The 72,089-nt window shown below is 33.5% G+C and overlaps 1 protein-coding gene across 1 annotated transcript; it reads left to right on the top strand.

The window, feature by feature from the left end:
- The first annotated feature begins 26,628 nt into the window (after positions 1-26,628).
- Positions 26,629-59,084, top strand: LOC139870680 (uncharacterized). The gene is made up of 3 exons (XM_071858461.1): positions 26,629-27,783; positions 28,138-28,317; positions 58,824-59,084. Exons 1-3 carry the CDS (start codon positions 26,629-26,631, stop codon positions 59,082-59,084), a joined length of 1,596 nt encoding a protein of 531 aa, XP_071714562.1.
- Positions 59,085-72,089: the final 13,005 nt, after the last annotated feature.

Below are 72,089 nucleotides of genomic sequence, written 5' to 3'. Positions count from 1 at the left end.
AAACGAAGTACTGTGCAACCGTTGAATACTGGTCGTCCAGTCCGGTTGGGGTTGTCAGGCCCGATAGATCTATCAACAGGATTCGCGTTTACAATACCCATGTAAATAGTAGTTACCAAGCTACAGGGAAATATGCCAGTGGTACAACTCAACATAGAATATATTTTTAAGTACTTGTGTCTATTTTGTAAACATTTATAAAAGCAGCGCATGTATTCTCAGCCCAAAAATATATATTGCAAAAGCAATTAAAAAGGGAGCAAATGAAACTCACTTTTGCCTTGAAGGTATTTAATTCGACTTGGTCTCCGATAGATATCACGAACCTAACCATATATATAATATATCAACATATTTTCTTTTTAAGTAATCGTTACATATATATATACTTTTAATACTTTTAATATTTTCTTAGTCCGTAGTTAGCAGTCCGATGTCAGTGGTCCATAATTAGTTGCTTAAATAAAATAAATAAAGACCCCATCGTATTTGTATTGATCAGAATTAATCTCGACCCATGGTACCATGTTGTCAAATGACGTGTTGCGTACATAAAGTACCGTGTTGTCAAATGACGTGTTGCGTACAATCATGAGGTCTTATGATTAATCTTCTCGTGTTGTTTACGGGTGGTCCTGAAATATATAAAATCAAATCATAAGTAATTATATATAAAATATCATATTAATTAGAAAAGATATGATTAATTTACTTTTTCTCCAAATATTTTCGTAGCTAAACTAGCTTCGGATACCCAATCTTGTTTTAGTCGTAGTTTCTTCATTACAACTCCGTTTTTGTTGGTTCAACTTGCCACTTCCTTGGATCGAGTCAAATTTTAAGAATATGAACTGAAAATACCTTAGTTTGTATTCGAAATCATAGGTTATAGGTCAAACTTTGGTGAAACTTATGAAAGTGATCATTTTCCATCATAAAAACAACATTTAATGATCATTTTTCTAAAAATACTTACACTTTGAGTTAAACCATGAAATTTTTATGTGTTAACATATTCATAATAAATATAATTTTTCCAGAACATGAACTTCTAATTCAAAGTTCAAGATGGTTTTTAATTATCCAACCCAAAACAGCCCCCGGTTACACTCCGACGACGTTGATTCAGTTTTTAAGATGTTCTTTGTAAAACCAAGTTATATCTTGTTAGGTTAGCATATCATTATGATATATTACAGGTCTTTAAGTATTTCAAAAGTCAAGTTAGAAGGATCTATTTAGTTTGCGAACAAGTTTGAAATCATTCAAACTATGTTCTTGTTGTTAAAATTTTATACCACAAAATAAGATAGCTATATGAATATGAATTGAATAAGATTATGAACAAGGTTACTACCTCAATTTACTTGGACAAAGTTACTGCAAAAGATAAGAAATAATCTTGGAATCAAAGAGTGGTGGAGTTAGATCAAAAGGTTGGAAGTAAACTTCTTCAAATGGGTGGTTATTTTGATATGTTCTTGAAAGAGTTTTCTTATGGTGTTTAAGGCTTGTAATTGAAGCTAAATGATGGGGAAAATGCTTGGAGATGATCAAGTATGAAGTTAGGAGTATTTTGAGAGAGAAATGAGGGTGTAGGTATGAGAAAATGGAGTGAAGAAATGGTATTCATTTATAAAAACGTTTTTAGTTTATAAAGAAAGAAAAGGATTCCTAATTTTGTTTTCTTACTAATAATTCATACTACTTGACAAATCCTAGTTACCTCATATCTAGGGCAGTAATAATGTTGATTAGGATATTGATTTGATGTGTATATACCAATAGTAAATAAGTATAGAAGCTGGGTATGATACGGGTACATATACCCTAGATATACGTATAGAAATCTTGAGGAAACGGAACGAGAATTCAAATATAGCTATCTTTTGTGAATGTACTTATATTGTTTTATGTATTTAGGTCCTTAAAAAGTGATAAAATACATTATATATACGATACATGTATAAGCATTATAGATTATAAGTATATATATCAAAGAATGTTACGTATAGTTATCGTTTTGAAAACTTAAGTTAGTAGTTTCAAAATATACTTATAACTCATTGTCATTAGTACACAATGAGATGTTAAACCATCCTTAGATCATGTTAAATATATATAAATACATATATATACACAAACATATAATTATCGTATGTTATATAGTTCGTGATATCATCGGTCATATTGGACGGTCAAACGTTGTGTAAAACTCTTTTCAAAAACACAAGTCTCAACAATTTAGATTGCTTATCATGTTGGTATGGTTTAATTTATGTAAATATTAATCTCATAAGTATAATTTGGTTCGAAAATTCCGGGTCATTACAACTGTGGACTACTAACATTGGACAATTAAAATGAATTAAAATACTGATTATAACATATGAAACTAAACAACTTTTCAAGTTTGCCACTTGAATTCATCTTAAACATCCTTTGTATCTTGACGATTACAATCAGCGTTTAATCATCTAAAAACACAATTCTCTTGAAACCACCTCAGATTGATAACCGAAGATTTAGATATGGTACCATTAAATGCAGAGGAAACAGCAAAATTGTAGATGGTCTAAATGGCCAAAAGGTTTGATAATAAAGAATGGAATGTTGGAAACGCTCGATAGAAAATTTGGTACTGAAAAACGGATTGAGCTAACCATGAAGGAGACCAAGGACAAATACAAGGACCAAACCTTATATTCAAAGAATCCAGGTAATTCTGGATCTGATGAAATCTTTAGAGAATATCTTGCTCCGAAGTCATGTTAAAATCTTGCGGAAAATTTTTCTTCATCAACTTTTGAACTTAGAAATTCCAAAATATCATCATAAATATCTTCGATATTTCTGAAGATATTTTCATAAATATTCTCATCCAAAATTATATACCTCTACGTGCTATCTATATTACATTATATTAGAAACTTCTGTAAAACCTAAGTATAAATTATGAATGAATTCTGGAGAAGTGTTAAGAATTTGAGCATGAGTTAGTATAATATAATGACACTTGGCCAACGTGATTATATTACAGTAAGTCATGCTGAGTTTCTAATGAAACGTGATGATTCACAGACAATACCGTCATCATGTACCATGCTACATAACTCTTTCATTCTATTTAACTTCTAAACATATCAAGAACATAATTACTTGATATTTCTATCTTTTCTGTGATTTCTGGTAATTGGATAAATCAAATCGTGCTATCACCTTTCTTTTCTACATAGTATATTATGATCATTCGAAACTTCATACCTACGAATCCAAGACGTCTTAATCGCTTTACTTAAGGTCTGGAATAGAAAACAAGAGCATGGAGCTCTGAAATATAATGAAAAATATAAAGCCCGACAACAACACAGAAATTACAAACCGTGTATATCAATACGTATTGCAACGTAAAGACACGGGAGAATTAAAAACATTATAACCCTAAGGTAATCATAGAAGTAAACAGATTCCTCTGGTGATGAATGAAAGAGAAGAATGACAGAAGCGATAGTCAGGAAAATACAAAGTATTAGAACTGGATTAAGCATTTCCAAAATCTTTTGGAAGTATGAATTGAGTAAAGGAACGGTGAAAAGAATGGAATGGAAGAGGTTAATTTATAACAAAATGTTAGACGTAGTAATCGAGACAGATTACCGCATTCAATTATATAGGATACTAATTCCTTAATTTTCGAAAAATCAAATCTTTTATAGATTTCGAAGATTATCTTTAAATTCCTTGAAATTCGGAAATCCACCGTGACTACGTCAAAAGTTAAATCTCTATCTCAATATTTTGTGATAGCTTCACGCGTACGCTTCAAGTACTCAAATTATTTTATCAATATTACTCAATGATGATAAGACTCTATTTATCAATTTATATTGGTCATGAAAACATTCTTATTGTTAGCCATGATGACCTCGATCAAATTTTGGGACGAAATTTCTTTAATGGGTAGGTACTGTCATGACCCGGAAATTTCCGACAAAATTTAAACTTAATCTTTATATGGGTTCAAGACGATAAGCAAAGTCTGTAATATTGAGTCTCAAAATTTTTGAACTGTTTTAATGAATTCATTTAACATTTGACCATTTTCAACGACTCACGATACGATTACTTGTAAATAGATATGCATATATCTAATATATATAATAATATGATATGAAATATTATATATTGTAATTGTTATAATTAATGTTGTAAAATAATAATAATATATAATAATTATTATTTAAAGAGGATATATTTATAAATAAAGTATATAGAATATATATTTTGTGATTTCGAAGTTATTTAGTAAATGAAAGTAACACTCAATTGTCATTTGATTGACAGTAAACGAGTTAAAAAGAAACTTATGTGATTTTAAAATAAACGGTGATCCGAAAATGAGTTTTATAAATTATAGGCTTATTAAGAATATATTTAGGAACTATTTGTTGAATTTTAAAAGTTTTTATATTTTACTTGGGGTTGGTTGGGAGTGAATAATTAATGTAATTTTTATTTAATGGTTAATGATCGAATTTTATACCATAATGACCAAAATAAATAAATATAGTTAATTTAAAAATATGGAATTTTTCTGAGTACTTTTATTCGCCACTGTTTAACAACGGGGCATGAAATAATACCCATGAAATGTGTCGGCAGCTTTTATCCTAGATGTGTGAATTCAATTCTTTAATATTTATGTTTTCCAACTGTCTTCCATTATCTATATAAATACATACATAGTAGTTAGATATATGGACACCTTATATTCTTCTCTTTCTTCTCTGCAACAACCAACTAGACAACTTGTTAAATTTCATTTCATGTATATTGATTTCCACTTAAAATACTAGCATGTGTCAACTACTTCTATTCTATTCCCCTTAATATTCGATATACCATAACACCAACCACCATCAATCTTGTTCCTCCTCGTTGATCGATCAACCATTTCCACCGGCCACCACCACTTGAGACCGCCACCTCTCAACCATCGAACCATAATATACACCATGAATCACACCCGCAAACACCACTTCATCTCCACCACCTCACCACATCCGTCCAAACCCGACAACCACCAACTACCTACACCACTCGTGACAACTATCACACTCCATCCACCACCACCCTACATCACCACTGTACTACAACCATCGATAACCACCCTCACCATGTCACCACCACTTAAACCGCCATGATCACGATCACTCTCTCATCCATCTCTCTCTCTATCACTTTTTTTTTGCACGAACCCCAAAAATCCCCTTTATCGAACCCATCTAAATTATGCTGTAAATCGATCAAAGTTTCTACCACTGCTACAGTATTGTTTCTGTTTCTAACGATGAAGATGATCGAGATAATGATAAACGCAGCTTGATAATGATACAGTGATGTTGATGATTAAGATGGTGTTGTTCTGATTATGATGATGATGATGATAACACCGAATGATGATAATGATTATGATTTGATGTTGATGATCATACTGTTGATTGTCTTCTTCCTATTTCATTTAGTGTTCGGACCATAAAACAAAACGACCAAAGTTTTATGTTGTTCGCTACTGCTACTAATTTGTTACTGTATCGGACTAGGCCATTACCCGAGAATGGGCTTCATGATCTATTGGGCTAGTGTATTTTTGATCTAGTTACAATTGGGTTGGGTTTTATATTATGAAGAATAGAAACAATAATATTTCGGGTTATATGTTTCGGGTTGTGTATTAAATTAGAAAAACGCAATTGGTCTAGTAGTCTGGGGAGGAGTTGGGTATGCAGGAGGTCACGGGTTCAAACCCGGGGGCGAGCATTTTATTTTTCAAGACTTTTACGGTAGTCTTAACATTATTATTGTTATTATTAATTTTATCATTTTTATTATTAATATAAGCATTATTATTATTATCATTATGTTTATGATTATTAATTATTAATGAAAGTATTATTATTATTAATAGTATTAGTATATTATTAGTATTATTATTATTATTAATATCATTATTATAATTATTACTATTATTATTATTATTATTATTATTATTATTATTATTATTATTATTATTATCATTATTATTATTATTATTATTATTATTATTATTATTATTATTATTATTATTATTATTATTATTATTATTATTATTATTATTATTACCATTAGGATTATATTACAACTAAAATAGTATCATAATTATTAATAGCAGAAAAATTATTAGTTTTATAGTTAGTATAATTATCAGTATTATTATTATCAAATATTATTTTTAAGTGTTATTATCACTATTATTTTTTTATTGTAAAAATAATACAACTTTTTATTTAGTATTATTATTATTATTTCTACCAAGCAAATATTAAGTTTGATGTTTTATATTTATTATATATATATATATATATATATATATATATATATATATATATATATATATATATATATATATATATATATATATATATATATATCAATTATCAATAAATTAGTTAATTAAAGTAGTTTAATAATTATTTGATATATTAATATTTAAAACTTACTTAAGTTAAGAATAGATATTAATTATTTATTAACAAGATAGAAAATGAAAATATAAATATATTACTAATATTAATATATAAACTTATTCAATTACGATTATATGTGTTAATATATATAAGACTTGATATAGGTTCGTGAATCCGAGGCCAACCCTACACTTGTTCAATGACGTCATATGTATTTTTACTACAAAATAAGTATAGTGAGTTTCATTTGCTCCCTTTTTAATTGCTTTTGCAATATATATTTTTAGGACTGAGAATACATGCGATGCTTTTATGTTTGACGAAATAGACACAAGTACTTAAAATATATTCTACGTTGAGTTGTACCACCCTGCATATCTTCCCTAATAGCTTGGTAACTAATATTTACATGTTGGAAGAACATGTAAGCGTGAATCCTATTGATAGATCTATCGGGTTTGGCAACCCCAACCGGGCTAGTCGCTCTAGTATCGTAAACGGTTGCATAGTACTTCATTTTTACTACACTTGGTACAGTGTAGGGAGATTTCATAATAAAGGGAATATGCCACATTAATTGTTAAGTATGGTTATCGAAGCGCTCAACAACTTATAGAATACTTTTATACACTTGCGATTGTACATATATTTATAAATGAAAATCTTGTGGTCTATTAATATATTGAAATGATTGTTATGATCAACCTATGAACTCACCAACCTTTTGGTTGACACTTTAAAGCATGTTTATTCTCAGGTATGAAAGAAATCTTCCGCTGTGCATTTGCTCATATTACATGGAGTCGTTCATGGCATATTTAAGTCAGTACCTCGCAAATGGAACCAAATGTTGAAGACTTCGTCCAGGAGGATTAGGACGGGTCGTCACATTATCCGTGTAATAACTGTTTTTATATCTTTACTTGATATTTTAAGTAATAATAAAGGTGGTATTCTTGGATTTTTGATGCATGCATATATATAACAAAGTTAGGTGTATGAATGTGTTTTGTTTGGTGACAAAAGGAAACAGGTGGGGTGATGTTAGGCAAGTGGAGGTCCTATAGATGATTATATATATATATATATATATATATATATATATATATATATATATATATATATATATATATATTTATATATATAGAAAGGTTAACCAATACTCTATAATAGATACATGAATCCAGCATTTTAAGTCTCGTGAATATTAGTTGTTTGCATTTGAAAAGTATGAATGAAAAAGTGGTCATGGTGAAAGAGGTGTTGAGTTGATTATTTTTGCTCCAAAATAAAATAAAATAATAACACCAGTGTTGGTTTGAACAAGAAAAAGACTTTGGTTGTTAGTGTGTCGAGTTGTAGGAAGAATCATAGGTTGTGATTAAAGTTGATAGATGGATAGGTATATATAATATTAGTCTAGTGTAAAGATCAATCAAACAAAAATATATAACAGTAGTTTGCTTTAATAATTTCCACCTTTTTTTTAAAGATATAGCATTTATTAATTTTAAGTACGTGAGAATTCCTTCTACCGACAATTATAGACGGATAGACTATCGTGCTTCATTTCTAATCAGTGGCAAATAAAAGTTTTCCGAAAAATCCCCAAATTTTATATTAATAATCTTTATTTATTTAAGTCATTATGGCATAAAATTGGTCCTTAATTATTAAATAAAAATTAAATTAATCATTCACTCCCAACCCTAAGTAAAATATAAAAAGTTTTAAAATTTAACTAATAGCTCCTAAATACATTGTTAAATAGCCTATAATTTATATAACTCATTTTTGGATCACCGTTTATTTTAAAATCACATAAGTTCCTTTTTAATTCGTTTACTATCAATCGAATTACAATTGAGTGCTACCGTCGTTTACTAAATGAATTCGAAACTATATAAATTTATTCAATATACCTTATTTATATATAGATATGTTTTAAATAATAATTATTATAATGTCCTATTTTTACTTTATTCTACATAATTAAATTGTTAATAGCAATACATATAATATTTCAAATTATATTTCCAATTACCATTTATATACACACACATATCTATTTACAATTAATTATTCGTGAATCGTCAGGAATGGTCGAAGGTCAATTGAATATATGAAATAGTTTAAATTTTTTGAGACTCGAGATAACAGACTCTGCTTATCGTGTCGAAATCATATTAAGATCAAGTTTAAATTTCGTTGGAAATTTCTGGGTCGTCACACCGTTGGCATCATGGGGGACAAGGGGACAACTATTTGCTTTTGCATGGTGGTGGTACAAAGGTGGTGCTTGTTGTTGGGATCTCATGCAATATGTGTAGTAATGGTTAACAAAAATGCTAGTATATTGGCTCATCTTAATGGGTTTTTGTCCAACATCTTAATGGATCATAAATCCATTAAAGTTGGGCTAATTTAATGGTCCATTAACTAGAGTAGGGTGGGCTTAAGTCCATTAAGGTAAAGAGTCTATTAAGACTAACTAGTGTGCATTAGTAAATTACTAAGCGTAATTAAGCGACTAATAGGCCAAGTAATTGTCATTAGAAAATAACAATTAGTTTTACGTAGTCATAATATTGCAATTATGACAAAAGTTTAACGTGTACAAAGTACATAGCTCGTTCAAAACGACAAGTGACACTAACGGTCGTAAAAGAATTCGAGGATCAAGTTAAGTGATTAAAAAACTTAATAGCACGTTGTAAGATATTAACGAAAGTAATTAATCACGAATAAAGATCCCAGAGCATAAACTAGCTCAGTATACACATACACGCAGATTCGTGAAAGTATAGAGCACAAAAATATAAGTCAAAAAAGTCGGGTCGTTACAGCGTGAACCCTTCCATACAAATTATAAAAAGAAGAAGAGAAAGAGGGTCCCCTTGACGAAGACCGCGCCCAATCTAAAACTCTTCCGAAGGGCACCCATTGACTAAAACAGAAGCGTACGAAGAAGACAAGCATCCTTTGATCCAATGGATCCATCTCTGCCCAAAACCAAGATGGTGGAGCATCGAAACAAGAAAACTCCAATTAATCAAGTCGAAAGCTTTCTCAAAATCACCCTTAAAAAGCATGCCTTTTCTCTTCTTACATTTGTAACCGTCTATGATTTCACTAATTATAAACGGGCCATCCAGATTTGACGGCCTTTAATAAAAGCCGACTGCTCCCTGCTGATGACAAAATCAATAACATTAGAAAGTCGGTTAGCAAGACAAAATTTTGTATTGAATACCGATAAGACTGATAGGACGATAATCTTTAACCAACAAGTGGATACTAATCTTTGGAATCAAGCTAAAAAAAAGAAGAGTTACAGCCTTTTGTAATGAAGCCGGTGGAGTGAAAGCTGGAAATGTCAAATTTAATCAACTCCCAGAAATACTTAATGAAGCGAAAAGAGAAACCGTCAGGACCGGGGGCTTTATCATCTCCACAACCCCCCAAATGGCAATTTTTGTTTCTGATTCAGTGAAGGGTTATTCGAGTCTAACAGCTTCCTCCAATAAAGGCTTTAGATGGGTGCTTGGATTTACTATCTAATAGCATCAAATTGTTTAAATTTGGTTTTATAGAAATCCATGAACGTATTCTTCACAAGAACCTGAGAGGAAACCCACACCCCATTAAAAATAATTCCTTTAACAACAACTTTATTTCTCTTCCGATTAATGGTGGAATGGAAGAAAGAAGAATTTTCATCCCCATATAAGCTCCATAACTTTAATTATTTTTCTGAGCCTCATTCATACCATCTCTTTTATCAATATCTGATAATTCTTTCAGAGCCACAGTACGTTGGCAAGACAAAGAAATATTATCACCAACATTAAAAAGCTCATCGTCAATCGCATCTATAGAATCCAAAATACGTTTCTTGCTATCATTACAGTAGCTCAAATATACTTTGTGCCAAGCTTTAAGTTTCAATTTTACAAACTTAAGCTTAAACTTAAAAGCGATGAAAGGATTAAGCAACATGCATTCACTCACCAAAACAGGATCTAACCAAGCATTTCGGACCACATCATCAAAACCAACAATGGAGAACCAAGATGCAAACAGCGTAAAAGGGGTAGGGCCGTAGTTGAAGTGATCCGAATACAAGACAATCGGCCAATGAACTGTAACATCCCGCATTTTTCCGTTAAATTATTTTAACGCCCGTCTTTTTTTCTTAGATAATATTTTCCGTTATCTAAATTCGTACCTTTCGTTCACTAACGTTCATAATAATTCTATTATTTAATTATAACATCACTCGTTTACTCGAGCGTTTTTTTTAATATTCGTTTGGTTAATTCCCGCACTCGCTTTGAAACTTGAGGGACTAATCTTGGCACTTGGCCAAATTTTGGTAACTAGTCACCACCACCACCACTCATCTCATTCATTCATCACCTCCTCTCTTTTTCTTACTTCCACTTTTGTGCTCTCTCACCCATAAACACAAATTCATCATCCATTTCACATCTAGGAAGCTCACAACAAATCTGACAACATATTCGTGATCCTCTCTTCATCCTCTTCGATTTGGTACAAATTTCACTACTTGGGGTAAGGTTTCTAAAAACACTAGATTTTCTCTAAATTCGTTGTATATACTTGAAATGGTGTTAGTTAGTGTCTATGGCTCGTGTATAACATGAATATATGATTTGTTTTCTTGATTTTTTGTTTTGAGTAACTAGTTTGAACATTTGAAATGGGTTTGCTTAATCTTGCATTTTGGAAGATTAAATGTTGTTTAAATTCTAAAGTTCATGCTTTAATTGTGTTACTAGTATCACTAGCTTCGTTTTGATGCGTAGGTTGATTAAGAAAACTTCAAAAACATGAATATTGATTTTTGTGGATTTTGGTTAGGGTTTGATAGACTTAAAACGAGCTTTTGATGTTTCGAATGCCATGAAATGTTATTAGTAAGTGTTTAGTTGTAATGTATGTGTCATTACCTTCAAAACGGCATATCATATGTGTGAATTGGATTCCCGAAACTTAAAATGCATTTGATGAACTTGAAACTTTGAAAATAAACCTTTATTGATCACTTGACGAAATTTCGGTTAGTGTAATTGATGTTTTTGGTTGGTGAAATGTATTTAGTTGTGATCTTTGTCAAATTACCTTTCTAACGATATAAGATACGAGTTCTAAGTGTTTACGGTTTGTGTTTTGTGGTTGTTTGAATTTTGGGTTTGGGACTTAGACAATTGAGACTGACCAGGTACCAGCACCCGTTATTCGCCGTGGCGCGGCCAGCCTTTGTCGTGACGCGACAATAGGCATGGTTTAATTCTGTCTTACTTGTCAATTATACGAAAAATGTTTGCTATACTATGGACCTCCGATTCACATGTAACTTGATCTAACATGCTTATATATGAATAATTAGCACAGAAAAATAGTTCGGGACCCGACCCGAACATGTTGACTTTTTTGTTGACTTTGACAAAGTTTGACTTTTAGTCAAACTTCTACAAACGTTTATGCAATCGTTCTAATCTTCGTTTATACTTGATTCTTGAATGAAACTTGACAACGTGATTCACATGCTATACTATTCGAGTCGTAACGAGCCATAGGACTAATCGAACACATTTCGCCCGACCTTGTGTCGTAACCGGTTAATTGATATAACTTACTTGTTTAGGTCAAGGCTAAACAACTTTCATGCACGTGTTTACTTTGTGAAGTACATTTATACTCGTGCACTTGAGGTGAGATCATAGTCTCACCCTTTCAAATACTTTTATACTTTTAAATCGTAGGCTGAGAAACATATACTTTATATACATTTTATACGGTTTATACTTTCATACTTTGAACACAAATACGAATACAAGAGCAAAGATACATACGAGTTAGAACGAAAATCCTCAAGTCCAATTACCATTAGTTACACTTGTAGGGTGTGAGCGAGAACTTATGTTGTGTGGCCATGCGGGTTTTACGAACCCTCATCTAAGGGATGAAACGCATTTTCAGGATATAGTGTAGGTTCTAACACTATTATGCAGAGGTAAGATTCAGTTAAGTTTTGGTAATTGGGTGCTCGTGATACAGACAACATCTTTTGGGATGTATACGCTTGATATTCACTTTATACTAAATCTTATGGTTTACAAACAACATCTTTCGAGATGTATACGCTTTGATACAAACACATCTTTATAGATGTATAAGCTTTGATACTAAACCTTGTGATTCAAAAACATACTTTTACAAATACATTTATGATCTCACCAACGTTTTTCGTTGACAGTTTTCTACATGTTTTCTTAGGTTCATACTTGGCTACTTGATACATGCTTCCGTGTACACTTATACTTGCTTGGAGTCAAGCATACATGCATACACTCTGATTACTTGCTTGGAGTCAAGCATGCATACATACTTACGCTATTTATATCAACCGTGATTTTCAACTAATTATGTCGCAAGTTATTTCATTTATACTTTATACTTTTATAAACTTAAACTTGTTGTCGAACCGTTTGGTAATTTAAACTTGGCAAGTCTTGTACGTTTCAAATGAATGCGACATAATTTTGGTCAAACGTGTCTCATATAGGGACTACGGCCACGTAACGGGACCTAAGTTAGTGGCGCCGTCAAATGACGATTTTGTCGGGTCGCTACAGATGGTATCAGAGCATTGGTTGTAGGGAACTAGGATGTGCATTAATGTGTCTGACAGAGTCGTTAGGACGCATTAGTGAATCTAGACTACAACCGGATAGTAGGCCATTGCATTCTGACATACATTTGCTATAGATAGCACCTATTTGACTAATTGTGCATTATGCTTGAATCATTCTTAGGCAAACTCTTTAATGGTACCCAACATTCATCATACGAATTCGTATTCTGCTACTTTTTGGTAACACACGTGAATTCAAGATTCATACGCGTAAGGATGATGACGAGTTCATTAGTCATACTAGTTCGGGAACTCTGTCTCCCAGATTGTTTTTCGCCGCAGTCTCAACTTACTATCGGTGTCACACCGGTGTTCCTTATTATCTACCACTTCTTGTTACTACCATCACTACTCTAGGTGAGTATCGTCATCACTATTTATCACTACGGTTACGTACTATTCGTTATCATGATGCGTTACACTTCTCGTACCGGAATACATTATTGTTTGACTTGAACTGCATTGACGTGAACAATCATTTATACACTTCCCTCGGGGAACGCTTCTTTAGTGTTGCACTAATTCTTTCGATTCAATACGAGTCACGTTAGAGGCGTCGTTACACTTTGTTCATTTTAAAACTTCACGATTTCACGAACTTGAATCTATGGAGTGATGTGAGAATGGAGGTATGAGTTAGCGTAATATAACGACACTCGATCAACGTGGTTATATTACGGTAAGTCATACCAAAGTTCTAATGACTCGTGATGGTGATTGGACTCGATCAACCTAATCACCACCATGTGCCATGTACATGACTTTATTTTTCTTGTTTGAACATCCGAAAACTCCGAGAATACTGATAACAACCATTCCAGGGACACACCTTCGATTATTGTCGAACCATATCCATGCTTCCGAATGAATGACAAATTCTTTCAACTTCAAACATATGTTATACGTGTATACCATCTCGTTTTCGCACAGTTTTATCGACGAACTACAAAATGCTTGGTATGCTCACATCGAGGCGGAAACTTCTCTCGCATCACACTCGTACTTCTGTATAAGGAAATCTTTATTCTAAATTCTCAATGGAGAGAGAGACTCTTCACATTATACTAGTATTCACCACGAGGGTGAATAGTCCTAACAAACCTTTTTTTAGAAACCGATAAGAAACTTGCTCTAACGAACGTTTTCGAAAATCGATAAATCTTCCGCGGCGCGAAATTCTTGAGAAACAAAAACTTGTTCAAAATATATCTTAAGGAAATGTGCCTCGTTTCGGATCGAGATCCTCGTTTCACTTCTAGATTTCGGGGTGCCTTATAAAAAGTCTCGGGACCACGTTTAAACATGAGTACCGCGTATCATCTACAAAACGACGGACCAAGCAAACACATGATTCAAACCTTGGAAACCATAATACGAGTTTGCATTATCAACTTCAAATTTACTTGAGAAAAGTTTTTGCCTTTAACCAAATTCTCTTACAACGATGGTTATCATTCAAGTCTTAACGTCACACCTTTTGAAATCTTATATGACCGGAAACGTCATTCTCCTTTTGTAGAACCAAGTAAATGATAATCAAGTCACCGAATCCGGACTCATTCATGGAGTAACCGTTAAGATCGTTCCAATCCGAGAAAGGCTCGAGACGGCCCGTAGTCGCCAAAGGAGCTATGCCAATGTTAGACGTAAACCTTTTGAATTCCATGTGGGAAACCGCGTAACGTTAAAAGTTGTACCTTGAAAAGGTGTAGTCCGTTTCGGAAACGTAGAAAGCTAAATCCGCGATATTTTGATCCTTTTGAAATCTTGGGGCGTTTTGGTAACCGTTGCTTACCGTTTCGATCTTCCGCGCAATCGAGTCCCGTTCATCCTACATTCCACGTGTCAAACTTGAAAAAGTATCTTGCCGAACTAGAACTTGTTATTCCTTTCGATGAGCTTACTATCGATGACAAACTTCACTTCCTAGGGAGACCGGTTGAAATTATGGATCGTGAAACCAAACTTTAAAATGACGTAAAATCCCGACTGTCAAAGTTCATTGAAATGCCCAAGGAAGTACCTTCACTCATTCGTAGAACTTGAAACGCAATGGTTTCGAGGAAGAAACAACGACAACTACTTCCAACTAAATTTCGGGACTAAATTTATTTTAAGGTGTAGGTAATGTAACATCCCGCATTTTTCCGTTAAATTATTTTAACGCCCGTCTTTTTTTCTTAGATAATATTTTCCGTTATCTAAATTCGTACCTTTCGTTGACTAACATTCATAATAATTCCGTTATTTAATTATAACATCACTCGTTTACTCGAGCGTTTTTTTTTAAATATTCGTTTGGTTAATTCCCGCACCCGCTTTGAAACTTGAGGGACTAATCTTGGCACTTGGCCAAATTTTGGTAACTAGTCACCACCACCACCACTCATCTCATTCATTCATCACCTCCTCTCTTTTTCTTACTTCCACTTTTGTGCTCTCACACCCATAAACATAAATTCATCATCCATTTCACATCTAGAAAGCTCACAGCAAATCCGACAACATATTCGTGATCCTCTCTTTATCCTCTTCGATTTGATACAAATTTCACTACTTGGGGTAAGGTTTCTAAAAACACTAGATTTTCTCTAAATTCATTTTATATACTTGAAATGGTGTTAGTTAGTGTCTATGGCTCGTGTATAACATGAATATATGATTTGTTTGCTTGATTTGTTATTTTGAGTAACTAGTTTGAACATTTGAAATGGGTTTGTTTAATCTTGCATTTTGGAAGATTAAATGTTGTTTAAATACTAAAGTTCATGCTTTAATTGTGTTACTAGTATCACTAACTTCGTTTTGATGCGTAGGTTGATTAAGAAAACTTCAAAAACATGAATATTGATTTTTGTGGATTTTGGTTAGGGTTTGATAGACTTAAAACGAGCTTTTGATGTTTCGAATGCCATGAAATGTTATTAGTAAGTGTTTAGTTGTAATGTATGTGTCATTACCTTCAAAACAACATATCATATGTGTGAATTGGATTCCCGAAACTTAAAATTCATTTGATGAACTTGAAACTTTGAAAATAAACCTTTATTGATCACTTGACGAAATTTCGGTTATTGTAATTGATGTTTTTGGTTGGTGAAATGTATTTAGTTGTGATCTTTGTCAAATTACCTTTCTAACGATATAAGATACGAGTTTTACGGTTTGTGTTTTGTGGTTGTTTGAATTTTGGGTTTGGGACTTAGACAATTGAGACTGACCAGGTACCAGCACCCGTTATTCGCCGTGGCGCGGCCAGCCTTTGTCGCGGCGCGACAATAGGCATGGTTTGATTCTGTCTTACTTGTCAATTATACGAAAAATGTTTGCTATACTGTGGACCTCCGATTCACATGTAACTTGTTCTAACATGCTTATATATGAATAATTAGCACAGAAAAATAGTTCGGGACCCGACCCGAACATGTTGACTTTTTTGTTGACTTTGACCAAGTTTGACTTTTAGTCAAACTTAAACAAACTTTTATGCAATCGTTCTAATCTTCGTTTATACTTGATTCTTGCATGAAACTTGATAACGTTATTCACATGCTATACTATTCGAGTCGTAACGAGCCATAGGACTAATCGAACACATTTCGCCCGACCTTGTGTCGTAACCGGTTAATTGATACAACTTACTTGTTTAGGTCAAGGCTAAACAACTTTCATGCACGCGTTTACTTTATGAAGTACATTTATACTCGTGCACTCGAGGTGAGATCATAGTCTCACCCTTTCAAATACTTTTATACTTTTAAATCGTAAGCTGAGAAACATATACTTTATATACATTTTATACGGTTTATACTTTCATACTTTGAACACAAATACGAATACAAGAGCAAAGATACATACGAGTTAGAACGAAAATCCTCAAGTCCAATTACCATTAGTTACACTTGTAGGGTGTGAGCGAGAACTTATGTTGTGTGGCCATGCGGGTTTTACGAACCCTCATCTAAGGGATGAAACGTATTTTCGGGATATAGTATAGGTTCTAACACTATTATGCAGAGGTAAGATTTAGTTAAGTTTTGGTAATTGGGTGCTCGTGATACAGAAAACATCTTTTGGGATGTATACGCTTGATATTCACTTTATACTAAATCCTATGGTTTACAAACAACATCTTTCGAGATGTATACGCTTTGATACAAACGTATCTTTATAGATGTATACGCTTTGATACTAAACCTTGTGATTCAAAAACATACTTTTACAAATACATTTATGATCTCACCAACGTTTTTCATTGACAGTTTTCTACATGTTTTCTCAGGTTCATACTTGGCTAATTGATACATGCTTCCGCTTACACTTATACTTGCTTGGAGTCAAGCATACATACATACACTCTGATTACTTGCTTGGAGTCAAGCATGCATACATACTTACGCTATTTATAGCAACCGTGATTTTCAACTAATTATGTCGCAAGTTATTTCATTAATACTTTATACTTTTGTAAACTTAAACTTGTTGTTGAATAGTTTGGTAATTTAAACTTGGCAAGTCTTGTACGTTTCAAATGAATGCGACATAATTTTGGTCAAACGTGTCTCATATAGGCACTACGACCACGTAACGGGACCTAAGTTAGCGGCGCCGTCAAATGACAATTTTGTCGGGTCGCTACATGAATCGACCACAAGTTCGAGAGAACATGACCAATAGGATCCGGAAAAGAGTCAAGATAACTATTAGACAACATGAAGCGATCTAGGTTAATACGATTATCGCAGGCTTTAGTAGATCTTGTAAGCCTTCTACCACCCAAAGGTAAGTCTACCAGAACCGCAGAAGAAATGGAGCCATTAAAATCACTTGCAATACGAGGGCAAAACAAGGAGCCTTTCCTTTCGTTGGCATTACGAACTGCATTAAAATCACCGAAAATAATGTAATCACCTTGATTCAAAGATATAAAGTCACTGATGAGAGTCCATAACTGAGCTTTCTTACATCTTTCCTGAGGAGTGTAAACATTAATAATGAAACAACGGTTAGAATTATCCAAACGGAAACCATCATGTTGATGCATGTTCTGTAAGTCCCTAGACATCTTGCCTATGTTTGTGATTAGTACTTCAGTTTATGGGATACCATGATTGCTCGTTATTATCCTATCTGTGTTTGTATGTGGTTACAGGTACTGCAGGAACGCGATACGGATGTTTGACAATGTTAAACTTAGTCAGACATACGAGTGAAGCATCACTCGTACGGCTGACAGGCTCATACGCACGGTTGATACTGAGCTAAGTCATAATTATAACCTGAATGAGAAGACACGAGTGAGTGATCATCCGTACGGCTGATGAAGCCAACTCGTACGTGTGATGGATGACTCGTACGGGTGAGTCAACAACAGGGGTATATAAAGTCTTATGTTCTTCATTTTAGGTTAAGCCTCTCTCACACACAATCACTCAGATCTGGTTCACCTGATCCGATTCTCTCTCAACCCAAATCACTCCTGGTAGTGAATAATAGCTCTAGGCATTAATCTAATCACAATCCTTGTTGTGGTTTGACTAATTTAATCCTAAAAAGCTACCCATATTCACCTTGATTGGTTTGATTCACTAATTCTGCCTTTGTGTGAATTAAACCTGTTGATCTCGAAGTTCTTAGTCATGTTTCATCATTGGTATCAGAGCATTAGTTGTGATTTCAACATCATCAAGTGATTTTTGGTGATTAATAGGGTTTATTATTTGGGTTTTTGAGATAAAAGTGATTTTAATTAAAAAGGAATCATTTTTACGTGTGTAATTGTAGTTAAAGAGTGTGTTTATGTTTGTTTAGTGCTAATCCAGCTTTTGGACGAAGAAATTAAGGTTTAACATCAATTTTTAGGGTTTTTGGGTGAATTGAGCTGAATAGAAGTTCACACGAGTGGGTCAAACTTTTTGATCACACGCACGGTTGATCACACGGTTGATCGTCACTCGTGAACTCACATGCACGGATTAGCATAACCTTTTGAGGTTAAGTGACTACAGTCTGATCACACGAGTGATCAAATGGTTGATTGTGACACGTACGAGTAATCACATGGTTGATTGTCACTCGCGCGGTTGTTACTTGTGTTCGGTTTTGTTGGTTAAGTAGTAACACGTACGCTTGAGTCTGTGACACGTACGGTTGATACTTTCACACGTACGGTTGATACTTTCACACGTACGATTGATAACCTGAACCGCACGGTTTACCCTTTGGTAAAGTTTTCAAGATGTTTAATTCAAATGATTACGCATTGGTCGCACTGTTAGTTCAGAGCATTACAAATATGTATCAACGATTACTCCTTGCTGAGAGTAAATCAGGAAGTGGTACGAAATGTCTGAGGTTACTGAATATGGATAATTATTCTACTTGGAAGTCGAGGTTTAAGATTTGGTCTGATGGTCAGGACACGAAGCTTTGGAAGTACATTGAAACCGAATTTCAATGGCCATGTTCACCAGTTACCAATGACTTGTATACATTACACAACATGCCTTCTGAAGAACGTGAGGAGTATAACTTGGAGAAAAAGATGTATTGTAATTTGACAAGTGCTCTTGATGGTCCGATTTTCCATCAATTTTTGTGTCATGATAATTCATTCAAGATATGGGAAGCACTTCGTACTTTCAATGAAGGAAATTCATCTTACAGAACTAGAAAAGGTTTAGAGCTGAAAGCTGAGTTTGATCGTTTTCACTGGCAAGTTGGAGAGTCTATTACAGAATTGGTTGAAAGATATCGTCATTTGCTAGCTGAAATACATAAGCATGATGTAACTATTGAAGAGAAAGACAAAGTGACATGTCTAGCTAGAGCATTACCGTTAGAATGGAATGGTTTTGTATTAACTATGAAAACTAGTGGAGAATTAGCTACTGCTACAGTGAACTCATTTATCGCAAGACTTCAGGAAGAAGAACTAGAGTTGTTAACCAAAGTCAAGAGGTCTAAACAATTTCAAGACACCAAAATGTACTGTCCAAATGGTTACACACCGCCTAAGTCAGCTCATGCACCATTTCAAACAGCTTTTGCTACTAACAATCAGAATATGTATGATTTGAATGTTAGAAGTGTACCTATTCAACAAACTTCGTATCCACCACAAGTTTCACCATGTTCACTCAACAATCAATCACAGCCTACTTCGAATACTATTGAGTCATCTACGCCGACTACATCAGATGTTCTTTCTGCACTTAAGATCGAAAACATGAGGAAAGCTGGGAAAGAAAAGATTAGTGAAGATATAGCTTTACTGTCAAGCCTTGTTAATTCTTATGATAGTTATCTTGATGCTCGTGTAGGTAATATTCATCTAACAACTGAAGATTATCATCAACTTGATAAGAACGAAGCCGAGAAGATGGATATTATTTGGGGTATGGCAAATCTTGTGAGACGTGCTAGAGATTATGAAGAGCGAACTGTAGTGACTCAAAAATTTCTGACTAAATTTAAACTTAATCTTTACATAAGTTCGACACGATAAGCGAAGTCTGTAATGTTAAAGTCTCAAAACCTTCGAACTGTGTTCATGTATATATTTGACCATTGACCATGTCGACGATTCACGAACTATTGTTTGTAAATAAATATGTATATATCCTATATAAATGTAAAGATATATAATAATTAGAAATAATAAAATATAATATAAACTAAGTATGTAAAACAAAATACAAAATAATTAAATTCGAATTTATAAATAAACCAATATGATTTTTATGTATAATTATTATTAAATGTAATTATAAATTAAAAATATAATTATTATAGTAATATTGGTATTACTTTCATTATTACTATTAACATTAATATCAGTATTAATAATATTAATGTAATTATTATTGTTTACAATTCTAATTAAAAAGTTATGATTATTAAATTAAAGATATTAAATAGAAAAATTATTATAAGAATGATTAAAGATAAAACTTTAATTATTGTTATGATTAGTTATTATTATTATTATTACTAAAACTCATCATTTTTATTAGTATTAATATTATCATATTAATAGTTATCATTTATTATTGCTAATTTTTTATTCAATAATATTATTCTTAGTAATATTATTATTAGTATTATTAATAGTATTAATATATTTTTACTTGTTATATCCCAAAAATTAAGAATTTAAAACAAATATATAAACACAGTTATATATATATATATATATATATATATATATATATATATATATATATATATATATATATATATATATATACGTTGTATACATATAAAATACAGATTTAGAGATATAAACAAGATATACAATTATAGATATATATGAATACGTATACATACATAAAATACAGATTATTATACAAATTACATATACAGATATCTTGGTATTCTGTTTCATGTCCCAATCAAACTTTATGAAGTTTGTTTACTGACTCTAATCCGATTACGATTGTAGAGAGAATCACAAGATACAGCAAAATCTGTTAACAATCGTTTTCACTTTTTATTTTTCATTATTGTACCTGTTGTCTGCAAAAGGTGTAATCGATGGAATTCAAATTCTCAATACAAACAAACCAATTAAATCACTTGTACTAACATCAATTATTCGATAACTAGAATATAGTAGGCTATCTGTATTGCAATTGAAAGAAATGAAAAACAGAAAAAGATGAAATTTCACCCAGTACCCTGTTCTTGAACTCATTTTTGCTCAAACCACCGTAGCCACACTCACCACCTTTGATAATCACCTCACCAACGAGCACTATCATTCTTCTGTTTTTATTCGTCACCATCATATCCTAACACCACCACCTTGTGCTTCCACCTTCCACCACCACTAACCATCAGAGAAACCACCATGAATCACCATCACCGAGCCACCATTACTCAACACCTGCAACCCGCCATCACCACCTCTTTCTTTCTCTTCTCTCTCTATACCTCTCTATATATATCACTCTCTTTCTTTTCAAATTGTGTACAAAGAAACCATCACTTAACCCACACCTATATTAACTACCATCGTTGTAACCGTCAGCACACAACCATCAATACCATCATCAAACGATCACCAAGCTTTAACTACCCACGAGTACTGCAGCTACTTTAAACTGATCAAATCACCATCATCTTTAACCTCCAAACTACCACCACCGATCACCACTTAAAAACCATTATAATCAAAAACTCAAACACACTAAACGAACCCAAATTTCTGCTGCTACGGTTGTCTGTGTTCTTCTAGATCGAAACCCCAATAACAAACTCCAACCTGTGATGTTCAATTGCTGATGTTGTTGTCTCCTATTTCTTCTACTGTATTGATAAAGAGAACGAGTAACGAGTGATTACGATTAGCGATGATGTTATGATTTTATGTTACCTGATATAACTATATATCGATGCTGCTATGCCTCGTTTATTTTTTTATTATTCGAACCCTATCTGCAATGATTTACAATTGATGAGCTGGGATGATATTCCATAATATGTGCTACTTTCTAAACCCTTGTGGCCGACAATTTAAATTATAGATAACCCACTCTTTATTTTATTCGCATAATACAATTCTGTTACAGTTCCCTGCTCGATAAACCGTTAATGAATTGGACTCCCTTTTGCTATTTGGGCCGATTAATGGACTGGTATTATTTGTTGGTCCTAATTAACTGTTGGACTCTTATTATCTGTTTCTATCACGATTGCAAAACCCATCGTGATGTCTCTCTGGTTCTTACTCGACCAACAAACACACACATCATTCCATTATTGATGATGATTAAGTATGATAATTAAAATAACTAGATGATTGGTAAAGGGTGATGTCGTGATGATGAAGGAAACGATGATCATGATTTGACGAATATGATGTTAAGCGTTATCATGTATGATTATGACTATGGTTAGAATGATGCGTGATGATAGGATAAGTGGTGATTCGTAATGAACGAGTAGGATGATATGGTTACAAGATGGTGATATATGATGATAATGGTATAACAACCCTCACATTTTAAAACTTGAATTTACTAATTTGCCTATAGGGTTGTTATCCATACGTAATATATAATTAAATTCGACGTTGATCAAATATTTATTTTTAGTCGACACGTTCTGTTAACTAAAGTTTACACTAATTATATAAAATAACTTTAGTTAATATTAATGCGTATTATATTTAAAACTATATGTAACATAATTATTAATTAAATGATAAGTTATTTTAATCATTATATATATTTTTAGCTTATAAAAAAAATAAAAATAAAAAGTAATAAGATTTTTTTTATAAATTAAATAATGAGCCCATGAATTTTGACTAAATATTTTTAAAAACAAAAACTTATTAAAAACATTTTTAACATGTTTTTATTATTTTGTCAAAATTGGCACCTTTATTTTATTATTTTTTTTTCTTTTCACCAACCATTTTTTACCTATAAATACATGGATCCTCATTCATTTTTTCTTGCCAAATACAAAAACTTAAGTTATTCTCTCAAAACCTTGAAGAAAATTTGAGGTACTTTCTATTTTTATTAAATTTTTTCAATATTGTCATTTATATTTATATTTATTGTATATTCTTTGTCAAATTTGAAATTAATTATGTTTATATGTTATAATTAGTATTATAAGTGTTATGATGCATAAAAATAATTTTGATAATTTATGGAATATTATTTATAATTAAATACGAATTATGTAGTGTTTAAACGTAAAAACAATGTAAAATTCGTAATAAATACTTTTAACCAAAAATAAAATATATATAATTTTTTCTGAGTTTTTAAAACTTATATAGATCTGAAAAAATTATAAAAATAATTACTTGGGTCGAATTGGTATTTATTATATAATTAAACTATATTATTATGTAATTCGAAGGTAAATTAATAATAAATATAAAATAATAAAAAATATTTTTTTAAATATTTTTCTACAGGTTACTAGACTGATAGAAACTTATAAAAATTATAAAAATAATTATTTGGGTCTATTTAGTAATTATGTAGAATTAAAATTGTTTTGTGAATACATTAAGGGTAAAAACAAAAATAAATACAAAAATATAATAAAAACGTTTTCTTAAATTTTTCTACTAATCTATATGATTAACTAAGACTATAAAAATTATGTATGTAATTTTTAGATATTTAATTTATTATTTAGACATTTTTGAATAATGTTCGATTAATAAAACACTATTATTTTTGAAGTAATTTAGGTATTTATTTAAAGGTAATTATATTTAATATATATAAGACATACTAAGGTATAATAACTAAATATTAAATAATACTTGGGTTATATTATCACATATATAATTATTAAGTACATTAATAATTCGTTGTGTGTATACACCTAAAGTGAAGGTTAATCAAAGATAATGTATAATTCATGTGAACTTCATCGCTACTCACGGTCGTAAGTGAATGATGTCTAGGTTGCCATTTATGGGTAAGCTTGTGGATCTCAAATACCATGACTTAGATTCTGGTCAAGAGTCCTGGGCCCCCGGTTACATCTGGTCATTCCTGACTTATTTTATAGCAACGAAGTTTGAGTAAAGTTGTACAACGTCTTGCTAAAGGTTAACCCGAACTTTCTAAAATTGGAAAATTACTATAAGTGGAAACTTTCCATAAATAGTAACCTTCCGAGAATGGAAATTCTTTAGTGAACCATTACTATCAATATAGTACTATATACTATTGTCTGTTAGGCAATGTCTGATCATACGTTCTATCTCTAGGTTGAGATCTCGGTCACGTCCTTTCGTTCAATTCTTTCGTGGGATACTTTTTTGTGCTACTAAGGTGAACTTCATAGCCCCACTTTTTACTGTTTTATAACTTTTGGGGTGAGACACATGCTTGCTTTATAACTGTTTTACGCTTAGACACAAGTACTAAATTGTTAACTATGCTGTCATGCTTTGATTCATGCTAAATCCCTACTGTAATATCATCAATTGCTACGTTTAAATGCAAACTTAATTATTGTGAGTAGGCCTATTGAGAGTAACGTCTCTAACCATTCGACCGTTGGTCTTTGGTTACATAATAATGATTCCATGACACTAACAGTACAAGGTGTCATAGGGTAAATTGTTTAGTAGCGATATTACAAACTGCAGCAACACTTTTAGATTGATATATCTATATTGATTAACTTTAAACTAAATCTTGCGGTCTAAAACTTTGGATATTATTTATAAACCTATGAATTTCACTCAACCTTTTTGGTTGACACTTTAAGCGTGTTTTGTCTCAGGTGATGATTGAGCTAGCTGCTACTTGCTACTAGATGATTGATGTATGCTTTGCTGCTTGCATGGAGTCCATCATTCATATTTATCATTTTGTTTAAGACATTTTCCATTTACTGTACTCTTATGATGTAAAACTTTGAATAATGCTTCCGCTGTTTATTTAATAAATAAAACGTCTCATTTAGAGTCGTTCTCGCTTATACAACTGTGTTATAATATGATTGGTCACAATTACCCCTGGTCCATTTTGGGGGTGTGACAGATTGGTATCAAAGCATGTTTGTTATAGAGAACCAGGATTGCATTTTATGTGTGCCTTATGTGCTAGTTAGGGTACCTTAGCAATCTTTAGGACTATAACCTTTCCTGCCTTAGTTTTAAGTGCTTTTCCCTTATATCTTACTTCATGCTTTTATGTCATCTTTAGAATCATTCTAGTTCTCTTTCCTTCTTTCTTTTAGGATATCTAACCATAATCCGATCATCATCTCTGACTCCGAAACTGAAGGATCAGTCAAACGTAATCCGATCATCATCTCTGATTCTGAAACTGAAGGATCAGGCAACTCACCAACTTACGCACCTGCTACTCCACTTGCATCACCAGTTTATGTTCTGACTACACCGCCTGCACCACCAGTCTATATGCCCGCTACTCCACCATATTCATCACCTGCTGGAGAATCCCAAATTGATGCTGACTATGATTGGGATGATGATGAAGAAGAAATCATGGAGGAAATCATTGAAGAAGAAGAATCAGAACCCGAGAAGGAGTCTGAGCCCACTGTTGTCTTAGCTCCCTCTCAGAAGAGGAAGGAACCTGAGACACCTATTGTTGAAACCCCTAGTCCCTCCAAGAGACTTAAATACAACTAACTTAGTTATTAAAAAAAAAAAAAAAGTCAAGTGTTTTTCATATAAAAGGCTTTGCCTACTCATCGTTTTCTGTGTAATAAGGATAATTTATCCATTCGTTATTAATAAAAGTCAAGTGTTTGTTTTTAAAAATTTTGTCTTATCTCACCATATCTATATGTGTGTGTTGTGTGATTATTATGAATCATAATTGCAAACTTATATTTATAGCACCATAACTCTTCAATTAATACTTTATTTATTTATTGAAGAAAATGACTAGTGGTGCGCAAACAAATGACAACAACACTATTCCCAACATCACTCTCTCTGCCGAGCAATTTCAGATACTTTTAGCTGCCGCCCAGGGCAACCACAGCAATGGCAACAACGGTCAACAGAATCTCCCCAAAACTTGTTCATACAAGGATTTCTCAAATTGCAAACCTCCAAGCTATAAAGGAACTGAGGGACCGGTTGAACTAACCTGGTGGTTCGAAAAACTTGAGTCTATTTTCAGGATGTGCAATTATGCCGATGTTGATCACGTTAAGTTTGCTACAGGATCTTTATCTGGCAGTGCATTGACTTGGTGGACCGCATACTCTCAAACTGTGGGACTTGATGCTGCAAATGCCATCCCATGGACTGTCCTAAAAAGAATGATGACGGACAAGTATTGTCCAAGAAATCAGGTCCAGAAAATGAAAAGTGAGTTCTGGGAACTCAAGGTAAAGGGTACTGACATTGAGGCTTATACCAACCGTTTCTTAGAGTTGGTTACATTGTACCCTGACATGGTACCTACGAAACACAAGAAGATTGAACGTTATGTAGTAGGTCTGCCTGATGAGATTCAGGATAATGTGATAGCTGTTAGTAAAGAGACCGTCGATGGTGTGATATTGATGGCTCAAAATTTAGTAATGGCGAAAAGAAGGAAGCTCGCCACTAATAAGCAAACCCAAGTAAAAGCTGCTAATAATAAAAGGAAGTTTGAGCCTGCTCAGAGTTCGGGTCAGGGTTCAAACAAAAGGGTTAGTGATGCTACAAAAAGTGGTTATATTGGAACAAAGCCGTTATGTAATCGCTGTGATAAGCATCATCATGGGAGGTGCACTGTTGAGTGCAGTAGGTGTAAGAAGATTGGCCACTTAGCCAAGAACTGTAAGGTTGTGCTGGCTGCAACCAACACTCCAGCTGCAAAGACTGATCCAACCGTGCCTACTTGTTACGGTTGTGGGGAAGTTGGGCATTTCAGAAACCAGTGCCCTAAGAACAAGACTGCAACAGTGGGTAATGCTAAGGGTAGAGCATTTGTCATGACTACCGAAGAGGCCTGTGAAGAAGATGAAGTTATAAAGGGTACGTTCCTTGTTAACAATTGCTATGCTACTGTTTTATTCGATTCCGGTGCTGATAAAAGTTATGTGTCTACGGAATTTTGTGCCTTATTCACTGAAAACCCACAAGCCTTAGAAATCAAGCGCCTTGTAGAAGTAGCAAACGGTAAGGTTATGAAAGTAGACAATATTTATAAAAATTGTAATCTGATTCTAGCTGACAAAAACTTTAAGATCAACTTACTGCCAGTCGAATTAGGAAGCTTTGATGTAGTTGTAGGGATGGATTGGCTAACCCCGTTGAGAGCTGCAATCATGTGTTATGATAAAACCATTAATATTCCTCTTGAGAATGGTGAAACCCTAATCATACAAGGAGAAAAGAGTGGTTCTAAACTTAATATCATCTCTTGTATAAAAACCCGTAAATACCTGATGAAGGGGTATCAAGCCATCTTAGCTAATGTTAAGAAAGTCGAACTGGAAGAGAAACGAATTGAAGATGTTCCGGTGGTTAGAGAATTTCCTGAAGTTTTTCCTGAAGAACTCCCTGGTCTCCCACCTCAAAGACAAGTCAAGTTTCAAATCGATCTAACTCCTGGTGCTGCACCTATTGCAAAGGCACGATATCGACTAGCTCCATCCGAAATGAAAGAATTATCCATCCAACTACAAGAACTCTTAGAAAAAGGATTCATTCGTCCTAGCTCATCTCCATGGTGAGCACCTGTTCTTTTTGTTAAGAAGAAAGATGGCACGTTGAGAATGTGTATTGATTACCGAGAACTCAACAAGTTAACTATCAAGAACCGTTATCCACTTCCGCGTATTGATGACCTATTTGACCAACTGCAAGGGTCAAGTATCTATTCGAAGATTGATCTTAGGTCAGGGTATCATCAGTTGAGAGTCAAGGAAACTGATGTTCCCAAGACTGCCTTCCGAACTCGTTACGGACATTACGAATTTCTTGTTATGCCTTTTGGTTTAACAAATGCACCAGCTGTATTCATGGATCTTATGAACCCTGTATGCAAACCTTATCTTGACAAATTCGTGATTGTTTTCATCGACGATATCTTAATCTATTCCAAGAACAAGCAAGAGCATGAACGACATTTACGTTTGATCTTAGAATTACTAAAGAATGAACAATTCTATGCCAAGTTCTCCAAATGTGAATTTTGGTTACGAACAGTTCAATTTCTCGGACATGTGGTTAATAGTGAAGGAATACATGTCGATCCAGCAAAAATCACTGCTATTCAGAACTGGGAAGCGCCTAAGAATGCGAAGCATATTCGCCAATTTTTGGGACTTGCTGGTTATTACCGAAGATTTATCGAAGGATTTTCTATTCTGGCGAAACCTCTTACTAAGTTAACTCATAAGGGGAAGAAGTTTGAATGGTCTGAAGAACAAGAATCTGCGTTTAAGATTTTAAAGGAGAAATTGACCACAGCCCCGATTCTATCTTTACCTGAAGGAGACGAGGACTTCATAGTTTATTGTGATGCCTCGAATCAAGGTTTCGGTTGTGTATTGATGCAACGTCAAAAAGTTATTGCATACGCATCTAGACAACTTAAGAAACATGAGAAGAATTATACCACACATGACCCGGAGTTAGGAGCTGTGGTATTCGCTTTGAAGATATGGAGACATTACCTTTACGGAATTAAATTCACGGTGCTTACCGATCATAAAAGTCTTCAACATATCTTCGATCAGAAACAACTAAACATGAGGCAACGACGATGGGTTGAACTACTAAACGACTATGATTGTGAGATTAAGTACCATTCCGGTAAGGGAAATGTTGTTGCCGATGCTCTCAGTCGAAAGGAGCGTAATAAACCTATTCGAGTCTAAGCTTTGAACATGGTTATTCAGACTAATCTTACAACTCGAATCCGTGAAGCACAACTTGAAGCATTGAAGGAAGAAAATGTTCAACTCGAGGGACTAAAAGGTCTTGAAAAGCAACTTGAACTCAAGGGAAATGGAACACGGTATTTTAATAACCGAATCTGGGTCCCAACCTTTGGAAATCTTCGAGAACTAGTCTTGGATGAAGCACATAAGACTAGGTATTCTATTCACCCAGGCTCTAGTAAAATGTATCATGATGTGAAAGAGTTTTATTGGTGGCCTAATCTGAAATCTGATATTGCTGAGTATGTGAGCAAGTGTCTTACATGTTTGAAAGTTAAGGCCGAGCATCAAAAGCCGTCTGGTTTACTTCAACAGCCAGATATTCCGCAGTGGAAGTGGGAATGTATCACTATGGACTTTATTACTAAATTGCCCAAGACTTCTAGTGGCAATGATACTATCTGGGTCATAGTGGATCGCCTTACTAAATCTGCACACTTTTTACCGATCAAGGAAACTGATAAGATGGAGAAATTGTCACAACTTTACATCAAAGATATTGTCTCACGACATGGAGTCCCTATTTCTATCATTTCTGATCGCGATAGTCGATTCACTTCTAGATTCTGGAAAACTTTACAATCTGCTCTTGGAACTAAACTCAACATGAGTACCGCTTATCATCCGCAAACTGATGGCCAAACTGAACGAACCATTCAAACATTTGAAGATATGCTTCGTGCTTGTGTTATCGACTTCGGCAAAGGTTGGGACAGACATCTGCCCTTGGCTGAATTTTCTTATAACAACAGTTACCACTCAAGTATTAAGGTTGCACCTTTTGAAGCCTTATACGGACGAAAATGTAGATCACCCCTATGTTGGGATGAACTAGAGGACAGGCAATTGACTGGTCCTGAAATCATACATGAAACTACCGAAAAGATCGTACAGATTAAGAAACGATTGGAAACTTCCCGCAGCCAACAGAAGAGCTATGCTGATAAACGTCGAAAGGATTTGGAATTCCAAGTTGGTGATAAAGTCATGTTGAAAGTATCCCCTTGGAAAGGCGTCATTCGTTTTAGTAAACGAAGCAAACTAAGTCCGCGTTTTGTTGGACCTTTCAAGATTACTGAGAGAATTGGTCCCGTGGCGTATCGATTAGAACTACCTGCTGAGCTTAGTAGAGTACACGACGTATTCCACATCTCAAACCTAAAAAAGTGTCTTGCTGATGACCCACTTGTTATTCCTTTGGATGATCTCCACATTGATGATAAAATGCACTTCATCGAAGAACCTGTTGAAGTTATGGATCGTGAGATTAAACGCTTGAAACAAAGCAACATTCCCATTGTTAAGATCCGTTGGAATTCACGACGTGGCCCCGAGTATACCTGGGAACGTGAAGACCAAATGAAACGGAAATATCCCCACCTCTTCTCAACAGCCGATGCATCCGAGAAGTCTACTTGAAACTTCGGGACGAAGTTTTCTTTAACGGGGAGGTACTATAACAACCCTGACATTTTCATACTTGAATTGACTAATTTGCCTATAGGGTTGTTATCCATACGTAATATATAATTAAATTCGACGTTGATCAAATATTTATTTTTAGTCGACACGTTCTGTTAACTAAAGTTTAGACTAATTATATAAAATAACTTTAGTTAATATTAATGCGTATTATATTTAAAAATATATGTAACATAATTATTAATTAAATGATAAGTTATTTTAATCGTTATATATATTTTAGCTTATAAAAAAATAAAAATAAAAAGAAATAAGATTTTTTATAAATTAAATAATGAGCCCATGAATTTTGACTAAATATTTTCAAAAACAAAAACTTATTAAAAACATTTTTAACATGTTTTTATTATTTTGTCAAAATTGGCACCTTTATTTTATTATTTTTTTTCTTTTCACCAACCATTTTTTACCTATAAATACATGGCTCCTCATTCATTTTTTCTTGCCAAACACAAAAACTTAAGTTATTCTCTCAAAACCTTGAAGAAAATTTGAGGTACTTTCTATTTTTATTAAATTTTTTCAATATTGTCATTTATATTTATATTTATTGTATATTCTTTGTAAAATTCGAAATTAATTATGTTTATATGTTATAATTAGTATTATAAGTGTTATGATGTATAAAAATAATTTTGATAATTTATGGAATATTATTCATAATTAAATACGAAGTATGTATTGTTTAAACGTAAAAACAATGTAAAATTTGTAATAAATACTTTTAACCAAAAATAAAATATATATAATTTTTTTCTGAGTTTTTAAAACTTATATAGATCTGAAAAAATTATAAAAATAATTACTTGGGTCGAATTGGTATTTATTATATAATTAAACTCTATTATTATATAATTCGAAGGTAAATTAAGAATAAATATAAAATAATAAAAAATATTTTTTTAAATATTTTTCTAAAGGTTATTAGACTGATAGAAACTTATAAAAATTATAAAAATAATTATTTGGGTCTATTTAGTAATTATGTAGAATTAAAATTATTTTGTGAATACATTAAGGGTAAAAACAAAAATAAATACAAAAATATAATAAAAACGTTTTCTTAAATTTTTCTACTAATCTATATGATTAACTAAGACTATAAAAATTATGTATGTAATTTTTAGATATTTAATTTATTATTTAGACATTTTTGAATAATGTTCGATTAATAAAACACTATTATTTTTGAAGTAATTTAGGTATTTATTTAAAGGTAATTATATTTAATATATATAAGACATACTAAGGTATAATAACTAAATATTAAATAATACTTGGGTTATATTATCACATATATAATTATTAAGTACATTAATAATTCGTTGTGTGTATACACCTAAAGTGAAGGTTAATCAAAGATAATGTATAATTCATGTGAACTTCATCGCTACTCACGGTCGTAAGTGAATGATGTCTAGGTTGCCATTTATGGGTAAGCTTGTGGATCTCAAATGCCATGACTTAGATTCTGGTCAAGAGTCCTGGGCCCCCGGTTACATCTGGTCATTCCTGACTTATTTTATAGCAACGAAGTTTGAGTAAAGTTGTACAACGTCTTGCTAAAGATTAACCCGAACTTTCTAAAATTGGAAAATTACTATAAGTGGAAACTTTCCATAAATAGTAACCTTTCGAGAATGGAAATTCTTTAGTGAACCATTACTATCAATATAGTACTATATACTATTGTCTGTTAGGCAATGTCTGATCATACGTTCTATCTCTAGGTTGAGATCTCGGTCACGTCCTTTCGTTAAATTCTTTCGTGGGATACTTTTTTGTGCTACTAAGATGAACTTCATAGCCCCACTTTTTACTGTTTTATAACTTTTGGGGTGAGACACATGCTTGCTTTATAACTGTTTTACGCTTAGACACAAGTACTAAATTGTTAACTATGCTGTCATGCTTTGATTCATGCTAAATCCCTACCGTAATATCGTCAATTGCTACGTTTAAATGCAAACTTAATTATTGTGAGTAGGCCTATTGAGAGTAACGTCTCTAACCATTCGACCGTTGGTCTTTGGTTACATAATAATGATTCCACGACACTGACAGTACAAGGTGTCATAGGGTAAATTGTTTAGTAGCGATATTACAAACTGCAGCAACACTTTTAGATTGATATATCTATATTGATCAACTTTAAACTAAATCTTGCGGTCTAAAACTTTGGATATTATTTATAAACCTATGAATTTCACTCAACCTTTTTGGTTGACACTTTAAGCGTGTTTTGTCTCAGGTGATGATTGAGCTAGCTGCTACTTGCTACTAGATGATTGATGTATGCTTTGCTGCTTGCATGGAGTCCATCATTCATATTTATCATTTTGTTTAAGACATTTTCCATTTACTGTACTCTTATGATGTAAAACTTTGAATAATGCTTCCGCTGTTTATTTAATAAATAAAACGTTTCATTTAGAGTCGTTCTCGCTTATACAACTGTGTTATGATATGATTAGTCACAATTACCCCTGGTCCATTTTGGGGGTGTGACAAATGGTGCGAATATGATAATGATCGGGAAGGTGAAGGTGATTATGGGAATGATAGTAATAATGATATAAGTATTATGTTAGATAATGATATAGATGATGATGATGATTTACGTTTATGTTATGTGAGATGATGACGTGACCAGCGATATAATCGAATTATGATGATGATATAGGTGATGACTAGGATGATTAGGGTTGAGGTAATAAAAATAATAGAAAAGATGATAACAGAAAATTTCGGGTTAGCAGGACGTCGCGGGTTCAAACTCGGACTTGGGCATTTTTAAGGACTACTTCTATGAGGTAGTATTACTATTACCATTATTATTATTATTATTATTATTATTATTATTATTATTATTATTATTATTATTATTATTATTATTATTATTATTATTATTATTATTATTATTATTGTTATTATTATTATTATTATTATTATTAACATTATTATTATTATGATTACAAATATAAAGATTTTAGATACAAATATTATTAGGAAAATGATTAAAATTACAATTTAATAAATTACTAATATTATTATTATCATTACTATATTATTATTATAATTATTAAATAATGCAACTTTTTATTTATTATTAATAAATATTATCTTTACCAAATAAAAATTAGTTACATAAAACTGTATTTAATACATATAACATATAATTTATTAAAACAACAAGTATATCACTAATAATATATAAATTGTTCGATTACAATTATGTGCATTAATATATATACAAATGATATAGGTTCGTGAATCCAACGCCAACCTTACACTTGTTCAATGATGTTATATGTATTTTTACTACGAAATACAGTATGGTGAGTTCATTTGCTCCCTTTTACTCTTTACATTTTTGGGACTGAGAATACATGCGCTGTTTTTACAACTGCTTTATTAAATGCGTTTGAAATATATTTTAAACTGAGAATACATGAAATGCTTTTATAAATGTTTGACGAGATAGACACAAGCAAAACATTCCTCGAATGAATTATTATGCAGACAGAAGTTCTGTGGATTATTATTGAATTAGTTGGACGTGATAATTGCCACTAATTGTTGTGAATATTTCCCCTGATTATTATTGCTTGGTAACCTAAGAATTAGAATCGGGTATGGCCCTAATTCACGTGAATCCTAAAGGTAGCTACCGAGTTTAACACCCCCACCTAGAATGTTCACTAGACAGAAGAGCTAGTGGGCGTGGTGTTTAGTACTTCGAGGTTTATATATTATACAGACGAGATGTTCTGTTTTGGGGATATTATTATGCGCATTATATGTTAAGGTCGGTTACCAAGCCAAGCTATGAAAGTAATGAAAAGTGAATGTTATATATCGAGAGAATGATTTTATACACAGGTTATGTGTATGTTATTTTTGTGCACAAGATATGTGTACGGTTACTAAGATTTATGAAAGATGATTTCGTACACGAGAAAGGTGTACTGTATTTAAAAGATATCGCATGTACATTACAGGTGGGTATAGGATTCGGGCCCATTTGTACCATGCATGATTTAAATCTTGTGGTCTATCAAAATGATGAATTTTATTGTATTATGATAAACGAATGAACTCACCAACCTTTTGGTTGACACTTTTCAAACATGTTTATTCTCAGGTCCGAAAGAAATCTTCCACTGTGCATTTGCTCATTTTAAAGATATTACATGGAGTCGTTCATGGCATATAGAGTTCAGTACCTCGCAATGGGACCATATGTTGAAGACTTTGTCCAGTTGGATTAGGTCGGGTTACTTCATGTGGTATCAGAGCGGTGGTCTTAGCGAACTAGGTCTTGCATTAGTATGTCTAACTGATAGTTGTTTAGATGCGTTAGTGAGTCTGGACTTCGAACGTGTCGGCATGTCAAAAGTTTTGCTTATCATTTTGTGTCGAAAATTACCTGTTTATCATCCTTACTAAATTACCTGCTTACCATTCTTAGTCTAGACACATCTTACTGCATTGACTGCATGAATAGTGTATAGACAAAATTCATATATAATATACAGATATATATATATATATAAATACGTTATATACATATAAAATACAGATTTAGAGATATAAACAAGATATACAATTATAGATATATATGAATACGTATACATACATAAAATACAGATTATTATACAAATTACATATACAGATATCTTGGTATTCTTTTTCATGTCCCAATAAAACTTTATGAAGTTTGTATACTGACTCTAATCCGATTACGATTGTAGAGAGAATCACAAGATACAGCCAAATCTGTTAACAATCGTTTTCACTTTTTATTTTTCATTATTGTACCTGTTGTCTGCAAAAGGTGTAATCGATGGAATTCAAATTCTCAATACAAACAAACCAATTAAATCACTTGTACTAACATCAATTATTCGATAACTAGAATATAGTAGGCTATCTGTATTGCAATTGAAAGAAATGAAAAACAGAAAAAGATGAAATTTCACCCAGTACCCTGTTCTTGAACTCATTTTTGCTCAAACCACCGTAGCCACACTCACCACCTTTGATAATTGCCTCACCAACGAGCACTATCATTCCTCTGTTTTTATTCGTCACCATCATATCCTAACACCACCACCTTGTGCTTCCACCTTCCACCACCACTAACCATCGAAGAAACCACCATGAATCACCATCACCGAGCCACCATTACTCAACACCTGCAACCCGCCATCACCACCTCTTTCTTTCTCTTCTCTCTCTCTCTATACCTTTCTATATATATCACTCTCTTTCTTTTCAAATTGTGTACAAAGAAACCATCACTTAACCCACACCCATATTAACTACCATCGTTGTAACCGTCAACACACAACCATCAATACCATCATCAAACGATCACCAAGCTTTAACTACCCACGAGTACTGCAGCTACTTTAAACCGATCAAATCACCATCATCTTTAACCTCCAAACTACCACCACCGATCACCACTTAAAAACCATTATAATCAAAAACTCAAACACACTAAACGAACCCAAATTTCTGCTGCTACGGTTGTCTGTGTTCTTCTAGATCGAAACCCCAATAACAAACTCCAACATGTGATGTTCAATTGCTGATGTTGTTGTCTCCTATTTCTTCTACTGTATTGATAAAGAGAACGAGTAACGAGTGATTACGATTAGCGATGCTGTTATAATTTTATGTTACCTGATATAACTATATATTGATGCTGCTATGCCTCGTTTCTTTTTTTATTATTCGAACCCTATCTGCAATGATTTACAATTGATGAGCTGGGATGATATTCCGTAATATGTGCTACTTTCTAAACCCTTGTGGCCGACAATTTCAATTATAGATAACCCACTCTTTATTTTATTCGCATAATACAATTCTATTACAGTTCCCTGCTCGATAAACCGTTAATGAATTGGACTCCCTTTTGCTATTTGGGTCGATTAATGGAATGGTATTATTTGTTGGGCCGAATTGACTGTTGGACTCTTATTATCTGTTTCTATCACGATTGCAAAACCCATCATGATATCTCTCTGGTTCTTACTCGACCAACAAACACACACATCATTCCATTATTGATGATGATTAAGTATGATAATTAAAATAACTAGATGATTGGTAAAGGGTGATGTCGTGATGATGAAGGAAACGATGATCATGATTTGATGAATATGATGTTAAACGTTATCATGTATGATTATGATTATGGTTAGAATGATGCGTGATGATAGGATAAGTGGTGATCCGTAATGAACGAGTAGGATGATATGGTTACAAGATGGTGATATATGATGATAATGGTGCGAATATGATAATGATCGGGAAGGTGAAGGTGATTATGGGAATGATAGTAATAATGATATAAGTATTATGTTAGATGATGATGATGATTTACGTTTATGTTATGTGAGATGATGACGTGACCAGCGATATAATCGAATTATGATGATGATATAGGTGATGATTAGGATGATTAGGGTTGAGGTAATAAAAATAATAGAAAAGATGATAACAGAAAATTTCGGGTTAGCGGGACGTCGCGGGTTCAAACTCGGACTTGGGCATTTTTAAGGACTACTTCTATGAGGTAGTATTACTATTACCATTATTATTATTATTGTTATTATTATTATTATTATTATTATTATTATTATTATTATTATTATTATTATTATTATTATTATTATTATTATTATTATTATTATTATTGTTGTTATTATTATTATCGTATCATTATTAGTATTAACATAAGTATTAATATTTACATTATCATTATGATTAATAGTTATTATTTAGTAATATCATTATTATTATTAAAATAGGTATTATTAATATTAATATCATTATTATTATCATTATAGGTAAAAAATTTATAGTATCATAGTTATTATCATTACTATTATTATTATTATTATTATTATTATTATTATTATTATTATTATTATTATTATTATTATTATTATTATTATTATTAAAAATATAAATTGTATTAAAAATTATCATTTTTGTTAGAATTATTAGTATCATTAAAAAAATCGAATTTTTTAATATTGTTATTATTATTAGTATTATTATTAGTATTATTATTATTATTATTATTATTAACATTATTATTATTATGATTACAAATATAAAGATTTTAGATACAAATATTATTAGGAAAATGATTAAAATTACAATTTAATAAATTACTAATATTATTATTATCATTACTATTTTATTATTATAATTATTAAATAATGCAACTTTTTATTTATTATTAATAAATATTATCTTTGCCAAATAACAATTAGTTACATAAAACTGTATTTAATACATATAACATATGATTTATTAAAACAATAAGTATATCACTAATAATATATAAATTGTTCGATTACAATTATGTGCGTTAATATATATACAAATGATATAGGTTTGTGAATCCAAGGCCAACCTTACACTTGTTCAATGATGTTATATGTATTTTTACTATGAAATACAGTATGGTGAGTTCATTTGCTCCCTTTTACTCTTTACATTTTTGGGACTGAGAATACATGCGCTGTTTTTACAACTGCTTTATTAAATGCGTTTGAAATATATTTTGAACTGAGAATACATGAAATTCTTTTATAAATGTTTGACGAGATAGACACAAGCAAAACATTCCTCGAATGAATTATTATGCAGACAGAAGTTCTGTGGATTATTATTGAATTAGTTGGACGTGATAATTACCACTAATTGTTGTGAATATTTTCCCCTGATTATTATTGCTTGGTAACCTAAGAATTAGAATCGGGTATGGCCCTAATTCACGCGAATCCTAAAGGTAGCTACCGGGTTTAACACCTCCACCCAGAATGTTCACTAGACGGAAGAGCTAGTGGGCGTGGTGTTTAGTACTTCGAGGTTTATATATTATACAGACGAGATGTTATGTTTTGGGGATATTGTTATGCGCATTATATGTTAAGGTCGGTTACCAAGCCAAGCTATGAAAGTAATGAAAAGTGAATGTTATATATCGAGAGAATGATTTTATACACATGTGATGACCCGGAAATTTCTGACTAAATTTACACTTAATCTTTGTATGATTAATATTTCCAACACGATAAGCAAAGTCTGTAAAACTGAATCTCAAAATTTTTGTACTATTCAAATACCTTTCGGTTGTTCTCGACGATTTGCGAACAATTATATGTAAATAGATACATATACTATAACTTGAAAATGTAACAAAGTGTTGTGTATATGATACTGTGCATTAAACTTATTGGTTTGATTATCTGATTGATATATTTAACTACGGAGTTAAAAGATTATGTCAAACGATTGAATTAAAAGATATTTATTGAGTCCCTTAAGGATTATGACACTATTACGGGTCTCTGTTGTGAGGTCCACGTTGATTTAAGAAATCATTCATTTTATTGGTATTCGGAATAAATGGTAAAGTGTTAGATAATGAAAGTTAGACAAAAGTAGTGGAGAACTAAACTGCATAATATTCAATTGATTTTGTTTTAAACATACGAGAACGTTTTTTGATATTATAGAATTTGATTGTTAAAATGTTTTTTTGTGGGTTTTCAATGATATGAAAATAAAAATAAATATAAAATAAAGGTTTCTAATGAGCACTAAAAGACTACAACATTTCATCTCAAGATTTCAAGTTAAAATGATGGAAATCACTAAACCTGCGCACCTGCACGAGAAAAATCATAACTAAATCATACTGACTCGAAAAAGGGTGATTCCGGTGTCCAGACGTCCGTAACTCAAAAATCTACAACTTTCATGAAGACACCATACGTGGACCACGTACCTATCTATGTGAAACGCGTAATGTTTGTTGACATAAAAAGTTTGTCGACATAAAAAGTGACGGCGGCTTGTTTTTTCCCACATTTTATTATTAAATTTATATTATTAAATTTATTATTATATTACATATGTACATATATATATGTGCACTGGCGAACACACAGAGATATATCAGAATCAGTTTTTATCAATTTCAAAATATTAGAAGTTATATACTACAATAAGTTATGTACGGGTGTTTTTAATTCGGGTTTCAAACCATTTTAAACTAAGAAAATTATGGGTTATTGCCAAGGAGGTTATGGGTAATGTTCGGGGATATATTTATGAATCAAACCTAGTGTTTATCATCTCCGTTACGTCTACATATTTTCCTACAATATTGAATCTCAATATTTATAAGTAAGCACTCATATTTTATCTTTTATATATTAATGATGTATCCATGTCTAGTGTTCGAGTATATATATTTATACATACTTGTATGCTAAATTTCGTCGTTAAACAGTTATAATGAATAACGAATTAAATACAAATATTACTGGTAAAAGGTATATGATATACATGTTTTTGGAAAGCTGGCGAAAAATCAATAACTTTTCATTTAGATATCGAATAGTTTCGATGAACGGGTTAAAAGATATGGTCAATTGAATTATAATTGACGTTAATTGAAATTGCTTTTGAATCTGCAATTAATATTTAAACAACTTGTTTGTAAGATTAATAAATTGAATTTCTGAATATTACCAACCGAGTAAATGAATCCTTATATAAGGCACGTCTAATTTTTTGAACTAAAGTCAGATTGACTTTTTGAAATGACTTTTGATAAACTTTTGTATGTCGATCTCGAGCATTAGGGTTGTGATACACTATGACTAGACCTAGCTTGATAGACATTTATTGACTAACATATGTTCTCTAGGTTGAGATCTACGATTATTTGATAACCCGAGTTTCAGTCACATTACGATGAACAACTTTGTGTGTTGCTAAGGTGAGTTTCATTTGCTCCCTTTTTAATTGCTTTTGCAATCTATATTTTGGGCTGAGAATACATGCACTTTATTTTAAACGCAATGGATACAATTACATACTAAATTCTACACTGAGTTTGAACCGAAAATCCCTTAGCTTTGGTAACTAGTAATTGCCGGTTATAAGAACTGGTGGGCGCGAGTAGTAGTATATGGATCCATAGGGCTTGACATCCCCGTCCGAGCTAGAGCACTAGCCTTTTAACGGACGTATGCTATTTGAGAAGCGTATACGTTGGTTTGCGTGTATTATTAAGGATTATTATACAAAGGGTACTTATTATATAGACGTTAAAGTTTAGTTACCAGGGTGCTCTGTTACGTAGAATCTTTTGATAAACGTTTTTGGATGAAACAACTGAAATCTTGTGATCTACCTTTATATACAGATTATGCACAACATTTAAAACTATGAACTCACCAACCTTTGTGTTGACATTTTTAAACATGTTTATTCTCAGGTTTCTAGAAGTCTTCCGTTGTTTGCTTATATGTGATACAAGCTATGTGCATGGAGTCATACATGCTTTATTCAAGAAAACTTTTCATTCACAAAATCATCACTGTGTATCTTATTTTGACTTCATTGTCAACGGATGTATTATGGTAAACTATTAATTATGGTGATTGTCTATATGTAGAAATCATCAAACATTGAAAACTTTAGAAATTGATATTCATTTATTGTGTACCTTTTAAAAAGAATGCAATGTTTACAAAACGTATCATATAGAGGTCAAATACCTCGCAAAGAAATCAATGAATGACGTGTTCGTCCAGATGGATTTGGACGGGTCGTCACAACACAGGTTATGTGTATGTTATTTTTGTGCACAAGATATGTGTACGGTTACTAAGATTTATGAAAGATGATTTCGTACACGAGAAAGGTGTACTGTATTTAAAAGATATCGCATGTACATTACAGGTGGGTATAGGATTCGGGCCCATTTGTACCATGCATGATTTAAATCTTGTGGTCTATCAAAATGATGAATTTTATTGTTTTATGATAAACGAATGAACTCACCAACCTTTTGGTTGACACTTTTCAAACATGTTTATTCTCAGGTCCGAAAGAAATCTTCTGTTGTGCATTTGCTCATTTTAAAGATATTACATGGAGTCGTTCATGGCATATAGAGTTCAGTACCTCGCAATGGGACCATATGTTGAAGACTTTGTCCAGTTAGATTAGGTCGGGTCGCTTCATGTGGTATCAGAGCGGTGGTCTTAGCGAACCAGGTCCTACATTAGTGTGTCTAACTGATAGTTTTTTAGATTCATTAGTGAGTCTGGACTTTAACCGTGTCTGCATGTCAAAAGTTTTGCTTATCATTTTGTGTCGAAAATTACCTGTTTATCATCCTTACTAAATTACCTGCTTACCATTCTTAGTCTAGACACATCTTACTGCATTGAATGCATGAATAGTGTATAGACAAAATTCATATCTTAGCGTATCTGCTAATCCATATCTTAGTATATCTGTTACTATAAACTTTGCCTGATATATTTCGTAAATTCCTCCGTAATCCACGAAATCTTTTGTTCTATATATATAGATATTCTATGTAATTAGAATATCATCTGATATCCGAAAATCATTTCATATCGAAAAATCCTTTATTCAATCGTACGCAATGGAACTCACAACTAGTTTAAGTCCCTCGGATTCCGATATGGAGTCCCACTCCAGCTCCGAAAGCAGCATCACCAGAATGAATCAATCAATCAGCCATCCCCAATTCATCTGATGGGTTTGTAGTCTACTCAATCATTGGAGACAAGAAGAAGGCAATCCTTTCCACTAACCGAATTCACCTATTGGCGAAGAACCTGAAGCACTCACCGGCGAACCAATCCGAAACACCATTTTCACCCACATTACCCGAATATCTCGCCATGATTATATTCTATCTAAAATTCTAAACCTTATTCATCCGCTCATTCCGACCAACAATCATCCCGGAATAATAGAAGAAGTCAACGAGCTTCGCACCCGAGTTGTAGCCTGGAAAAATATGGTGCAAAATGTACCAGCTTCAGCAACATTACCGGCATCAACAGTACCACCAACAACAACATCCGCATCCCAAGCCTCAATTTCACAATCTGTCCCACGAACATCGATATCATACGCACCATAGATACCAAGGAGTACCAACAACAATGAACGATGAAGGATTGATCCATAACTTCATTAATATTCTGCGAAGAATATGTGGTTCATAATAGTTTTAGAGATTACTTATTCTAGCTCAAACCAAAAATCAAATGAGTCTAATATTATATTGACTCATTAAATCCATGATTATATCTGAATAAAATATATATGTAAGTATATTTTCATAAAGATTGTAATTAAAAATTCTTTCGTACAAACTGTTAATGGTGAAAATATTTTAACGGGTAGGTAATACCCGAGAAATATTTAGATCTCACATTAATAAGTTACACTGTACATTCTTCAATTCAGATTCAGCAGTCATTAACAACACTGCTCAAATTCACACATATACGTATCCGTTCATCAAAGAACAACTATTTTCATCCAAGTTCAATTTCATATTCGGATTTTGACCGATCATAAATTCAAGTCAAGATTTAACAAGTGGCATAATGAAGAAAATAATGAACAAAATAAAATTGATTAGTAACCAATTAATTAACTACGTAAAACTTTAAAACTATATTAACCAAATCCTAGCTAACTGTTCCTAGCTAACTGTTCCTATATGACTATTTCCTTAAAATATACTAGTTTTGGTGGAGCTATTGAACTATTGAACTATTGGAAATTTGGAATACTATTATGGACAATTAAAAAGTATTAAAAGAGTAGAAAATATTAAATACAACACATTTTGACTTAAAGGATTTTAAATAAATTACATCTACTACAGTTAAATATTTCCTCAAGTTTGCCACTTGATTTCATCTTAAACCTCATTTGTATCTTGACGATTACAATCTGCGTTCAAACCTTTCTTGATTCTTGAAAACACTTCAATCGGGAGGATGAACCAACCGCACTTCATCTACGGAAGAAAAGATTTATGCATATATTTATGCACCTGAAAAACTCTCGGAAACCGAGTAAACATTTAACATGTAGCTGTGCTAATTTCTTTGACGTTATTATTACCAAAAATAACTTTGCAATTTCCTTTTCAAATTAGCCAATTTTGTCACAGCTCCAGCAAGTCAACTCCGACTCTTCATCCGGATTAGTCTTATTATAACCTTGATATACATGCATGCTCTTTTATTGTTACCGGGGAACCTTTTATATTTCACCTTATTACCATCAGTGTTTAATCATCTAAAAACACAATTCTCCTTAAATCACCTCAGATTGATAACCGATGATTCAGATATCGTAGTATTAAATGCAGAGGAAACAGAAAAATTGTAGATGGTCTAAAATGCCAAAAGTTTGATGATAAAGAAAGGAGTGTTAGGAACGCTCAATAGAAAATTTAATGCTGAAAAACAGATTGAGCAAACCAAGAAGGAGAACAAGGCCAAAAACAAGGACCATACCATATATTCAAAGAAACCAGGTCATTCTGGATCCGGTGAAACCTTCAACGAATATCTAGCTCCGTACCCATGTTAAAATCTTGCGGAAAATCTTTCTTCATCAACCATCGAACTTAGAAATTCCAAAATATCATCATAAATATCTTCGATATTTCTGAGGATATTTTCATAAATATTCTCGTCCGAAATTATATATCTCTTCGTGCTATCTATATTACATCATAAAGGAAACTACTTTAGTTTCTAAATTTCTTTAAAATTCGGGTTTAAATTGTGAATGTTTTTGAAGTAGTGTTGGGAACTGAAGCATGAGTTAGTATAATATAATGACACTTGATCAACGTGATTATATTACAGTAATTCATGCTGAGTTTCTAATGGAACGTGATGATTCTCAGTACCATCATCATGTGCCATGTTACACGACTCTTACATTCTATCTAATCTATAAACATATCAAGAGCATATTTTCTTGATAGTCCTATCTTTTCTCGTGACTTCTGATAATTTGACAAGTCAAATCGAGTTGTGGAAATAAGGAAACAAAGAGGGTGAATTTATAGCAAAATATCAGACAAAGCAATCAAGACAGATGACCACATTTAATTAAAGACGATCCTAATTTTCTTATTTACCGAAGAGTCAAATCTTATAAAGATTTCGAAGATTTTCTTTAAATTCCTTGAATTCCAGAATTCAGCAGTGACTATGTCAAAAGTTAAGACGAACCTCTATTTACTTCATTTCACTCTTTTGTGATAGCTTCACTCGTACGCTTCACATAATCAAATCTTTTTATCTATATTAATCAATATTGATAAAACTCTATTTATCAACTCATATTCGTCAGGAAAACATTTTTATTGTTAGCCATGACGACCTTAATCAAATTTCGGGATGAAATTTCTTTAACGGGTAGGTACTGTAGTGACCTGGAAATTTCTGACTAAATTTAAACTTAATCTTTACATAAGTTCGACACGATAAGCGAAGTCTGTAATGTTAAAGTCTCAAAACCTTCAAACTGTGTTCATGTATATATTTGACCATTGACCATGCCGACGATTCACGAACTATTGTTTGTAAATAAATATGTATATATCCTATATAAATGTAAAGATATATAATAATTAGAAACAATAAAATATAATATAAACTAAGTATGTAAAAAAAATACAAAATAATTAAATTCAAATCTATAAATAAACCAATATGATTTTTATGTATAATTATTATTAAATGTAATTATAAATTAAAAATATAATTATTATAGTAATATTGGTATTACTTTCATTATTACTATTAACATTAATATCCGTATTAATAATATTAATGTAATTATTATTGTTACAATTCTAATTAAAAAGTTATGATTATTAAATTAAAGATATTAAATAGAAAAATTATTATAAGAATGATTAAAGATAAAACTTTAATTATTGTTATGATTAGTTATTATTATTATTACTAAAACTCATCATTTTTATTAGTATTAATATTATCATATTAATAGTTATCATTTATTATTGCTAATTTCTTATTCAATAATATTATTCTTAGTAATATTATTATTAGTATTATTAATAGTATTAATATATTTTTTACTTGTTATATCAAAAAAATTAAGAATTTAAAACAAATATATAAACACAGTTATATATATATATATATATATATATATATATATATATATATATATATATATATATATATATATATATATATATATATATATATATATATATATAAATACGCTGTATACATATAAAATATAGATTTAGAGATATAAACAAGATATACAATTATAGATGTATATGAATACGTATACATACATAAAATACAGATTATTATACAAATTACATATACAGATATCTTGGTATTCTATTTCATGTCCCAATCAAACTTTATGAAGTTTGTTTACTAACTCTAATCCGATTACGATTGTAGAGAGAATCACAAGATACAGCCAAATCTGTTAACAATCGTTTTCACTTTTTATTTTTCATTATTGTACCTGTTGTCTGCAAAAGGTGTAATCGATGGAATTCAAATTCTCAATACAAACAAACCAATTAAATCACTTGTACTAACATTAATTATTCGATAACTAGAATATAGTAGGCTATCTGTATTGCAATTGAAAGAAATGAAAAACAGAAAAAGATGAAATTTCACCAGTACCCTGTTCTTAAACTCATTTTTGCTCAAACCACCGTAGCCACACTCACCACCTTTGATAATCGCCTCACCAACGAGCACTATCATTCTTCTATTTTTATTCGTCACCATCATATCCTAACACCACCACCTTGTGCTTCCACCTTCCACCACCACTAACCATCGGAGAAACCACCATGAATCACCATCACCGATCCACCATTACTCAACACATGCAACCCGCCATCACCACCTCTTTCTTTCTCTTCTCTCTCTCTATACCTCTCTATATATATCACTCTCTTTCTTTTCAAATTGTGTACAAAGAAACCATCACTTAACCCACACCCATATTAACTACCATCGTTGTAACCGTCAGAACACAACCATCAATACCATCATCAAACGATCACCAAGCTTGAACTACCCACGAGTACTGCAGCTACTTTAAACCGATCAAATCACCATCATCTTTAACCTCCACACTACCACCACCGATCACCACTTCAAAACCATTATAATCAAAAACTCAAAAACACCAAACGAACCTAAATTTCTGCTGCTACAGTTGTCTGTGTTCTTCTAGATCAAAACCCCAACAACAAACTCCAACCTGTGATGTTCAATTGCTGATGTTGTTATCTCCTATTTTTTCTACTGTATTGATAAAGAGAACGAGTAACGAGTGATTACGATTAAATTAGTCAACCCAAATCACTCCTGGTAGTGAATAATAGCTCTAGGCGTTAATCTAATCACAATCCTTGTTGTAGTTTGACTAATTTAATCCCAAAAAGCTACCCATATTCACTTTGATTGGTTTGATTCACTAATTCTGCCTTTGTTTGAATTAAACCTGTTGATCTCGAAGTTCCTAGTCATGTTTCATCACATCAACATACTTAAAACGTTCTCAAAGGAAATGATACAGTTTTTTCAAAAAACAGAAGGTTCCCATACAGTGAGGAGGCCTCCTGATCTTCCCATTGCACAAGATCTTGCCACTTCAAAGGTATAATTACCCCAAAAAGACTTCACATTAAATAGGTCCAATTGGGTAAGCTTCGTTTCTTGAATATCTAAAACCCCAACTCTATACTCGTTGCATAAATTACGAATCCACAATTGTTTTATGTTTCAATATCGATCCATGATATCTGCTAAAAAGTCACGTTTTCACCCCGGTATTAAGGCCCAAAAACAATAAAGTTCCAAACTTTATCGCCAAAATACCCGCTTCATTGGTTAAAATTGAAGAACAAGTGATTACGAAGACGGTGTGATATCGGGCAAAAAGTCACGTTTTTACTCCCTAAATTAAGCCCTAAAACAATAAAGACTAAAACTTTGTCGGCAAAATTATCGCTTTTTCAGTTGATTTTGTAGATTAAGTAATTACAAAGGCGATGCAAAAAGAATCAAGTAAAACGGAGCTAAAACGAAGATTCTAGAACAAAAACGGTGAAAGACAAGAAATCAAGTTACGATCCAGTGAATCAAGGCTGACCAGCACCAAAAATGGCCTGCCATACGGCCTTCCATACGGCCTGCCAGTATGGGGTACGGCCTGCCAAACGGTCCAGCAAACGGCCCCTTAATACGGCTTGCCATGTAAACTGCTTGCCAAATACGGCATGCCAAACGGCTTGCCAAATACGGCCTGCCATACGGCCTGCCAGCCATTTGCAGGAAAAAATGAGGTCTATTTAAAGGGCTCTCTCCATCCATTCCAACACAAACTCAAAATTGCAATTCATTTTATATTTTCAATCTTTTAGTTAGTTTTAGTAGTAGCTAGCTTAGCTTTTATTTTCCGGAGGATATCCCGGCGAGTCCCTGCGATCTCGGGCAGATTTGTTCGGCCTTTTCAGGTTTTTGTCCGAAACACTTGTCTTTTGTATTAAACATGTATTCTTACTTTTTATGTTTAATAATGCATTCCGATATTGCCATGATAGCTTAATTTATCTTTATGTTGCCATGATAAAAGTTTGGGTTAGCGTAATTATGTTAATTTAGTACGATTACTGTTATAATACAGAACTAGGAAGTCTAATAGATTTGTATGCTAGCATCTTAAGGATTGACCAACCTAGTTTTAGATCAGGACTTGTCCACCTATATAAAATTAGCGACTTCATAGGATTAAGACCCCTGGTTATACTGTATCTGAAGATTCTATGAACTCGGTATGGCTGGAGTTCCCGAGAGGCATCTAATGCACTTTTAGGACACGGAACTTAGGAATTGAGACATGTAGTATGCCTATTGACTGTTCCGAAGAGACCTCTTATGAGCTGTTAAGATCTAGTTAGTGCCTTTACTGTATGACCCAAGCCTATTGCATGTTCTTGTTTGATTGTTGCCCTAGGTCTTAGTCATACCAACTGTTTAGGTATTCATTAGGTTTCTATCTGTTTCACTATTAGTATATTAACTGTGATGCTGTATAATGTTTGAATTGTTGAGATCTCATTAGTATGATGGAATGGTTGTTGGTTTTCATTTAAGGTTTTGCCAACTTAAACCGACGGACTCCTTCCGTTTGTGATTAGTGTTCAATCAACACGGCACATTGTTCTTCAGTTACCTAAACTGATAACGAGGTTTAGGATTAGAGCTTAACTCACTAATAAACCTAGTACTCTACTAAGGATAACCTCCGAGGTATTGTTACACTTCAGTTATACAACCAAGTGACATACTTCTCACTGCTCAAAGAGAACTCCGAGAGTTCAAAGATAAGTAGGTCTGTGTAACTGGCTCATCCAACCAGATCTATATCATTCCAAGCATAGTCTTAACATAAGCATAATTACCTTTCCCTAACCCAATACTGATATCTTGTTCAACATTTCCCTGATCTGCATACTCCGAATATCCTTCCACTTTATTTATTTTTCTACATTTAGGACCTTTAGCTAAAATCAACTACTATCTTTTATCCAGGTAATTTAACTAAAAGACAATTATCCACTTGATCTTCAATTTGTTAATCAGTATAAAAATATGACACTAGGTTAACTTACACCTTCTACACATTAGAAAGTAAAAGTAAATTTAGGCCCCGCAAAATATAAATAAACGAAGACACTGTGTGCTACCGAATCGGACATCCTGCGACTTAACGACACCACACAAATAAAACCGTCTGTTAGTGGCATATCAGTTGCACTCTTTCTTCTTGGCTTCGCTGCCGGGGATCGAATATTTTGATCGAGAAAGATTTTAAACAGACGAAGTATTGTTTGGTGGTGTCTAAGAAAGACAATTATACACGGACTTGGTTGTTGGATTTTCCAAACAGTCTCCAATTATATTGGAACCAAAAGGATCCTGCCTCTTCGTAGTCGGCCTGGCTACCTCGATACGAGTAATCTGTGAGAAGTCCTAACAGTTAAGGTATCCGATCTGGTTAGCGACCGAATTTCAAGAATAATTGTTTTTATTAAATTATCGATCCTTTTAGTAAATTAATATTTTCTAAAAGTTACTTTTAAAACAGAAAGTCTAAAAAAAATGGAACAACAAGATACCCTTGCTTCTATGCATAAGTCATGCTTAGAGGAAAGAGAAGGACCAATCACCTTAGGAACCGAAGGAATTCCTGAAATCAGTTCACACATGATTAAACTAGTCAGTATGATCTGTAAATTTCAAGGATTATCGACTGACGATCCGAACTTTCATATAAACAAATTTATCAGTCTGGTTGACTCTTTTAAGAAGGAATCAAATGAGAAAAACATTTTAAAACTTCATCTTTTTCAATATTCACTTTCCGCACACGCTTCGGCATGGTTTGACGAACTTAACTCGAATTCAATCCATACATGGGAGGATTTAGCCACTAAATTTTTAAACAAATTTTATCCACCCTCCCTGCAAACCTGTCTGTCTAAGAAATGACATCACAAACTTTTCTCAAAAAGAAAATGAGTCAGTGTGTCTAGCATGGAATAGAGTAAAGATGATGCTTAAAAGATGTCCGAAGCATTCGTTAAGTCAGGCAGACATAATCTGTACGCTTTACAATGGTTTGACCAAGGATGATAAGTCTCTCCTAGACATGGCCTCGCAAAGCAATTTCATGTCCCGAACAGCAGATGAAGCATGGAATCTCTTAGACACAGTAGCTGCACAACAGGAAGATTAGAACAATGAAGCTGCTGAGAAGGATGTCATCTTCGCTCATACGGTAAAAATGTTGGAAACCAGGTTACAAGATCTCACCCTCACTCTTCAAAGTTTACCAATTCCTAGAAACTCCGATGCTACTAGAACTAATCTAAGGTATCCTTACCCTAGATGGGCACACAAACAGCAAAATAGCTCGGAGCATAATATAATATTCCCGTTACACAAACCTACTCTCCACTCGAAGGAAATTTTAGTTGAATTTATGAAAAAGAAATATATGATAAACCTTCAAGTCATAGAATGCCAGAACAAGTTCGACACTTTAATAAAGACTTTTGAAGAATTAATCACTAATTTTTAGCTTACGCTTAAACGATTAACCACTAAAATTGATATATAGTGTAGTGAGTCTGATGCCCTAGTAATTACAAGAGGAGGAAAGGAGACAACTATTAATATACCCATACAAGATTTTTCCGATAAGAAACCTGTGCCAATTGACCCAGTCGTAAATCCACCGGAACCTATCTCTCCTAAGGCCCCGGAAATTATTCCACGCGCCCGCATACCTTTCCCAGGTAGGCTTAGGAAGGAAAAACAAGAAGCGCAATTCGCTAAGTATTGGGATATTATTAAGAATTTTCATTTGAATGTACGTCTAGTAGATGCTTTAGTAGAAATGCCAAACTGTGCTAAAATTTTCAAAGAACTGCTTTCAAATAAAGAGAGATTAAGAGAGATAGTTAGCTTGCCGTTAAGTGAAGAATGATCGTTAGTGTTACAACATGGAATTTCCCCTAAGTTAGGAGATACAGGAAGATTTACGGTACCTTGCTACCTGCAAGATGTCCAAATTAGCAATGCGTTAGCAGACTTAGGAGCCAGTGTAAACCTAATGCCCTATTCGTTATTCAAAAAGCTTGGATTAAATGACTTAAGACCAACCAGAATGACTATCCAACTCGCGGACAGATCAGTTAAAATTCCTCGGGGAATAGCTGAGGATGTCCTAGTTAGAGTGGATAAGTTCGCGTTTCCCGTTGATTTCGTCATTATGGATATTGAGGAAACCACGAAGGTCCCACTCATTCTTGGCAGACCATTCCTGAATACTGCCAAGGCTATATTTGATGTTCATGAGAAATCATTAAAGTTAAGGGTTGAAGGAGAAGAAATCACATTCAATGTTGATCGCCTCATGAACCATCCTAAGGAAGAAGATGTGAATCTCTCTGATTCTTTTCAAGAACTCGTCAACGAATACCTGGAAGAGACTATGGCTATATGTAGTCAAGATCAAAATTTCTAAGGACCTATTCTTTACACCTCCTGAAGGAAATCTCGACAACCATTCAGCCATGAACCTTAGTCAACACATATCTCCCCTCTCTGAAAGTAACTTGCTTGGCAATACTATTCAAATAGCACCGCTAGAAAAAGGCATTCCTTTACCTATATTAAGGAGAAGACCGAATGAAGAAACAGATTTCATTCCGGTATATCAGGAACCCCAGTCAAGGGAAGACCGTGAGGAATTTCCCGAACCTACCTTCAAAACTAAAGAAGATGTTTCTGAAGAGGAAGCATTAAGAAGGACAATTTCCAGAAATGAAGAACAGATAGCATCAGTGACCGCTACTAAAGAATCAGAATTCCAGGAGAAGTATGACTTGTTAGACCGAAAGGAGGTAGCTAGGATGAAGCCATCTATCGAGGAGCCTCCGGAATTAGAGTTAAAGAAGTTACCCGACAATCTGGAGTACGCATTCTTAGAAGGAGAATCGCAACTCCCTATGATCATATCGAAAGACCTCATGCCACAAGAGAAGGCAAAATTGATTCAAGTTTTGAAATCACATAAGAAGATAATTGCTTGGAAGATCTCCGACATCAAAGGGATCAGCCCCAACTATTGCACCCACAAGATCTTCATGGAAGATGATTTCAAACCTTCAGTTCAGAGGCAAAGAAGGGTTAACCCTATGATTCAAGAAGTCGTCAAGAAAGAAGTAATCAAACTTCTGGATATCGGTCTGATCTATCTCATCTCTGATTCACCATGGGTCAGTCCTGTTCAAGTGGTACCCAAAAAGGGAGGGACGACCGTAATTCAAAATGAGAATAATGAGCTTATTCCAACTCGGAAAGTCACCGGTTGGAGGGTTTTCATAGATTATCGTAAACTAAACAATGCAACCCAGAAGGATCATTTTCCATTACCTTTCATCGATCAAATGTTGGAACGTCTATCAGGAAATGAATACTACTGTTTCCTTGACAGTTTTTACGGCTACTTTCTAATTCCCCTCGATCCAAAGGACCAAGAGAAAACAACCTTTACCTATCCTTATGGAACATTTGCGTATCGACGTATGCCCTTTGGGTTATGCAATGCACCAGCTACATTCCAGCGATGCATGGTAGCAATATTCCAAGACATGATTGAGCGTTGTATGGAAGTCTTCATGGACAACTTCTCAGTCTTTGGTAGTACCTTTGATTCATGCCTTTCAAACCTTGACAAGATGCTCACCAGGTGCGAAGAGTCGAATTTAGTTCTGAATTGGGAAAAATGTCACTTCATGGTAAAAGAAGGGATAGTTTTAGGACATAAGATCTCAAATGCAGGAATAGAAGTTGATAAGGCTAATATTGAGACCATTACTAAACTTCCAGAACCTACCACTGTAAGAGCGGTAAGGAGTTTCCTAGGACACGCCGGTTTTTACCGATGCTTCATTAATGATTTTTCAAAGGTCACACGACCTCTCACTCATCTCCTAGGGAAGGAAGTCCCGTTTGTCTTCGATGAAGAATGTCGAAAAGCATTCAACTATCTGAAAGAACAGCTAACACATGCGCCCATCATGATAGCTCCTGATTGGAGTCTACCCTTTAAGATCATGTGTGATGCGAGTGATTTTGCAGTTGGATCTGTGCTTGGACAACGGGTAAATAAACACTTTCATCCAATCTATTACGCAAGCAAAACCTTAACCAGAGCTCAAGAGAATTACACTACCACGGAGAAGGAGCTGCTAGCCATAGTGTTCGCCTTCGACAAATTCCGTTCCTATCTCATTCTGTCTAAGACTACAGTCTATATAGATCATTCAGCCCTCAAATATCTATTCACTAAGCAAGAAGCGAAACCAAGACTCCTACGATGGATCTTACTCCTTCAGGAATTCGATATTGAGATTAAAGATAAGAAAGGAGCAGAGAACGTCACAGTAGACCATCTTATTCGTTTAGAGAACCAAGTGATGGAAAAACTTGCTAAACAAGATATCAAAGATAAATTTCCAGAAGAACAACTTATGAGTTTAGGACAAACTCACATAGGATCACAATTTACTGACACTCCTTGGTATGCCGACATGGCCAACTACCTAGTTGCCGGAGTAGTACAAAAGAGAATGAGTACCTCCCAAAGAAGGAAGTTCTTCAGGGATGCCAAGTATTACTAATGGGAAGATCCTCACCTGTTTAGAATTTTCCCTGATCAGATAATCAGGAGGTGCGTAGATGAAAAGCAAGCAGCAGGGATTCTTCACCAATGTCACCATGGACCAACTGGAGGTCATCATGGAGCAAATTTAACCGCGAGAAAAGTCTACGAATCAGGATTCTATTGGCCGTCTATATTTCGAGATGCGCAAGATCTTGTAAAGCGTTGCAACGCATGCCAAAGGCAAGGTATTATCTCCATGAAGAACGAGATGCCTCGGACTAATATCCAATCTTGCGAAATCTTCGATATATGGGGATTAGACTTCATGGGCCCATTCCCAAAGTCTAACGGGAAAGAATATGTCCTCATAGCAGTAGATTACGTCTCCAGATGGGTCGAAGCTCAAGCATTTCCGACTAATGATGCCAAAGTCGTCACAAATTTCCTGAAGAGACTCTTCTGCAGATTTGGAGCTCCCCGTGCGATAATAAGTGATAGAGGCACACACTTCTGTAATACTCAAATTATGAAGGTGATGCAACAATACGGATTTACCCACAAAATGTCCACTGCCTATCATCCGTAGACCAACGGACAAGCAGAGGTCACAAATAGAGCACTCAAAAGAATCTTAGAACGAACTGTCAGCCATCATGGAAATAAATGGGCTAAGAAACTATATGATGCTCTGTGGGCATTCCGGACTGCCTACAAGAATCCTCTAGGAACTACACCCTACCACATGATCTATTGAAAAGCTTGTCACCTTCCGCTGGAACTTGAATATAAAGCTCTCTGGGCGCTGAAGACCTTCAACCTCGATCCCTCAGTTACCGGAAGACATAGGAAAATGCAAATGAACGAACTCGCCGAATTGAGAGACCAAGCATATGAAACGTCATACATCTACAAGGAACGAACAAAGCTTACGCATGATGCAAAATTGATCCCTACAAAGTTTTCCCCTGGAGATAAAGTTCTTCTCTTCAATTCTCGGTTCAAGAAGTTCGCGGGAAAATTTAGATCAAGATGGAGTGGCCCATACAAAGTTGTACACGCTTTTCCACACGGAGCCATAGAATTGGAAGGACCTACTGGTAACTTCAAAGTTAATGACCACCGGTTGAAAGCTTATCTAGAAGACCACGATAAGGAGGAGCACCTCTTCTCCTTTGATCCATTCTGAAGATCTGACAAGGAAAAGTCGAGCTATAACGACTTGATAAACAAAGCGCTCTTGGAAGGCACCCCTTACTTATCCTTTTTATTAATTATTTATTTTTATTTCAATTATTTTCAGTCTTAAGATATTATTTGTGTACTAACAACTAAGCGCCATACTTGCACTTAGTACTTACAAGTTTGTTGAATGTGTTCAGGCGAAATGCCAAGTTCAGGAGCTTCAACTTACATTACAGTTCGCAGGAGGAGGACTCCTAGAGTTTACTCTCCCGGAAGCAGTGCTGATCAGAACAGGCCATCAACAGGGCAACTAGGCCCAAGGCGATTGATATTGGAGAGCGTTGAGGAGGATATCGGCACAGCACCGCCAGCTCCTCTCGTTCAACGATCTAGACGTTTAGCCAGGAGACCGGCCGAGCACACACAATTGCCAGATACGCATGAGCCAAAGATAGTGATACATTACAGAGCCACTTTGAGTAACCCTGATGTTGCATGGGCTGTGACGATCGCTCCAAATCCATATGGATGAACACGTCATTCATCGATTTCATTGCGAGGTATTTGACCTCTATATGATACGTTTTGTAAACATTGCATTCTTTTGAAAAGGCACACCATAAATGAATATTTAAATCAAAGGTTTTCGACAGTTGATGATTTCTACATATAGACAATCACCGTAAATAATAGTTTACAGTAGTACTTCCGTTGACAATGCAGTCAAAATAAGATACATGGTGATGATTTGGTGAATGCAATGTTTCCTTGAAAAATATGTCATGTAAGACTCCATGCACATAGTTTGTCTAACATATAAGCAAACAGCGGAAGACTTATAGGGAACCTGAGAATAAACATGCTAACAAGTGTCAACACAAAAGTTGGTGAGTTCATAGTTTTAATGTTTTGCATAATCTGTACATAAAGGTGGATCACAAGATTTCAGTTGTTTCATCCAGAAATGTTTATCAAAATATTCTACAAGATTGATCACCCTGGTAACTAAGCTTTAACGTTATAATAAGTACCCCTGTTTTAACATACATGCAACCAACATGTACAGTACACGCAAACCAACGTGTACTAAACTCAAATAGCATACGTCTGTTTTATAGTTCAGGCTAGGGTTTCTATACCTGGAATAGACGGGGATGTCAAGCCCTATAGATCCATATACTACTACTCGCGCCCACCAGTTCTTATAACTGGCAGTTACTAGTTACCAAAGCTAAGGGATTTTCGGTTCAAACTCGGTATAGAATTTAGTATGTACTTGTGTCCATTGCGTTTAAAATAAAGTGCATGTATTCTCAGCCCAAAAATATAGATTGTAAAAGCAATTAAAAAGGTAGCAAATGAAACTCACCTTAGCAGCATATAAAGTCGTTCACCAAAATGTGACCAAAACTCGAATTACCAAATAACCGTAGATCTCAACCTAGAGAACATATGTTGGTCAATAAATGTCTATCAAGCTAGGTCATAGTGTATCACAATCCTAATGCTCGAGATCGACATACAAAAGTTATCCAAAGTCGTTTTAAAAAGTTAATTTTGACAATAGTTCAACAAAACGAGACGTGCCTTATATAAGGATTCATTTACTCGGCTGGTAATATTCAAAAATCCAATTTATCAATATTACAAACAAGTTGTTTAAATATTAATTGTAGATTCAAAAGCAATTCCAATTAACGTCAATCATAATTCAATTGACCATATCTTTTAATTCGTTCATCGAAATTACGCGATTTCTAAATGAAAAGTTATTGATTTTTCGCCAGCTTTCAAAAGCATGCATATCATAAACCTTTTATCAGTAATATATGTATTTAATTCGTGATTCATTATAAATTGTTTAACGACAAAAATTAGCATACAAGCATGCATAAATATATTTACTCGAGCACTAGACATGGATACACAATTAATATATAAAAGATATGATATGAATGCTCACGTATCAATATTGTGATTCAATATTGCAGGGAAGTACGTAGACGCAACAGAGATGATAAACACTAGGTTTAACTTACCAATAATACCCACGTACATTACCCATAATCTCCATAGCTATACCCCATAATTTCCTTAGCTCTATTCCGCTTGAAAACCCATTTTGAAAGTGACACGCTCATAACTTCGTCGTAGTATTTTATGTATAATACTAATAATAATAATAATACTCCTAACCCTCAGATTAATAATAATATTAATCTTAATAATAATAATAATAGTAGTAATAATAATAATAATAATAATAATAATAATAATAATAATAATAATAATAATAATAATAATAATAATAATAATAATAATAATAATAATATATAGAGAACATAGAGATAGATTGATGAAATGAAAAATAATTCGGCAGCAAACCTCGAGTTTTATACATCCTAACCTGTCCCCACCCACCATGCGATCGCATGGTTTATGTGAGGGGATGACATGCGATCGCATGGCTCCCATTTCCAGCTCATAATCCTTTGTCTCATTGTTTATCGACATGTTTTTATATTATAAATATAATATATTTAATTTATATAATTAATTATATATTATATTAAATTCACATGCATAGTTGATTTGTAATTTTTGTTCCGATGACTCGTACGTTGTCACTCGACTTATGTCCCGGTTCCGATTTCTCGAATACATTTTCGTACGCTTAGAAAACTAGTACTTTTCGTTACGCGACGTGTACCTTTATTAAAAATTAAACTTAATCATTGATAAAATATGTCACTCGAAGTGTAGCTTTAACCAATTAAGTGTTTTGGTTATTTGCTTCTATAAATCATCGTCTCGTAGTATATACATATACATATATACATTTTCATTTTTTTTACTGTAGCAAATAGTGATTTTCGAAAACACTGTAGCGTTTCGGGTACTGTAGCAATTCAAAAATACTGTAGCAAATTAGTGTTTTACTGGTTCATCTTAAACGTTTTAGTTAACTTATCTAAATATCAATTAAATCAATAATAGAATGTTACTATCGTTTACTAAATAACTTGAAATCATATATATATATATATATATATATATATATATATATATATATATATATATATATATATATATATATATATATATATATATATATATATATATATATATATATATGCACATTAAGTTATATATATATTGTTCGTGAATCTTCGAGAACAGTCAAAGAATAATTGATTACATGAATATAGTTCCAAAACTTTTAGACTCAGCATTTCAGACTTTGCTTATCGTGTTGAAAACATTAAATTATTTAAAGATAAAGTTTAAATTTGGTTAAAAATTTCCGGGTCGTCACATGGGCGCTACTCAGAGATCAGTAGAGACTCTACAAAGCTCTGAGAGCATACCTCAAGCACGAGGGGATGCCACGCAGTACTCTTGGCCCGTCTTCATTTAGGCTACTGCGCCGTGTTCAGTCGACACGACAAGCTATGCCCAGGCTTTCCACACCGGACTCAGTTCACTCAGTTGCCTCAGCTGTTATGCCTGCACATGTTACTCCTACTCCCATCACACCGCCTGCTCCAGTCGCCGAGCTAGTTCTAGTCACTGAGTTACCAGAGGGTTGTCACCTAGTCACTATTCCCATTTTAGTGGAGCTACCAACGGCCTAGGCATTTGAGATCACTGGGAGCATACCTGACGAGGAGACTTTCCCTGACTTATCCCTCCCGGAGATGCCGTCAGACTTACGTCTGGATTCATTACTAGGCCCTGAGTTGGATATAGGGCAACCTCTCGAGTACTTGCCGAACCTAGAGGATGATGATGTAGTGACCCGAACTTTTCCATGTTTATATATATATATATTAAATGAAATTGTTATTTACATGATTAAGTGTTTCCAACATGTTAAGCAATCAAACTTGTTAAGACTTGATTAATTGAAATAGGTTTCATATAGACAATTGACCACCCAAGTTGACCGGTGATTCACGAACGTTAAAACTTGTAAAAACTATACGATGACATATATATGGTTATATATATAGTTAACATGATTTTATTATAAGTATGTATCTCATTAGGTATTTTAACAATGAGTTATATACATAAAAATGAGACTATTAATTTAAGAAGCTCGAAAACGATATATATAACGATTATCGTTATAACAACGTCTTACTAGGTACATATGAATCATATTAAGATATTGATACACTTGGTTAATTATGTTAAATTATAAGTAAATATATTATTAAGTGTATTAACAATGAAATACATATGTAAAAATAAGACTACTAACTTAATGATTTCGAAATGAGACATATATGTAACGATTATCGTTGTAACGACATTTAACTGTATATATATCATACTAAGATATATTATATATCATAATATCATGATAATATAACAATTTAACATCTCATTTGTTATAATAAACAATGGGTTAACAATATTCAACAAGATCGTTAACCTAAAGGTTTCAAAACAACATTTACATGTAACGACTAACGATGACTTAACGACTCAGTTAAAATGTATATACATGTAGTGTTTTAATATGTATTCATACACTTTTGAAAGACTTCAAGACACTTATCAAAATACTTCTACTTAACAAAAATGCTTACAATTACATCCTCGTTCAGTTTCATCAACAATTCTACTCGTATGCACCCGTGTTCGTACTCGTACAATACACAGCTTTTAGATGTATGTACTATTAGTATATACACTCCAATGATCAGCTCTTAGCAGCCCATGTGAGTCACCTAACACATGTGGGAACCATCATTTGGCAACTAGCATGAAATATCTCATAAAATTACAAAAATATGAGTAATCATTCATGACTTATTTACATGAAAACAAAATTACATATCCTTTATATCTAATCCATACACCAATGACCAAAAACACCTACAAACACTTTCATTCTTCAATTTTCTTCATCTAATTGATCTCTCTCAAGTTCTATCTTCAAGTTCTAAGTGTTCTTCATAAATTCCAAAAGTTCTAGTTTCATAAAATCAAGAATACTTCCAAGAATTGCAAGTTTACTTCCAAGTTTTCTAAATCCATTCCAAGTAATCATCCAAGATCAAGAAACCTTTGTTACTTATAGTAGGTTATCTTTCTAATACAAGGTAATAATCATATTCAAACTTTAATTCAATTTCTATAACTATAACAATCTTATTTCGAGTGGAAATCTTACTTGAAATTGTTTTCGTGTCATGATTCTGCTTCAAGAACTTTCAAGCCATCCAAGGATCCTTTGAAGCTAGATCTATTTTTCTCATTTCCAGTAGGTTTATCCAAGGAACTTGAGGTAGTAATGATGTTCATAACATCATTCGATTCATACATATAAAGCTATCTTATTCGAAGGTTTAAACTTGTAATCACTAGAACATAGTTTAGTTAATTCTAAACTTGTTCGCAAATAAAAGTTAATCCTTCTAACTTGACTTTTAAAATCAACTAAACACATGTTCTATATCTATGTGATTTTCTAACTTAATGATTTAAAACCTGGAAACACGAAAAACACCGTAAAACCGGATTTACGCCGTCGTAGTAACACCGCGGGCTGTTTTGGGTTAGTTAATTAATAACTATGATAAACTTTGATTTAAAAGTTGTTATTCTGGGAAAATGATTTTTATTATGAACATGAAACTATATCCAAAAATTATGGTTAAACTCAAAGTGGAAGTATGTTTTCTAAAATGGTCATCTAGACGTCGTTCTTTCGACTGAAATGACTACCTTTACAAAAATGACTTATAACTTATTTTTCCATCTATAAACCTATACTTTTTCTGTTTAGATTCATAAAATAGAGTTCAATATGAAACCATAGCAATTTGATTCACTCAAAACGGATTTAAAATGAAGAAGTTATGGGTAAAACAAGATTGGATAATTTTTCTCATTTTAGCTACGTGAAAATTGGTAACAAATCTATTCCAACCATAACTTAATCAACTTGTATTTTATATTATGTAATCTTGAGATACCATAGACACGTATACAATGTTTCTACCTATCATGTCGACACATCTATATATATTTCGGAACAACCATAGACACTCTATATGTGAATGTTGGAGTTAGCTATACAGGGTTGAGGTTGATTCCAAAATATATATAGTTTGAGTTGTGATCAATATTGAGATACGTATACACTGGGTCGTGGATTGATTCAAGATAATATTTATCGATTTATTTCTGTACATCTAACTGTGGACAACTAGTTGTAGGTTACTAACGAGGACAGCTGACTTAATAAACTTAAAACATCAAAATATATTAAAAGTGTTGTAAATATATTTTGAACATACTTTGATATAAATGTATATATTGTTATAGGTTCGTGAATCAACCAGTGGCCAAGTCTTACTTCTCGACGAAGTAAAAATCTGCGAAAGTGAGTTATAGTCCCACTTTTAAAATCTAATATTTTTGGGATGAGAATACATGCAGGTTTTATAAATGATTTACAAAATAGACACAAGTACGTGAAACTACATTCTATGGTTGAATTATCGAAATCGAATATGCCCCTTTTTATTAAGTCTGGTAATCTAAGAATTAGGGAACATACACTCTAATTGACGCGAATCCTAAAGATAGATCTTTTGGGCCTAACAAACCCCATCCAAAGTACCGGATGCTTTAGTACTTCGTAATTTATATCATATCCGAAGGGTGTCCCGGAATGATGGGGATATTCTTATATATGCATCTTGTTAATGTCGGTTACCAGGTGTTCACCATATGAATGATTTTTATCTCTATGTATGGGATGTGTATTGAAATATGAAATCTTGTGGTCTATTGTTATGATTTGATATATATAGGTTAAACCTATAACTCACCAACATTTTTGTTGACGTTTAAAGCATGTTTATTCTCAGGTGAATACTAAGAGCTTCCGCTGTTGCATACTAAAATAAGGACAAGTTTTGGAGTCCATGTTTGTATGATATTGTGTAAAAACTGCATTCAAGAAACTGATTTCGATGTAACATATTTGTATTGTAAACCATTATGTAATGGTCGTGTGTAAACAGGATATTTTAGATTATCCTTATTTGATAATCTATGTAAAGCTTTTTGAACCTTTATTTATGAAATAAAGGTTATGGTTTGCTTTAAAAATGAATGCAGTCTTTGAAAACGTCTCATATAGAGGTTAAAACCTCGCAACGAAATCAATTAATATGGAACGTTTTTAATCAATAAGAACGGGACATTTCAGTTGGTATCCGAGCGTTGGTCTTAGAGAACCAGAAAATTTGCATTAGTGTGTCTTATCGAGTTTGTTAGGATGTATTAGTGAGTCTGGACTTCAACCGTGTTTTCTTTAAAAATGATTGCTTAACATTTTTGTTGGAAACTATATATTATTAACATGTATATATTATGTGATATATTAATCTCTTAACATGTTTGATATTGTGTGATAGATGTCTACCTCTAGCACAAATCCCATTGACTCACCTAATAATAACGAAGAGTCGAATATATATTGGACTGATTCACAAGTTCCCGAAGAAGAACCGGAAGAAGAATCAGAACCGGAAGAAGAATCAGAACCGGAAGAGGAGGAACCGGAGGAAGAAATAGAACCGGTGGGGGAAATAATAAAACGGTTAAGTAAAAGAAAATCCTCAACCAACCGACCAAGGTTAATTATGGTCAATGGTGTTTCCGCCAAGGAAGCAAAATATTGGGAGGATTACCAATTCTCCGATGAATCGGATTCCGACGAGAATTCCGATGATGTTATAGAAATTACCCCAAATGAATTTAAAAAGGCAAAAGAAAATATAAGGAAAATGGCATAAAAATAGAGAAATCTAATTCCAACCCCGATGAACTTTATATGTATCGTCAACCCCCGAAGTCTTTAAGTTGTAACAATGACCCGGGAACCTCTAAACCACCAGGTTTTTCTAAACCAATGTGGAAAACGACGGCTCATATTTGGGGAACATCATATATCCCAAGAAACTTGGCAAAACGAACCAAAACCGAAGAAGAAGAAACGAGCGAGTCGGAATAAGATAGTTGTATTCGTGTGGTGCAATATATGTAATATAGTGTGCTTATGCTTTATGATATATGTAAAAATTGCTTGTATTAGTAAGTATTTTTTTATGAATCTAACTCTTGTCTATTTTACAGTATAAAAACATAAAATGGATAGACAACCCAATATTTTAAGAGACCTACCCGGAGACATGATTGATGAAATCTTGTCTAGAGTCGGTCAAAATTCTTCGGCACAACTATTTAAGGCGAGATCAGTTTGTAAGACATTCGAAGAACGTTCCAAGAATGCCTTGGTTTATAAAAGGCTTTCGTTCGAAAGATGGGGGATATCACATTGGGAAATCCATAAGTTACGATGTGTTTACTTTGACGCATATATTGCGGGGAACCCAAATGCTATTTTACGCAATGGGTTAAGAAATTATTTTGACTCAATATATCCGAATATTGGACTTCGTGATTTAGAAAAAGCGGCTAACATGCAACATAAAGAAGCATGTTATGCTTACGGATTAGTAATGTTCGCTTCTCACCAAAGTGAGAACAAGAACATCGGGCTACAACTATTAAACAAAACATTCCCAAAAGTGACGGAGTCGGTAATTGGGGTAAGAAATGAGGTTTTTAGATTGTTACGGGACTGTTGGACATTACGTAACCCTCGTCCCTTTGACGACGTTACAACACGCTGTCTTATCAACGGCCATAACGGTTATGTTCCACAAGACCAAGGATGGGAAGTAGTCCTAGTAAAACCAGAATGCATGACTTGTTTCTGGACGTATGAATTACGTGTCTTTATTGCCTTTGCTGAACGACTTGTGTACTAGCTAGAATTTTCTTCACAACCATCTTGTATCAAATTTATTATGTGCTATATTTCATGCTATATGTAAAATAAGCGGTATTGTAAGTTTGTAAAATATTGTGTAAAAGTTTGAACGCGAAATATTATTATAATCAGTTTTTCATATAGAATTGTAGTAGTTGAATTGTATATTAGCTACTAAGTATGAACTTAACGGGTAGGTACTACCCGAATTTAAACTTATAAAATGCTAATATGAAGAAAAAGCTTTTATAAATGAGTTCATATTATGCTACGAAATACTATTAACTACTCTTAATATTCTGTATGATTAACTTGTTCCATTTGACTATTTTGAAGGAAATGGCACCGACTACTCGACACACCGTGAATATGAATGAAGAGGAATTCCGTACTTTTCTAGCTTCAAACATAACCGCAGTACAGGCTGCGCTACATACCAACAATAACCTTGGATCTAGCAGTACAGGAAATCGTGTAGGATGCACCTACAAAGAATTCACTGCCTGCAACTTTGGAATTTGATGGAACCGAAGGACCGATCGGATTGAAACAGTGGACCGAGAAGGTCGAATCGGTGTTTGCCATAAGTAAGTGTACTGAAGAGGACAAAGTGAAGTACGCTATGCATACCTTTACAGGTTCTGCGTTAACATGGTGGAATACCTATCTAGAGCAAGTGGGACAAGATGATGCGTACGCACTACCGTGGTCAGCATTCAAGCACTTGATGAACGAGAAGTACCGTCCCAGAACCGAGGTCAATAAGCTCAAGACAGAACTTAGAGGGTTACGAACCCAAGGATTTGATTTTACCACGTACGAAAGACGATTCACAGAATTGTGCCTATTGTGTCCGGGAGCGTTCGAAGATGAGGAAGAGGAGATCGACGCGTTTGTGAAAGGATTACCGGAAAGAATCCAAGAAGATATAAGTTCACATGAGCCCGCCTCCATACAACAGGCATGTAGAATGGCTCACAAACTAGTGAACCAGATTGAGGAAAGAATTAAAGAACAGACGGCTGAAGAGGCCAATGTGAAGCAAGTCAAAAGAAAGTGGGAGGAAAACGGTGATAAGAATCACCAATACAACAACAACAGCAATTACAATAATAATCGCAATAATTATCCCAATAATCGCAACATCAATCGCAACTACAACAAACGGCCCAATAACAACAACAACAACAACAACAACAACAGCAACTACAACAATCATCCCAACAACAATAACAACCGCAACAACAACAACAACAACAATCAGAAGCAGCTATGCCAAAGGTGTGAAAAGTATCACTCGGGGTTCTGCACCAAATTTTGCAACAAGTGTAAAGGAAATGGTCATAGCGCGGCGAAGTGTGAGGTCTACGGACCAGGGGTTAACAGAACGAAAGGAACAAATGGTGTCAGAATGAGTAATGGCGGAGCAAGTAGTGTCGGAGCAAGTTATGAAAATGTAGTTTGTTATAAATGTGGAAAACCGGGCCACATTATTAGAAATTGCCCGAACCAGGAGAACACGAATGGACAAGGCCGCGGAAGAGTTTTCAATATTAATGCGGCAGAGGCACAGGAAGACCCGGAGCTTGTTACGGGTACGTTTCTTATTGACAATAAATCTGCTTACGTTTTATTTGATTCGGGTGCGGATAGAAGCTATATGAGTAGAGATTTTTGTGCTAAATTAAGTTGTCCATTGACGCCTTTGGATAGTAAATTTTTACTCGAATTAGCAAATGGTAAATTAATTTCAGCAGATAATATATGTCGAAATCGAGAAATTAAACTGGTTAGCGAAACATTTAAGATTGATTTGATACCAGTAGAGTTAGGGAGTTTTGATGTGATAATCGGTATGGACTGGTTGAAAGAAGTGAAAGCAGAGATCGTTTGTTACAAAAATGCAATTCGCATTATACGAGAAAAAGAAAAACCCTTAATGGTGTACGGAGAAAAGGGCAACACGAAGCTACATCTTATTAGTAATTTGAAGGCACAAAAACTAATAAGAAAAGGTTGCTATGCTGTTCTAGCACACGTCGAGAAAGTACAAACCGAAGAAAAGAGCATCAATGATGTTCCCGTAGCAAAAGAATTTCCCGACGTATTTCCGAAAGAATTACCGGGACTACCTCCACATCGATCTGTTGAATTTCAAATAGATCTTGTACTAGGAGCTGCACCAATAGCTCGTGCTCCTTAAAGACTCGCACCCAGCGAGATGAAAGAACTGCAAAGCCAACTGCAAGAACTATTAGAACGTGGTTTCATTCGACCAAGCACATCACCATGGGGAGCTCCTGTTTTGTTTCTCAAGAAGAAGGATGGTACATTTAGGTTGTGTATTGACTACAGAGAGTTGAACAAACTTACCATCAAAAACCGTTATCCACTGCAAAGAATTGACGACTTATTTGATTAACTACAAGGCTCGTCAGTTTATTCGAAGATCGATTTACGTTCTGGATATCATCAAATGTGAGTAAAGGAGAATGATATTCCAAAAACTGCTTTTAGGACGCGTTATGGTCATTACGAGTTTATGGTTATGCCGTTTGGATTGACTAACGCACCAGCTGTGTTCATGGACCTTATGAACCGAGTGTGTGGGCCATATCTTGACAAGTTTGTCATTGTTTTCATCGATGACATACTTATTTACTCAAAGAATGATCAAGAGCAAGAAGAATATTTGAGAAAAGTGCTAGAAGTATTGAGGAAAGAAAAACTGTACCCTAAGTTTTCAAAGTATGCATTTTGGTTGGAAGAAGTTCAATTCCTCAGTCACATAGTGAACAAAGAAGGTATCCAGGTGGACCCGGCAAAGATCGAAACCGTTGAAAAGTGGGAAACCCTAAAAACTCCGAAGCATATACGTCAATTTTTAGGATTGGCTGGTTACTACAGAAGATTCATCCAAGATTTCTCCAAAATAGCAAAACCCTTGACTGCATTAACGCATAAAGGGAAGAAATTTGAATGGAAGGATGAACAAGAGAAGGCGTTTCAAGTATTGAAGAAAAAGCTAACTACGGCACCTATATTGTCATTGCCTGAAGGGAATGATGATTTTGTGATTTATTGTGACGTATCAAAGCAAGGTCTCGGTTGTGTATTAATGCAACGGACAAAGGTGATTGCTTATGCGTCTAGACAATTGAAGATTCACGAGCAAAATTATACGACGCATGATTTGGAATTAGGCGCGATTGTTTTTGCATTAAAGACTTGGAGGCACTACTTATATGGGGTCAAAAGTATTATATATACCGACCACAAAAGTCTTCAACACATATTTAATCAGAAACAACTGAATATGAGGCAGCGTAGGTGGATTGAATTGTTGAATGATTACGACTTTGAGATTCGTTACCACCCGGGGAAGGCAAATGTGGTAGCTGATGCCTTGAGCAGAAAGGGCAGAGAACCCATTCGAGTAAAATCTATGAATATAATGATTCACACTAACCTTACTACTCAAATAAAGGAGGCGCAAAAAGGAGTTTTAAAAGAGGGAAATTTAAAGGATGAAATACCCAAAGGATCGGAGAAGCATCTTAATATTCGGGAAGACGGAACCCGGTATAGGGCTGAAAGAATTTGGGTACCAAAATTTGGAGATATGAGAGAAATGGTACTTAGAGAAGCTCATAAAACCAGATACTCAATACATCCTGGAACGGGGAAGATGTACAAGGATCTTAAGAAACATTTTTGGTGGCCAGGTATGAAATCCGATATTGCTAAATATGTAGGAGAATGTTTGACGTGTTCTAAGGTCAAAGCTGAACATCAGAAACCATCAGGTCTACTACAACAACCTGAAATCCCGGAATGGAAATGGGAAAACATTACCATGGATTTCATTACTAAATTGCCAAGGACTGCAAGTGGTTATGATACTATTTGGGTAATAGCTGATCGTCTCACCAAGTCAGCACACTTCCTGCCAATAAGAGAAGATGACAAGATGGAGAAGTTAGCACGACTGTATTTAAAGGAAGTCATCTCCAGACATGGAATACCAATCTCTATTATCTCTGATAGGGATGGCAGATTTATTTCAAGATTCTGGCAGACATTACAGCAAGCATTGGGAACTCGTCTAGACATGAGTACTGCCTATCATCCACAAACTGATGGGCAGAGTGAAAGGACGATACAAACGCTTGAAGACATGCTACGAGCTTGTGTTATTGATTTCGGAATTAGTTGGGATCGACAACTACCGTTAGCAGAATTTTCCTACAACAACAGCTACCATTCAAGCATTGAGATGGCGCCGTTTGAAGCACTTTATGTTAGAAAGTTCAAGTCTCCGATTTGTTGGAGTGAAGTGGGGGATAGACAGATTACGGGTCCGGAGATAATACAAGAAACTACCGAGAAAATCATCCAAATTCAACAAAGATTGAAAACCGCCCAGAGTCGACAAAAGAGCTACGCGGACAGTAAAAGAAAAGATATAGAGTTTGAAATTGGAGAAATGGTCATCCTTAAGGTTTCACCTTGGAAAGGCGTTGTTCGATTTGGTAAACGGGGGAAACTAAATCCAAGGTACATTGGACCATTCAAGATTATAGATCGTGTCGGACCAGTAGCTTACCAACTGGAGCTACCTCAACAACTCGCGGCTGTATATAACACTTTCCACGTCTCAAATTTGAAGAAATGTTTTGCTAAAGAATATCTCGCTATTCCGTTGGACGAAATCCAAATCAATGAAAAACTTCAATTCATTGAAGAACCCGTCGAAATAATGGATCGTGAGGTTAAGAGACTTAAACAAAACAAGATACCTATTGTTAAGGATAGATGGAATGCTCGTAGAGGACCCGAGTTCACCTGGGAGCGTGAAGATCAGATGAAGAAGAAATACCCGCATTTATTTCCAGAAGATACGTCAACACCTCCAACTGCTTAAAATTTCGGGACGAAATTTATTTAACGGGTAGGTACTGTAGTGACCCGAACTTTTCCATGTTTATATATATATTAAATGAAATTGTTATTTACATGATTAAGTGTTTCCAACATGTTAAGCAATCAAACTTGTTAAGACTTGATTAATTGAAATAGGTTTCATATAGACAATTGACCACCCAAGTTGACCGGTGATTCACGAACGTTAAAACTTGTAAAAACTATACGATGACATATATATGGTTATATATATAGTTAACATGATTTTATTATAAGTATGTATCTCATTACGTATTTTAACAATGAGTTATATACATAAAAATGAGACTATTAATTTAAGAACTCGAAAACGATATATATAACGATTATCGTTATAACAACGTCTTACTAGGTACATATGAATCATATTAAGATATTGATACACTTGGTTAATTATGTTAAATGATAATTAAATATATTATTAAGTGTATTAACAATGAAATACATATGTAAAAATAAGACTACTAACTTAATGATTTCGAAACGAGACATATATGTAACGATTATCGTTGTAACGACATTTAACTGTATATATATCATACTAAGATATATTATATATCATAATATCATGATAATATAACAATTTAACATGTCATTTGTTATAATAAACAATGGGTTACCAACATTCAACAAGATCGTTAACCTAAAGGTTTCAAAACAACATTTACATGTAACGACTAACGATGACTTAACGACTCAGTTAAAATGTATATACATGTAGTGTTTTAATATGTATTTATACACTTTTGAAAGACTTCAAGACACTTATCAAAATACTTCTACTTAACAAAAATGCTTACAATTACATCCTCGTTCAGTTTCATCAACAATTCTACTCGTATGCACCTGTATTCGTACTCGTACAATACACAGCTTTTAGATGTATGTACTATTGGTATATACACTCCAATGATCAGATCTTAGCAGCCCATGTGAGTCACCTAACACATGTAGGAACCATCATTTGATAACTAGCATGAAATATCTCATAAAATTACAAAAATATGAGTAATCATTCATGACTTATTTACATGAAAACAAAATTACATATCCTTTATATCTAATCCATACACCAACGACCAAAAACACCTACAAAAACTTTCATTCTTCAATTTTCTTCATCTAATTTATCTCTCTCAAGTTCTATCTTCAAGTTCTAAGTGTTCTTCATAAATTCCAAAAGTTCTAGTTTCATAAAATCAAGAATACTTCCAAATTGCAAGTTTACTTCCAAGTTTTCTAAATCCATTCCAAGTAATCATCCAAGATCAAGAAACCTTTGTTACTTACAGTAGGTTATCTTTCTAATACAAGGTAATAATCATATTCAAACTTTAATTCAATTTCTATAACTATAACAATCTTATTTCGAGTGGAAATCTTACTTGAAATTGTTTTCGTGTCATGATTCTGCTTCAAGAACTTTCAAGCCATCCAAGGATCCTTTGAAGCTAGATCTATTTTTCACATTTCCAGTAGGTTTATCCAAGGAACTTGAGGTAGTAATGATGTTCATAACATCATTCGATTCATACATATAAAGCTATCTTATTCGAAGGTTTAAACTTGTAATCACAAGAACATAGTTTAGTTAATTCTAAACTTGTTCACAAATAAAAGTTAATCCTTCTAACTTGACTTTTAAAATCAACTAAACACATGTTCTGTATCTATATGATATGCTAACTTAATGATTTAAAACCTGAAAACACGAAAAACACCGTAAAACCGGATTTACGCCGTCGTAGTAACACCGCGGGCTGTTTTGGGTTAGTTAATTAAAAACTATGATAAACTTTGATTTAAAATTTGTTATTATGGGAAAATGATTTTTATTATGAACATGAAACTATATCCAAAAATTATGATTAAACTCAAAGTGGAAGTATGTTTTCTAAAATGGTCATCTAGACATCGTTCTTTCGACTGAAATGACCTCCTTTACAAAAAAGACTTATAACTCATTTTTCCGACTATAAACCTATACTTTTTCTGTTTAGATTCATAAAATAGAGTTCAATATGAAACCATAGCAATTTGATTCACTCAAAACGGATTTAAAATGAAGAAGTTATGGGTAAAACAAGATTGGATAATTTTTCTCATTTTAGCTACGTGAAAATTGGTAACAAATCTATTCCAACCATAACTTAATCAACTTGTATTGTATATTATGTAATCTTGAGATACCATAGACACGTATACAATATTTCGACCTATCATGTCGACACATCTATATATATTTCGGAACAACCATAGACACTCTATATGTGAATGTTGGAGTTAGCTATACAGGGTTGAGGTTGATTCCAAAATATATATAGTGTGAGTTGTGATCAATACTGAGATACGTATACACTGGGTCGTGGATTGATTCAAGATAATATTTATCGATTTATTTCTGTACATCTAACTGTGGACAACTAGTTGTAGGTTACTAACGAGGACAGCTGACTTAATAAACTTAAAACATCAAAATATATTAAAAGTGTTGTAAATATATTTTGAACATACTTTGATATATATGTATATATTGTTATAGGTTCGTGAATCAACCAGTGGCCAAGTCTTACTTCCCGACGAAGTAAAAATCTGTGAAAGTGAGTTATAGTCCCACTTTTAAAATCTAATATTTTTGAGATAAGAATACATGCAGGTTTTATAAATGATTTACAAAATAGACACAAGTACGTGAAACTACATTCTATGGTTGAATTATCGAAATCGAATATGCCCCTTTTTATTAAGTCTAGTAATCTAAGAATTAGGGAACAGACACCCTAATTGACGCGAATCCTAAAGATAGATCTATTGG

The sequence above is a fragment of the Rutidosis leptorrhynchoides genome, chromosome 10, assembly GCF_046630445.1.
Source record: "Rutidosis leptorrhynchoides isolate AG116_Rl617_1_P2 chromosome 10, CSIRO_AGI_Rlap_v1, whole genome shotgun sequence".
NCBI lineage: Eukaryota > Viridiplantae > Streptophyta > Magnoliopsida > Asterales > Asteraceae > Rutidosis > Rutidosis leptorrhynchoides.
The sequence above is the reverse complement of the archived record's forward strand: the minus strand, read 5'-3'. Positions and strand labels throughout refer to the sequence as shown.

Excerpts from the sequence above, each read along its gene's own strand:
- LOC139870680 (XM_071858461.1), top strand. The coding sequence starts at position 26,629 with ATGACTAGTGGTGCGCAAACAAATGACAACAACACTATTCCCAACATC. Across the intron at positions 27,784-28,137 it reads CCGGTGCTGATAAAAGTTAT|GGGTATCAAGCCATCTTAGC; the intron begins GTGTCTACGGAA and ends TACCTGATGAAG. Across the intron at positions 28,318-58,823 it reads GTGCTGCACCTATTGCAAAG|CACGAGGGGATGCCACGCAG; the intron begins GCACGATATCGA and ends GCATACCTCAAG.